Raw genomic sequence first — 69185 nt, forward strand, 5'->3', positions numbered from 1 at the left:
GATGTCACTGGAAAAAGTAGATAATACTACTAAAATCTAGTTCGGGTAAGTTTAAAAGATTCCAAAGGGCAGGTGTTTTTTGGCTCTGGAAACTCTGTGGGTTGGGTTTAGGGTTGGGTTGGGTTTAGGGTTGGGTTGGGTTTAGGGTTAGGGTTGGGTTTAGGGTTGGGTTAGGGTTGGGTTTAGGGTTAGGGTTGGGTTAGGGTTGGGTTTAGGGTTGGGTTGGGTTAGGTTTAGGGTTGGGTTGGGTTTTAGGGTTGGGTTAGGGTTGGGTTTAGGGTTGGGTTGGGTTGGGTTGGGTTTAGGGTTGGGTTGGGTTTAGGGTTGTGTTTAGGGTTAGGGTTGGGTTAGGGTTGGGTTACTGTAAAGCAGCATTTAATCCCAGGAAAAGACACCTATGTCATATAAGAATATCAGAAATCTAAGATGGTTTGTTGTTAGATACGATAACGATATAATACCAATATATTGCCCAACCCCAGTAGGTGTTCGCTATGTGGAGAAAATCAAAAATCATCATATCTCTCATCAATATTGTACAGTGAACTACCGGTGCTTCTACACAATAATCCTATAATGACATTTTGTATGTATAATCATTAGTTATATGGATATATTGGCTGACAAATGATATAATTTCACTGATATGCAGCCTTTTAGAACCAGGAAAAGACACTTACTGCCATATTAACAGTGATATATAGTAGTCAAATATCGATGTGTTTCCCAGCCCTGTGAGAAAGCTGGCAACGAAAAATGCCCCAAACATATTATTACTTCCTCAGCGCTGGCTTGTGTAAAATAGGTCAAATCAAAATGCTCGCACGGCCAAATTAAGAATCACATCACCAGGCCAAATTAAGAATCACATCACCAGGCCAAATTGAAAATGATCTCACCAGGCCTTTCTCGAGCTTTAATCGTCAATACAACGCTGATTTCTTTTTACATAGCTTCAACACTGCTGCCGTTTCCAGCCGTATTCCCCAACAGACGAGTGTAAATATTGAAGGCGATGTGTTCAGTCACTATTTTTAGACCGTCATAGTGTAATTCAACCCTTCAGCTGGTGCTTCGGCCGCCTGATGGAATAAGGTTATGGTGTTTGCACTCGTGTAAATAACCGTGTTCAGTCAGATTATAACAGAGTGACGTAGAATTACTCCGGAAATGATTGGGCTTTGTGTCAAGAAGGAAGAGAACATGAGCTGTTTGAGAAAGAAACCTTATACCTACTATCAAACGATGTACGTCAACAGGGACTAAATCCCCACCCAGGATTACCCCGGAAATAAAAAAACAAACAAAAAAACAGTCAGACAAATACAGATAAGATAAGTTACCTGCCCCCTTCCTGCCGCAGGTGAAATCTGTGGTTTCCGGGTCCACAACGGCCCCTCGGGTTCTGGCTCGGTCCAGTTCGAGGCGGTGGTTCTGGACCGATCCACCGGAGAGGGTCTGGTCCGCTCCAAAGAGCCTCTGGACTGTGAGAGCCAGCGGGAACACAGCTTCACCATCCAGGCCTACGACTGCGGAGAGGGGCCCGACGGCGTCAACAGCAAGAAGTCACACAAGTAAATAAACCCCCTCTCCTTTATTCAACAATAATTAAAGTTGCTATCTGACATTTTTCAGGCTGTGCATTTTAGAGATTAGCCGGTCATTTCTGCTTCCCGTTGGTACTGTAAAGCTTAATTTCCCGCTAATTCCTTTCTATTACAGTACACCAATCAATACATATTCAAACATTAGACTTTTTACATATCAGATTATATAAAATAAGATTGAATGTTATTGTCATTGCACAGATTACATATACTGGTACAACGAAATGCAGTTAGCATCTAGCCAGAAACTGCAAAAAAAGCGGTAAAACTACAAGTTTAAAATATGTTTATACCTTTGACAGATATATAAAAAGGCTAAGGTATATAGAGTATAAAGAGTACTATGTCTTTGGGTATAGACACTATGAACAGCAGTCTTAACATTGGATAATTAAATACACTATGAAGCTGGTAGAAATAAAGACAGTATAACAAAGACACTGTACACAGAATAAATGAAACATTATAGCCCAGCATTGATAGATAGATAGATAGATAGATAGATAGATTGATAGATAGAGAGATTGATAGATGGATGGATGGATAGATAGGTAGGTAGGCAGGTAGGTAGGTAGGTAGGTAGGTAGGCAGGCAGGCAGGTAGGTAGATAGATAGGCAGGTAGGTAGGCAGGCAGGTAGGCAGGTAGGTAGGCAGGTAGGCAGGTAGGTAGGCAGGTAGGTAGGTAGATAGGTAGGCAGGCAGGCAGGTAGGCAGGTAGGCAGGTAGGCAGGCAGGTAGGCAGGCAGGTAGGTAGGTAGATAGGTAGGCAGGCAGGTAGGCAGGTAGGTAGGCAGGTAGGTAGGTAGATAGATAGGCAGGTAGGTAGGCAGGCAGGTAGGCAGGTAGGTAGGCAGGTGGATAGGTAGGTAGATAGATAGGCAGGTAGGTAGGCAGGTAGGTAGGTAGGCAGGCAGGCAGGCAGGTAGGTAGGTAGGCAGGCAGGCAGGTAGGCAGGTAGGTAGGTATGCAGGTAGGCAGGTAGGCAGGTAGGCAGGTGGATAGGTAGGTAGATAGATAGGCAGGTAGGTAGGCAGGTAGATAGGTAGGTAGGTAGGCAGGCAGGTAGGTAGGTAGGCACTAGCAGGTAGATAGATAGGCAGGTAGGTAGGAAGTTAGGTAGGTAGGTAGGTAGGTAGGTAGGTAGGTAGGTAGGTAGGTAGATAGGCAGCATTGACGCTCGTATAATTATATGAATAACTATGGTTACGCTATAGAAGATACAACAATTTTATGAAGTAACGTTTAAAGTGAGTCACTGGAGATAGAAGCTGCAGCGTTCGGTATAAACTGTGCAACACAAATGATACAACATACTCCACATGTTGAAACAATAGGATCTTGATAAACATATTGTTAAACAGGATATTTTAGAGAGGATGTAATGTATGATGGACCTGGAGCGCTTTTAAAGTAAAGAAAGACAGTAATAATTCAGTTTCTGGCAAATAAATGTACGTTTTTTAACACTAAAGGAATCTCTGAGGTAACAAGATGGATTTAAAGAGAAGATACTGCGCCACAGTTTTGGTGCACTGACGTGAAATACATCTCCTTTAGTTTAACGTCTAGACTGCAGAGTTGAGTAGCTTGTGTTCAGGATGAAAGTGCCCACAAAATGTATGCATGGAGCCGGACCTGGAGTGCTTTTAAAGTAATGAGTCAAACCTAGAAAATCAACTGTAAGGTAAAGAAAAAAGGGGACATTTGGTGGTTTCAAATCTCTCTTATTCGACAGAGTTAAAGCTGCAGCACTCTGTAGAAACCCCACATTTTGAAACAATAGGAAGGTAATACACATTATTATTATTATACAGGATATTTCCAGGGCTCACAAATGACGATGGAGTCCGACCTGGAGCGCTTTCAAAGTAAAGACAAGTCAGTAATGATACAGAGCGTACAGGAAGTGACTCATCTTAAGATAGAGACACTCACTGCAGACCTTTGCTGGATTCACATGGGAAGACGACGCCGGCTGTGTTCACAAGAGATGGTGGAGACACTTGCCTATATCTCCACTGACTGACAAATATACTTTTAGTTGTATCGCACTTCTCAAATCTGACTGTTTTATATAAATGAATAGGAACAAAATCACTAAAAAGGACATTGAAAAGGATTGAGACGGTAAAAAAAGGACTTATTTTTACAGAAATGTGAGTTTTTAATAGAGATTTACTGGATTTCCTGAGATAGAAAGATGATTTTCAAGAAGAAGGCTGTCTCAAAGTGCCTTTGGAAAGACAAGGGCTTCAGAAAAGATGGCGGTGACACTTTGACTGTGTCTTGCTTTCATCTCCACTGTCAAATCTGACTGTTATAATTAGGATAAAAATCACAAGAAATTACATGAAAAGGAACGTGACACTAGAATAAACCTTATTTATACAGAAATGTGAGTTTTTAATAGAGATTTAAAGGATTTCCTGAGATAGAAAGATGAACTGTCTCAAAGTAAATACTGGAAGAATGGCTTCAGGGAAGAAGGAGGTGACACGTCCCTGCTCTTGTGTCCTTGGCCGATTCTTTAAAAAGAAAAACCATCATTATTGCAGAACATAATTTCTTCTTCTTCTTCTTCTTCTTCTTCTTCTTCTTCTTCTTCTTCTCTTCTTCTTCTTCTTCTTCTTCTTCTTCTTCTTCTTCTTCTTCTTCTTCTTCTTCTTCTTCTTCTTCTTCTTCTTCTTCTTCTTCTTCTTCTTCTTCTTCTTCAGGGCCACGGTTCATGTTCGTGTGAATGACGTCAATGAGTTTTCCCCGGTGTTTGTGGAGCGTCGCTACGAGGCCTCGGTCCCAGAAGGCCGTCTGTTCGACCGCATCGTGCGCGTGGAGGCTCTGGACGCCGACTGCTCCCCTCAGTACAGCCAGATCTGCTTCTACGACATCATCACTCCCAACGTGCCCTTCGCCATCGACAACGACGGTGAGATGTGTGCTTTTATCCTGTCGCAGTGAATCAGGGGTTTCACCGAGGGCCACATGCAGAACAATATACGAAGGGCTGGAGAGGTTTATCGCCTCATAACAGGGCCGGACTGGGACAATAAGTCAGGACGGGAATTATACACCCAGCCAGGCCACTACCAGTTTTTTGTGCCATTTTGCTGGATTTATTTGTCAATTTTTACAGCATTGCTGCCCGTAGTGATAGCGCTCTAAATCTACTACCCAAAAATAAACATATGGACATGGGTTACTATTTAAAAAAATGTGCAAATCTATTTAGGAACCTATGTGAACATATTTTAAGTGGGGGTGGACCTCAAATCCTATAGGGGGGTCCGGGGGCATGCTCCTCCGGTAAGATTTTTTTTTAAATGTTGGACTTAAATGCATCAATCTGGTGCATTTTGAGGGGGAAATAACGAGATTACACCCATATGAAACATAACTGTATACATTTAAATAATCATAATAACATGGCCATAACCAATAACATCCCATATCCAATATGAAAAAACATTGAAACTTGTTTATTTATTTGTTTTTGGTTCATTTATAGTTGTGAGTTTGTCTGTGCTCCTGAACCAGCCTCACCTGTCTCCCTCTTCTCCTCCTCTTTGAGGCAGCAGCAAAGACTAGTTTTAGCTCTCAACAAGTTTTAATAGTTTATCTTGCCTTTTTTCACCTAGTTAACGTTTTTATTTTTTTATTATTCATGCATATTTTACTAATCACTCCCCCCTCAAATGGAAATATGTGTTTACATAAATGGTGACTAAACCGTTTGAGACCCACAGAGAACTTAGACTAAGTTAACTATCTAAACACTCAGAGAGTCCTTTACCTCACCTGAGCTGTAGTTATCAGTCTCTCAGTCTGACAGGAGAGGACTCTCCCCCCACCTTGTTGTTGAAACAGCTCCTTATATCCGTTAGCGCAGCTAGCTAGCACCAGATGCTAACAACAACAACAACAACAACAACAACAACAACAACAAAACACGTAACCGGTGCGCGCGCTTTATCTCACTCGCCCCACACATAACACACACACCCTCCCGAGCTTGAATGACACACAGAGACCAATCGAGTATGATCTGTATGAAAGTGGCCATGTCGGCAGGCCACATCATGTAGACAGCCAGTCACCCTCTGTGAGGCAGAGTCAGACCCACATTTGCGCAGCGTTGCGTTCACAATACATACGTATATATATATATATATATATATATAAAAAAAAAAAATCCTCAGGCCAGCAGGCCACTTAACAGGCCAGGCCATCGGGAAACCTCCCGGTCCTCCCGATGGCCAGTCCGGGCCTGCCTCATAAGTTCAGTTATAAGTTAGCTAATTTCCTCTCCTCTCTCCTCTCCTCCTAGAGGTATATTGCCTCATAAGTTCAGTTATAAGTTAGCTGGTTAACAGGCTGGTTCATTTAGTCTGAATGTGTGTCTGGTGGCGTGATCAATATTCTTTAGAGTCATTGCGTGCCTATTGATTTGAACACGATCCGTGTATCCATCACTTCCTGGTCTTCTCTAAAGAAGAGGGACCAATGGAAACGTTGTCATGTTGCCGTTGTTCAGCATGGAAACATTCATTAGCTAACAAAGACATTATTGTTCTATTGATATAAAGGGAGGTCAGGTACTCTTTAAAACAGCTGCTAGTTATGGGTACTTTTTACTGAAGTACACTTCAAAGCCTCTTTACTTTCACTTGAGTAAAGAAGTTTAGTCAGTAGCCTACGTCTACTTTCACCAGAGTATTTTTAAACACAAGTATCTGTACTTCTACTTGAGTAAAGGATGTGTGTACTTTAGCCATCTCTGATAATAAGGGGAAATATGAAGGGTGTATGTCAAGCTTGTTAGGTAAAAAAGTTATTGGGCTTTTTTTATTTATATATTATACATATTTTTTATATGTTAGAAAATGTTTCCAAACTTGAATAGACTGAATTTATTTATTTTAAAAAGTGGTCTTATTAAAGGTGGGGTAGGTAAGTTTGAGAAACCGGCTCGAGATCGCTAGAATTTGAAAATACACAACCGGAGAAAATCTGCCACTTCCTCACAGAGCCCCTCCTCCAACACACACGAACGCGCATATGACCAATGAGGGCACGAGATAAGTTTGTGCCCCGATGGAAGGCTGACAGGCAGGTAGGCTAGGTTGTACTTTTTACAGTATTACGGCTTCTACAGATGACATTTTTTTATGGAATTTTTGTCAAAGCACTTAAGATATTAATATTAATCGGGATGTTAAGAGCATTCCATGGAATATAACAAAAAGTGTATCTCGAGCCGGTTTCTGAAACTTACCTACCCCACCTTTAACACATGAATACTACTGTGAAATATATTTTTACAAATATATTTAAGAAGTACAATATAAGACGAGCACAAGTTTCATTTGTGGGCCTTTATAGAGTGGTGCAGGAACGAGTCCTAAAATCCGGAAGTGAGTCAGCATTTCTCCACTTCCTGTTCCCTCGTCTCAGAGCCAATGGGATCTCTTCATAGGATTTTGGAAAATAGCTGGAAATAATGTCTGTGGTTGAAACACATCGAAGAGATGGATCACGTTTTGTTCTACGGCATTAAATCCATAAGCAGGGACCCCACTGGGGATTTTTGAAGAGTTGACGTGTCTGAAAAACGATGGTTGTTACCAAGTGGCTGAATAGGACTACAGAAGTTGTCGAGGCCGTTGTACGTCATTACACCGAACACGTAAACACTCCTCTACTGTAAGTTTGTTTGCCGTGTTCTGCCTGAAAGCAAGTCCCTGCCTCCTGCACACTGTTCAAACAAACACTTCAACTTGTACCATTTAGAATCTGTATTTTTGAATATGGATCTTAAGTTGGCGTGATGTTGAAGCAGCGACCCTGCTGTAGTTCCTTTGTAGCATAATGTTAGCATTTGGCTTCTGGCGACTAGATTTATGATTAGAAAATGATAAAAGTAGGGTAGACATGTGGAGATTATCCGGGTGAACAAACGTGCATTCATCAAACAGGTTTGTTTTTCCAAAATCCTATGGAGAAATCTCGTTGCTTTTTTGTCGAGGGAACCCATGCGCAGCTTGCTTCCGGGTCGGCCTACAAACATACGTAATTTAGAATTAGCTGAGGGCCGATTCAAAATAGTCCCCGTGCCGTAGTTTGGACACCCCTGCAGTAAATCAACGTGCTCAGAGACTCTATTAATATGTGCTCTGCTTCAGAAATACAATAACCCCCGTCAGCAGGCCCGCCTTAACCTGCCATCAGGCCCTGGGGCTGATGGTTTTGTAGGCCCCCTATTTAAACAACAAATGAAAGTCATTTATAGCCTCGGCAGGCTCTGTGATCACACTTCTCCACTCTGCTCTGCGCGCGCCTGGTCCTCTCCTCCAGATGAGTGACGTATCGGGCCTCCCTCGTGTATCTGTCCGGTTGCCGTTGGCTCCCCTCCACGTAGCAAGTCCTCGTCGTCCTCATCTCCTCCAACAGATAATGTCCCTCCTGTCCGTTTTTCCTCTCCCGCTACTCCATCGCTATCAGAACCAGACGGCCTACTTGGCTCCGAGGCCCCCGCGGCCGGCACCGCTACTGCTCGGTACAGAACTAATCCGTCCTTCCTCCTCATCCCGGCCTACAGGTTTAAAATAACCTGTAAGCTTCGGCATTTTTTGTAATAGCTGCTTGTCTCGAAACTCCTTTTCCCTCAACAATTTCCTTTCCCGAGCGCCACTCTCACACTTTCTCTTCTCAAACTTTTTCTCCTAAACAACCTTCATCTGTCACTCAATCACTCGCAATTTGAATAAGTCACATGTGAAACATATTCTCATTCTGATTGGCTGTTAAGTGGTGCCCACTGACTGTTTCGGAGTCATCTCTGGAATCCATCGATCTGATTGATTAGCGGAGCAAATGATCAAAATACTACGGAGGGAAGATATTTTCGTTTGGATTACTTTTCTCGGGGAAGCTTGCGAGTGTGTGTGTGTTTGTGTATTTGTGTATTTTTGCGTTTGTGTGTATTGTGTTTGTTTCCCAGGGAAAACACTCACGAGAAACACAGGCTGTTGTTCTGCCTGCTGTGACGTCAAGTTACTCCGTTCTCCGCTTGTAATTATGCCGAAGCTTCAAAGTTGTATTTATCTGACTTTGCCGAAACAATTTTAATATTCTGAAAGCCAAGACTTTGTTTATTTGAGACCAGATGAAAACAAACCGTAACGGACCCTGCCGTGTTATCTATGATTACTATACGCCTACCTTCATAATGTCAGCCGGAGGGAGGAGGAGTGAGAGCTGTCATCTTCCCTTTACAAGCTTCAAACATTTATTTATCGTGTGATTTTGGAAATAAAAGTTTCATATTCTGAAAGCCAAGACTTTGTTTATTTAAATGTTTTGTAAAAACATCCGAAATAAAAAACTTTTTTTTTTAATTTTTTTTTTTTTTTAAACTTTTGTATTGGCTCATGATAGGCCCCTGATCTCCGTAGGCCCCAGGTCAGCCCGTGCATTAAGGCGGCCCTGCCCGTCAGCAGTCAGCACGTTATCTCCTCAAACTGCACATCTGGCCTTGGCTTGCAAGCAAAATCACTCAATCCGACTCATAAAACTGCAGATATGATTTATTTTGAATACATAAAAACACACACACCCACACCTGAAAAGACGAGCATGTTTTAAATTCAGCGCACAGGTAAAGATGTTGAAATAGACTCTACGTGGGTGTCTTTTTGTTCTGCCTGCATAAACATGGAAGCAGCTTTTTGGTTTAATATAGCATCCTTTTTTGTATACATACTTTGACGTAATTGTACCCATTGACGGGAGGGTGGGCGATTACAATGAGAGAGTCACTGTTTTAGCATGACTCTGCAGATTTGACCTTTTCTTGTTTCCAGAGGATGAGCAGCACACAGATCTGATGTTTCCTAACTTGCTCAGACGCTGAGGGCTTGTCATTGTCTGTTTTCCTTTCTCCTCTGCCTCCTCCTTTAATTTCACTATCTCTTTCATCCCACTGTTTCTCCTCTCGCCATGTCTCACCTATTGTCTGTCAGCTGCCATGCGGAGCGCTGTCAGACGCTATTCGCTGCCGCCTTTATCTGTAAAAACAGGAAAAGCCATTCACTTCTCATTCTGTTCGCTGCAATTCATCCTCCTCCGCCTCTGGATTAAGTGCTCTGAGTACGATTCTGTTATTGTGTTCACGCAGCGATAGAAGCTTTATCAATGAGCGTCATTTGTGCTTTTTTTTTAATCAATTATGCAAGCTCTCTGCTGATGACTAACGCGGCTATTTCTGTTTCCCTTTTATTCTTGTGTTTCATCACGTCTAATGCTCGCTTTCGTTGTGTTTGTCTCCTAGGCAGAGGTGGGAAGTGGAGTGCAAATACTTTGTTACTACTTAACCCTTATGTTGTGTCGGGTCTCCCGTTTCAAGTCAAAATGATATAATAACAGTGGCTGCCGGCCCATAGGGGCGCCGCCCACCCTCTTCCCACGTGTTTGATTGTCATTAAAAAAAAAAAAAATTACTTTTTTTTTTTTTTAATGAACAAGGTAAATATTATATAATTGGTATCAGTAAAATGTATAATCTACAATAAAATTGTTTTACGATGTCTAAATTCACATGTTTCCTGCCTGGCCGCAGTGTGCATCATTACCCTCTCTCGTCCGGGCCGTAGAAAGGAGCCCTCAGCCAGAGCAGCCAACAAGCTGACTGTTGCTATCTGTATACTATGCCGCCGAAACATAATTTCAGCCCATCAGCGTCGACAGATCTGATGCTCAAAGGGCGCCGTGTCAGCGCCCTGGCCTGTGTGTCTGTGAGTTGTTTGGACTCGTATCCGGTGACGCTACAGTAGTTGTCTGCAGGTGGAGACTCCGGTGCTAGTGGATCGTCGGAGCTGTAGATTAACATTTATATGCTTATTGTAGTTGTAAGGGCAATGCCTGTGGCACCATGGAGCATGTGTGTGGGCTGGACCTGTGTTTTACAGGAAAGGAGTGAGCAGAGGGTGGAGTTGTCGATTCTTGTTCAGTTTTCATCTTCCTCACCCTCTCAAACTTTGAGTTGCGGGCGCTGCTAAAGAGACGCGCTACCATGGAAACCAAACAATGGTGTAACTGTATTAAAGTCCGAGTGGAAACAGTCGTGAGTAAATCTGATTTTGTCAGAAATCGGGAGAAATATGACCCCGGGAGGAAACCCCCTCTAACATCACCAGATAATTTAAGGGGTCATTTCTCAAAAATGTCTTCCGGGGGAGGATCCCCCCGGACCGCCTTAGGTCCCTATTTCCATAGCCCCACCAAACATATTTTCCACCTGCCGCCACTGTATAATAACTATACTCTAGTTTTTTTTATCGGAACAGGCTTCATGATATCCTCCACATCAGCTATATAAACACTACAACACTCATTTTGACAATTTTAGCCAAGTCTGAAGGTCTCTAAAAGTGTATAACTTGGTGTTCGGGTCTGGGGAGACCCAGCAGAATTGTTGTGGGTGACTCGAGGTCAAATTTGGCCCAATCAAGATTCATCTTTGACTTTAGACACCCCTCCCCCTTCATCCACTGTAACAATAATTGTAAGTCTATTATAGTCAGATAACATCATTATCCATTGTCTTCACTATGGGGAATATAATGAGTGATTGTACGGTTATGAATGCATGATGAGTTATGATGATGTCGTTTAAACAATATTGGACCAATGGAAACGTTGTCATGTTGCCGTTGTTCAGCATGGAAACATTCATTAGCTAACAATGACATTATTGTTCTGTTAATATAAAGGGAGGTCAGGTACTCTTTAAAACAGCTGCTAGTTATGGGTACTTTTTACTGAAGTACATTTCAAAGCCTCTTTACATTTACTTGAGTAAAGAAGTTTAGTCAGTACTTCTACTTTTACCAGAGTATTTTTAAACACGAGTATCTGTACTTCTACTTGAGTAAAGGATGTGTGTACTTTGTCTCCTAGGTAACATCAAGAACACGGAGCCTCTGGACTCCAAGCGGCAGCGCGTTCACACCTTCTGGGTGACCGCCTTCGACTGCGGGAAGAACCGCGCTCAGGCCGACGCTCAGGTGGTCGTCACGGTGAAGCCGTCCTGCAAACCGGGCTGGATCGGTAATCAATAACTCACATCGCTCTCTTTCTGTCCGCATTATCACGCCCGGATGACTCTGCAGGTTTCAGGGGAAGCGTTCAATGTCTCGCATTTAGTATAGAAATGCACAAGGGGTCGTTAACCCTGGGGAAGATAGGGACATTTCCTGAGTGTTTTTTAAAGAGGCCCTATTATGCTTTTGGGGTCCCTTTCCTGAAGTGTGTTATATTGGTTTTGGTGCATCTAAATGGTTTGCAGAGGCTAAAATCCCTGTGTTTCCTTCAGAGGGAGTTTCTCTCCCACACTCCCCCCCCCTGCCTGAAACGCCTCCATTGTTGACTTCCTTAACATAATGACTTCACTATGTAAAACTCAAGTGTCTATTGGCTAACGCTCCAACACATTGTACCTCATGGGTTATAGGGGCGGGACATCTCTAAGCAATTGACCAATCAGAGCCGGCCAGCTAACCAATCAGAGCAGACTGGGCTCTGGTTTCAGACAGAGGGTGAAAAGAGGTGCTGCAGCACAGGCAGTATGAGAGAAATAAAGAGCTTTTTGAACATTAAAGCATGGAGACATGTCCCAGTAGAGACACTACATACTGATATGAACCTGAATGAATGGCTCATTGCGTCCCTTTAACTTTTTCAGCATATCATTTGTAAAAATAAGTTCTGAAAAAAACTTGCACCAGGAAATGTGAACAAATGTTACCATCAGAAAGGTTTTTCTGCACAACAAGAAAACATATAATGCGATGTCAATATAGAACCATTGAATGTGCAAGCTAAAATACCCCCCCCCCTAGCTTACTTATTATAAAATGACCAAAAAATCAGGCGTACACTGATCAGTAACTTTCAACATTTCTTGACAGTTTCTTCCTGGTAGTTATCTACTCTGACTTCATACCGATCTACCCTTTACATTGCCCTCAACGTGTGTTGAACTCCATTTGATAGTCTAATAACGCCGATGTTCGTAACACCTTTCAACACAGAGCGTTATGACGCCTTCGCATGAATCATTCATGCATGTTTTTACAGAGCTGCAGTTGAAGACGTAGTGTTGAACCTCAAGTGATATCAAGGGGAAGGCCTTTAATCAAATGTGTGAATATATTTATAGAACCACAGATACTACCACTGCACGTTAGATTCCTCGAGAAGTCTATTGACAGTCTGATAATATATTCAATTTGAAAATGTCATACAGTGCATTTTAATACATATTCACATGTTATTTATTCAGCTATTCAATGTATATACTCAATGTATTGTTCAAAGTAACCAGAAACAGAACCATTGTGGGAAGTTTCCTTAATATAATATGGTATAAAATCCCGAAGAGCCTCTGTGTTTCAATTGCATTAAACAATATAGGAAAGGAAGAGAGAGATAAAGGAAACGTTTGAGAAGTAGGAACTTGAACACACAGCAGGTGTCTTGCGATACAAATATATATATAAAAGTTTTTTTTTTTTTTTGTAAACACACAATGTTGTGTCTATAGAGAGGCGAAGTCCCGCCCATCTACTTCCGACCCATGGGACCTTATTTCGGAAAAATTATGTGTGTGTAATTCGTGGCACAATTCAAACGGGATCGTCAAAAGATCTTTCTCTCGCCATTGACTTCAATACATACTTTTTCCGAAATAAGGTCCCATGGAGGTGGGGACTTCGCCTCTCTATACTTTCACAACCATATACAGTATCTACAGAGTTTCTCTCAGACTCTCTGCGTAAAGTTGAAGCTGAATCCCACGATTTCACTTCTAATAACATCAACCTTTTACACATAAACTGACTAACAGATGAGAGTTGTGTTCACGTTCAAGGGACGTGAAATAAATGTCATGTTATGAGACGATGAGAGATGTATGGCAGGTGAGAGACTATGAAATTAATTGGTTCAAATGTTTGCTCGACAAAACAATGCAGCATCAATAAAAAATACCTTTTTTAAGGTGAGATTTAAAAAAAAAAAAAAAACCTCAGGGCCAAGAATTCCACCTCAATAAGCTTTATAGGCAAACACAGGCAAAACAACAAAAAATAAGCAAATTGCAAAATCAGATTTAACAAAACAACCTCAAGGCTCTAAAGAGAAATCAATCACTAGAAGCCATTACGAAAGTCAATAATAAAACCAACAAAACCAACAAGTAAACGAGCAAACATGAAATCTCAAAGCAAACATCAACCAGCAAATTCATTAAATAATTTAGCGAGAGTGTGCATCTGTTTGTATTGATATGTGCTTGTAAGTAAGTGCGGGTTTACAAAAGCACATCAATCTATTCCTCATGAAGGAGAAGCGTTTATTATAATTAAATATTAGGAGTAGTTTGGTTCATCAGTACAGAACCTATAGTTACAATTCTTAAGGGAGGACCTCACGCATCGTCAGAAAATAAAACCCTCTCTCTTTTCCTCCGTACCCAAATCTCTAAAAACGGGGCTACAACGGAGCTGATCCAGATTTGTTTCTGATTGGGCCGTGGGTCCACATTTCCGATATGACGTAATATCTGAAATGTGGACCCACGGCCCAATCAGAAACGTTGCTATCAGAAACAATGCCCGACTGTTTTGGACGTAATATGGTCGGTGTTCACATTAGCATCGCTAACACTCAGAGCTAACCTGTACTGGAGAGCATGTGTGTGAAGAAGCAGGAAGTAAAAAGGAACTCACCTTGTGGTATAACCGGCAAGAGAGAAAGCCTTTGAGCTCCAGACTGTTTCAGAGAGAATCCTTGATAATCTATGATATGGCGTTTCATCACGGCAGCATTTAGTTTAGACAGTAGCTGCCGGGTCCCGCATGAGCTCAGACCCCTACTTTTTTGTTTTAAAGCTTTATACCCAGAATCAGCACTTTAGAAACAGGAAGTGAAATAGAGGGACATGAGGCATGGCTAGAATGGGTGATCTGTTTGGTGTTTTGAGCAACATACTTCATAGACATGTTTTTTATATATTTGTATATATCTGAGACCTATGCTATTGCCTAAAGATAGCATGATAGGTGACCTTTAAGACAAAATGAAATACGGTTTATTGCAGTGATAACTATTTATATACATTTATATTGCAAGGTGACAACAGGAATGTTTATCAGGGCACTTAGCAGAGCTTTGTTGTGTACAAATGTTGATGTTTATTTTCAGGATGAATACGTTGCAAAGTAGATATACAAAAAGGATAATAAGAAATATGTATTTTTAAGAAACAATTTAGCATTAAAAAAGGAAGAAGAAAAAAGTACAAGATGTTATTCACGTTAATGTAATGCATAATGTTTTTGGGGTGGATACAAAGTCAGTATCAGTGTACATAACCTATAGTTACAATTCTTAAGGGAGCTAGACTAAAATGCAAATGTAACACCCTTGCATTGAAGAGACGTTCCTCTTTATAAATGGAGGCTTTTGGGAATGTGTTTTGCTCCTCTCTTACTTGTTGTGTACAAATGTTGATGCTCATGTTTATTTCAGGATGGGCTAAGCGTGTGGAGTACACCCCCGGCTCCGGCAGCATCCCGCTGTTTCCCAGCCTGCACCTGGAGACCTGCGAGGAGACGGTGTGGAACATCCAGGCCACCGTAGAGCTGCAGACGGGACACATCGGGAAGGGCTGCGACAGAGACAGCTACTCCGACAGATCCGTGAGGCGCCTGTGTGGTGAGACCTGCTTTCACAAAGAATGAAATGCTTTGTTGTCAAATGTCCAATAGATACAGTGAAGGTTTGGCTATTATCACTACGGGTGTTGCACTACTAAATACTGTTAATATTTACATTAATGATGTGACCTGTCGTTATTGAATTGCTCTTTTTACTGCACTGTTAGTGTACAGTTTTATTATTATTGTGCTGCTGTGTTTATTGTATTTTTGTAACTCTGGCACAACAGTTTCCTTCAGGATAAATTAAGTCCTATATTATCTTATCTTATCTTATGAACATCTTTAAAGGTCACCTATTATGCTATATTCGAACAATATATTATAGGGCCATATCTATACAAAACATGTCTCAAAATATCAAGCAGACGAGGTGAGTACCTTTTTAAAATGTAAACACAGACCATATTACTTCCAAAACACATCGCGCATTGTTTCTGATACAGCGACGTTTCTGATAGGCCCGGAGGCGTAAAGCCAGCCCACATTTGAGTAATGTCGTCATGACGCAGCAAATCAGCGTTTTGTTTTCTGACACTTTGTGAGTCTCCTGAGTCTGACACACCGGGGAGGACACATATTTATGTATGAAAGACATCAACAAGTGCATTTTGCATGATACGAGACCTTTAAGTCCCAGCTACGAACTATATACTTAAGATGTAAGAGGAATAAAGGAAATAAAATAGTGCAAAATATACTAAAGCAAGAGGCAAAATGGCACAAGCAAGTTGCAAAAAAAGGAAATATAGAATAAGATAAAGCAGAATGTAAAATGAAATACTGCACAGTTGAATAATCCTATTTAATGTTTTAATTTGAGAAACATAGGGAAGTTAAAAACAGAAACTGGCACATCGTACTACAATATATAACAACAATACATCTGTAATAATCTGTCAATTACAATAAACACAGTAGTGCGTTAATATTAAAAATTATATTAATTCTGAAAACCACATTATAGCTCAAAATACATTTACAATACATTAAATAATAATACATAATAACTAAATCAGTATTGCAAAGTTAAATAATTCCCCAGGTTATTTAGCCTACTGTAGATGAAGTCCCTATTGCACATTTTTGGAGGGATACTTTACACATTAATAATATATAAATATGTGGATATGTAGATGATCCCTTTTTAATAATAATGATAATAAAGCTTTATCTATATAGCACTTTTCATACAACACATGCAGCTCAAAGTGCTTTACAAAATGACACATCACAAGTTAAAAACACACAACAAGAAATTCCCCTCAGACTTTAAGAACTTTAAAAGGTGCATGCAGCAAAATATAACATTTGATCAGGTTGATAGACACAAAATAATGATTTCTCTCCAACAGATGAGACACAAGACAACTGAGTCGATGCAACAATATAAAATATAAAACCTCATATAATATAATGACTCCCCCCCCCCCCTCTCTCTCCCCCTCCCCTCAGGTGCTGTGAGGGGAGAGGTAGACCTCCTCCCTCCTCCCTCTCCCGCTGCCAACTGGACCTCCGCTCTGCCCACGCTCCCCTCCTCCGACTCCTCTCTCGTCTTCTCCTTTAACGGGTCGACCCACGTGGCGGTGGTGCCCAACTCGGTGGTCACCGCTCTGTCCGGAGACCACTTCACGCTGCAGCTGTGGATTAGGAGGGGCGGGGCCAACATCCAGCCCACCACCCCCCAGACCAGAGGCAGCCGCAAGGAGGAGGAGACCATCGTGTGCAGCACGGTCAAGAACGGTGAGGAACACTCAGTCTTTGGCTCATTGTACTCTTCTCTATACAGGTCTGCAGAGATGGTGAAAGTACACACATCCTTTACTCAAGTAGAAGTACAGATACTCGTGTTTAAAAATACTCTGGTAAAAGTAGAAGTACTGACTAAACTTCTTTAAAAGTACTGCGGTGTGAAAGTGCCTAATGTACTTTAATACTGTACTTAAGAATGATTTTGAGCCAATTCAATTGTACTTTACTTTAGTATTTAAGAGGAAAATATTGTGTTATAAATATATAAATCAAAAGTACCGTGATTGAGTAGAGTGTATATTGTAGAATCGTGGTTTTAATAGCATTTGAAAGGAGTATTTCCAATGGGGAGAATTTATTGGGCGATTTGGGGAAGGAAAACATCAGATAATAAACCCTCGGAAGGTTATCCACTCCCCAGATCTGCAGAGAAAGAGAGGGCTGAAAAAATAAAAGCTTTGTATTCCTCAACGAGCACCAAGGTGATCCTGAAAGAGATACTTAGCTCCAGCTGCTGCACCTGAGCAGACGAGCAGTAAACTGCGATGTGCCGGGCAGAATAATGTGTGTATCATGTGAATATTTACAGCTTTACAACTTTGGTATAAAAGCAGCAAATCTTCCTGAGGGTAGCAATAAAACTCACCAGATAAAAACTGATATTGCACATTGTTCGAAAAATATCACTCGTCACCGGCTTGAGCTTCAACATCAGGATCCATGTATTTCTGATCCTCTCCGGAATGGAAGGAGTCATCACATACAGAGCATCAACTACTTCCTGAACAGCGTCCTTCACATGCTGATATCCAAGAGAGGGAGTTACACAGTCACAAGATGGAGGAATACCGGGTCTTGTAGGTAATCATAGATCCTGTCATGTACACATTTTTTTTAGACAATGCATTTTTTTAGACAATGCATCATCTTGTTAAATCAAAAAATATTATTTTGAGTTGTATCTCAGATTATTTCTTTTCAATTATCTAACATCAGAACACAGAACACTTTTGAACATTTGCGGCTTATTTTGTAACGCAACATTTCCTGATTCTGGTAAAATATAGTTCAAAATGAGTTCTCCTGCTAATTTCAAGATCTGATTTATCTAAATACCCCTTCTTATTACAATACATCTTACCGAGCTAATTTTCACTTGTTCTATTGGCAGAACTTTGTACATATTTCAAGTGAGAACACCTCATTACCAAAATGACGAAAAATGTTCCTCAACAACCTTTTTTACACGACTAAGACGAGACGATGACGAGCTAAAAATAGATTCTTGATAATAAAAACTATGACGAAATGTTATATTTAGTTTTCGTTGACGAGATGAGACGGGACTAAGGTGTTAATGGTGGACTATCGGACATTCAAAATGCAGGGTATTTCCCCCCAATTGTCCGTCTTGTCTGTCATCTTACGCTGCAGACTAGTAGTACCGTTAAAAACCTTAACGATACCCACTCCTAGATATTACAAGTAGTGTGAAATGTTGCTTTACGAATTTCAACACTTGATACTGTCACATTGATTCCAATTCCAGTCTAACTGAATTAGTTTAAAGAGAGAAAACATTTTGACTAAAAGTTTACTACAATGTAATGATTTTTCATTGACTAAAACTAGACTAAAACTATGAAGGATAAAAAGGACTAGAATGTGACTAAAACTAATAACCATTTTCATCTAAAGACTAAGACTAACGGTGCGTCCACACGGCAGCTTGCCGGTGGGCGTGTCTGGCGTGCGACCAACAACCACTCACATTAATCTCCTGCCCCGGACACACAAGCACGCGGTTTGATTGGCTAGAGCTTGTACTGGCATATGATTTGATTGGCTAGCGCTTCCGTCGACGCTTGAAAAGTTGAACTTTTCTCAACTTTCGAAGCGAGCGACGGAGGCAAAGCCACGCGACGGAACCACAATGCCGTTGAAGCACGCAGCGCTGCCGTGTGGACGTACCGTAAAACTAAATCAAAAATAGCTGCCAAAATTAACACTGTTTTGTTATCATGTGTACTCTGATATTGGAAGAGTACATTCTGTATTTTCCCAACACACATTCTCCAGCTTCTTTCTGAGGGTTTATTCTCTGCAGAAATGCTCAGGTAGTGAGACAGTTTGACCCCACTGACCCTCCAATTATCTCCTGCTCTCTCTTCGCTCCACAGACGATTCCTTCTCCCATTACTCCCTCTCGGTGCACGGCTGCCGCCTCTCGCTCTTCTACTGGCCCGACGTCTCCGCCGCTCGGCCCGTCAAGTTCCTCTGGAAACTGGAGCAGGTACTGAGGGAGAAGAGCACTTTGCTTTGATGTTATGTGTGTTTGTACCTTTGGAAATTACACCCAACACCAGGAAATGCAATATGTCAAACATCTGATCAGATTTAACAAAACACTAATCTTTTGGTGAAATGTCAAGTTTCCTTCAATTCACTTCAGATCGATTTTCATTCAAGGTTACAGAGTTGCCTAAACATAAAAAAGCAACGAAAAAAAGGCATAATAATAATAATAATTAATTATGTAAAACTATATATTCTAAATAATAAATAAACCAAATTTGAATTATAGTACAATAACAATAATAATCTAAATTCTTTCTTTGTCGTAATTTTTAAGTTTTCACACTTTTTTCTGCTTGATTATATAAAAACACAAAATGAACGTATCAAACACGGCCATTATCAACATGCGAATGCTAGATTGCTTGTTTTCCATCACCATGTATTAATCATATCTCTCAAAAGACATAATTAAACCATTAATCATCTCCAGAAATAGTTTTAAACCCTTTTAAATATGCAATACATCTCCAGTTGATCTAATAAATGATGAACATAGCTTAAAATAAATGATTAAATGCATTATTCTCACTCATACAGGCTCATATAAACATTATGAACATAAACAAAACCAAACATTACATATGTACCTTTTAAATAGCATAGTTATAGAGAAGAATTCCACAATATTTGCTTTAATCCAGAAGTTTAAGGACCCTAAATTACCTGATTGTCAGACAGTGGAGGGTGGGGTTCGTTGTTTTGACTGAAGCCACCGCTCACAGACAGATTGAAGCAGCGTGGATCAGAAGATGCTGAGCTGATACAGAGGAGATTAGTTCAATCCCTCTGTCTGAACCTTCGATAGCTTATTACCCCGTCTTTCCTTTCCGCCCCTCCTCCATTGTCTTTCTTCTGATGTCACCATGTCTGTAGAGGAGAGCTACAACCAGAAATATACATTGATTAAAGGTCACGTATCTTAGCAATAGCATAGGTCTCAGATATATAAAAATATATAAAAAACATTTCAAAAGTGCTGATTTTGAATTGATATAAAATAAAGGAGGGGTCTGAGCTCATGCGGGACCCGGCAGCTACTGTCTGAACTAAATGCTGCCGTGATGAAACGCCATATCATGGATTATCAAGGATTGTCTCTGAAACAGTCTGGAGCTCAAAGGCTTTCTCTCTTGCCGGTTATACCACAAGGTGAGTTCCTTTTTACTTCCTGCTTCTTCACACACATGCTCTCCAGTACAGGTTAGCTCTGAGTGTTAGCGATGCTAATGTAAACACCGACCATATTACGTCCAAAACAGTCGGGCATTGTTTCTGATAGCAATGTTTCTGATTGGGCCGTGGGTCCACATTTCAGATATTACGTCATATCGGACGCAAATCTGCATCAGCTCCGTTGTTCTCCCGTTTTTAGAGATGTGGGTACGGAGGAAAAGAGAGGGTTTTATTTTCTGACGCTGCGTGAGTTCCCTGACGCACCGGGGACACATATTTATGCATAAAAGACATCAAAAGGGCATTTTGCATGATAGGTCCCCTTTAAATAATCACCAGTGTCATGTACTTAAAAAAACCAAAATAGACATATTAACCACTGCTCTTGTTAACATGTGGAGATAAACAGCTAGTTTTCCACCATTAATAACTCTTTCCGTGCAATTAACCCCAACATTATGATTGTCCTTGCGGTAGATAACATCTTTGTATTTTACTTTAAGACTTCCCTTGGTTTTTATCTGAAGCAATATATAACTTTTCTTGGATGCTTCTTAGGATTCTCTGCCAGACTTGTAGCTGCTGCTCCATCCTTATCATCTGTCACCTTCATATATTTATATTATGTATTTATTTCAAAGAGGACCATGCATACAAATACAATTCAATCAGGAGACACGGTTTTGATGTAAGAATACATATTTATTGCCAGGAATACACAAATGAATGTAATGGAGTTTTAGCGATTAGGCCCTGTAGTGCAGGAGTATCATTCGGGGGGGGAGAACCGATCCGATGAAACCCCCCGGGGTCTAGACCCTGGTGGTGGTGAATGGATAGTTGGGGTCGGTCTGAAGGGGAGGGGCTTAGCTTGACCCTGGTGGTGGTGAATGGATAGTTGGGGTCGGACTGAAGGGGAGTGGCTTAGCTTGACCCTGGTGGTGGTGAATGGATAGTTGGGGTCGGACTGAAGGGGAGTGGCTTAGCTTGACCCTGGTGGTGGTGAATGGATAGTTGGGGTCGGACTGAAGGGGAGGGGCTTAGCTTGACCCTGGTGGTGGTGAATGGATAGTTGGGGTCGGACTGAAGGGGAGTGGCTTAGCTTGACCCTGGTGGTGGTGAATGGATAGTTGGGGTCGGACTGAAGGGGAGTGGCTTAGCTTGACCCTGGTGGTGGTGAATGGATAGTTGGGGTCAGTCTGAAGGGGAGTGGCTTAGCTTGACCCTGGTGGTGGTGAATGGATAGTTGGGTCGGTCTGAAGGGGAGTGGCTTAGCTTGACCCTGGTGGTGGTGAATGGATAGTTGGGGTCGGTCTGAAGGGGAGGGGCTTAGCTTGACCCTGGTGGTGGTGAATGGATAGTTGGGGTCGGACTGAAGGGGAGTGGCTTAGCTTGACCCTGGTGGTGGTGAATGGATAGTTGGGGTCGGACTGAAGGGGAGTGGCTTAGCTTGACCCTGGTGGTGGTGAATGGATAGTTGGGGTCAGTCTGAAGGGGAGTGGCTTAGCTTGACCCTGGTGGTGGTGAATGGATAGTTGGGTCGGTCTGAAGGGGAGTGGCTTAGCTTGACCCTGGTGGTGGTGAATGGATAGTTGGGGTCGGTCTGAAGGGGAGGGGCTTAGCTTGACCCTGGTGGTGGTGAATGGGTAGTTGGGTCGGTCTGAAGGGGAGTGGCTTAGCTTGACCCTGGTGGTGGTGAATGGATAGTTGGGTCGGTCTGAAGGGGAGTGGCTTAGCTTGACCCTGGTGGTGGTGAATGGATAGTTGGGGTCAGTCTGAAGGGGAGTGGCTTAGCTTGACCCTGGTGGTGGTGAATGGGTAGTTGGGTTTGGTCTGAAGGGGAGTGGCTTAGCTTGACCCTGGATTCCGAGGGACAGGAGGTGGAAATGGGTGGAGGAGGGTTGCGTCGAGTCACCTGAAATGACAGCTGTCAGAGGGGAGAGCAGATTTAAAAGGGTTAGCGGAGCACTATAATAGGCTTGTGAGAATAGAGCGAAGTGATTGGTTAAGCTGGGGAGTGACACCCCCGATCACTTATTGAGTGAAAGGTCCCAATGTGTTCAGTTTGATGGGCTGTCTTCTGAGTGGTTAGACATCACTAATGGTGTACCACAAGGTTCAGTTTTAGGTCCGCTATTATTCTCCATCTATATTAATAGTTTAGTTGAAAATGTCGAAGGAGCAACCATACATCTTTATGCGGACGATACCGTGATGTACTGTGCAGGTCCCTCGATTAACGAGGCTGTTGTTGAATTACAGGCTGTTTTTAACATTATTCAGACTCAGCTCTCTCTGAGCTTAAGCTTCTTTTAAATGTGGATAAAACCAAGGTAATGCTCTTTTCTAAAGCTAAAAATACACCGGAGACTGCTTTGGATATTGTAACAACGCAAGGAATACATCTTGAAGTGGTTACCTGTTACAAATACTTGGGTATCTGGCTTGATGATTGTCTCTCTTTTAAACTTCATGTAAATAACCTGCTTAAAAAGCTGAGGGTTAGGCTAGGTTTCTTCTACAGAAACAAGTCCTGTTTCTCGCTTGAGGCCAGGAAAAGGCTCTGTGACCTTTTTACCTGTGCTGGACTATGGTGATTTGATGTATATGAATGCACCTGCCCATTACCTGAGCAAGTTAGATGCTGCGTATCACAGTGCACTGAGATTTGAGAAATGCACTCTCTCTGCGAATTGAAAGTACGTATTGCCTGAGATCGCATGCTGTGGTTTTATTAAATGTGCCAAGTGCTAGGACTGTCTTAGGGAAGAAAGCTTTTAGATGTGCAGCTCCACTAACTTGGAACAGTCTGCAAAAATAATGGAAAATTACCAAGCTAGTACCACTACATGTTTTTAAAGCTCGGTTGGATGCTACAAAATCAGATGCTGTTGGTACCTGTACATGTGGATATATATGTAAATTGTAATCCCTATACATTTTGCTGTATGATGTCCTTTTGTTGTTCTGTTGTTTATGTTTTTATGTCTTCTTGTGGAACGTACTGCTGCAGGTCTCCCTTGAAAAAGAGATCATTGCTCTCAATGGGATTTCACCTGGATAAATAAAGGTTTTGAATTGAATTGAATTGAGTAGTAACATAGAAATAGTAAATTAATGAGAAAAGACGGTCTTCCTGGTTGAACTTGCGCTGACAATCAACAAACACTAAAAACATTGCATAATCTCTATCACACAAACAATTATAAAACATAATTTAAGTACAGGTGTAAGTAATACATTGTACAGTTAAAATATAATATTACAATACAGTTAAAACGGAAATACAAAATACAGTTAAAATTGGAAAACTTTAATTTAATTTAACCTTTATTGCTATTTTTTCTATATTTATCCTTTAAGTACACTCAATTACTTCTTCTAATTCTCCTTTTATATACATTTTTTTTAAATTAGCAACTATCTTGTAACCAAATGTCCCTCTGATACAAATAAAAGATCCTGATTCTGATCCAATCCTTTTCATTTGAACCTGTCTCCTTTGTCTCGGCTCACGTTGTGTTCTGTCTCTCCTGCAGGTGTGTGACAGTGAGTGGCATCACCTCTCCCTCAGTGTCCAGTTCCCCTCGGTGACCCTGTACGTCGACGGCGTGACCTTCGACCCCGCCCTCATCCACGACAACGGAGCCATCCCCAACCCTTTGCCCCGCCAGAGGATGCTCATCGGCGCATGCTGGGGTAACCTACTTTATTTATGCTCAGTGAATGCACCACATTTGATTATTTATTTTTTTCATTAAGACTTTTATTACATTTTTCACATTTTATACATAAATGCAGAACAAACATAAACAGGCAGCAGACCCCCCCCCCCCCCCCCCCCGGCATTTGCAATAAATATATCACCACATTTGATTTGATTTATTTCGAATGTGAAAAACAATAATAATAAAAAATAATAATAATGAAATGAAACTATAGAATTATTATACTATACAAACTTAGACAGTGTCAAATTGATCGTACTGTAAACACCCAGTTATGATTAAACAATTTCATGTGAACATCATGTCCTCCACCACATCTCATCCAGCTGTGGGATGGATCCTGACTGCAATGGATGCAGCAGAGAGCAGCTTCTTTACTCTTTGCATTAATGCTACGAGCAGCACTTTGCATTTCCTCTTCTGCATCCGTCTGTCAGAGGAATGTCAGTCAGAGATATCAGGCGGCCATCTCTCTGAGCACCGGCAACTCACAACCCCTCGCCTGGCGTCTTCAGACAATCTGCAGAGCCATTTCGCCTCGCGCCATCTCTCCCTCACTGCCCGCTGTTCAAATTGAGTTGATGCGTTTTGTCTTCGAAGGCTAATAATACGACTGACTTATCAATTATTCAGGGCAGCAGAACAACACGGACAGCTATCAGCCACTCACTCTCGAATGGCTGGTAAAAAAGGGGGAACTCTGGCTGCCAATTAGCAGTGAAACACACACTCTCTCTCTCACTCACACACACACACACACACACACACACACACACACACACACACACACACACACACACACACACACACACACACACACACACACACACACGCGCGTATTCACAGTGTTACACTCTCACCCACAGTGGTAGTCGTTCTGCTGCCTGCGTTGCAGCAGCTGCCGCTACATAATGAGGAGATGGTGCATTTCTCAATATCATCTACAATTCTCCTGCCTGCATTTTCTCGCCCGTGCCTCCTCGTGTTATTTATTCATTTATAAGATGCTCATTCTCCCTGCGACCACCCAAGTGGCGATGAGGTCTTAACATGTATGGAAAGGGTCTTAAAAAGGTCGTAAAATGTATTACATTTGACTTCAGGATTCCTGCATGTACCCGGTTACAGTTAAAACCAACTCATCAAGTTACATCACAAAACAAAATGTACAATAATGTTATAAAATGATAAACAATTTAAGTATCTTTCCCTTTCTTTGTTTATATGTATGTAAGAAGAGACAATGCACATTAAGTAACATGAGCACTTGTGTCCATTATGGAAATGTACATTGTTCCATCAAGGCTAATGTTGATGGCATTCAAAGACTAAAAACACATTGAAGTTAAATTACAGCACATATTAAAAGCACATTAGTACAAACCCATAAAAACCCAACACACACAGAAGCTCAGATCCTCAGGGTGCATGTCTGTGTTTCTCTAATCCCCCTCGGTCTTGTTTCCCTGCAGAGCCCGAAGAGAAGCAGAAGGAGATCGTGAACAACACCATCCCCGAGGGGAAAGACTCAGGTGAGCTGAACTGTATCAACATGAGGCGGCGCATTCTGCCGTGTCATTGTTGGTGTGTTATTCATGTGCATATTAACATGTTTAGTTGTGATAATATATACGAGAACATCAGTCAATCCTCACAGTCGATACAGAGCTGAGTCCCAGATCAAAAGGGTCTTCCAGCGTGTTGTCTCTCGGTGATCGTGCTGCTATGTTAGAATAGAATAGACTCCTTTAAGTCATTACGTACAAAGACAGAAAGAAAAGCGTCTCCCTTTTGAAAGGTGCCATCAAAACAAAAACATCTCAACATACGACTACAAATACACGCAGCATACATACTTATGTAAGAAATAAAGAATAAAGTGCAGTAATTATTTCCAGGGGTATAAAAAAGATGTAATAAATAATAATAGGTATGTATTTATGCGTTTATTGCACATGGAGGATGATTAAGGGGTATGAGTTCAGGAGTTTAGTGCAACGATGGCTCTTTGGTTGTTGTTTGTTTTTCATGTATTGTGTCTTGATGCAAGTCGAATTTCAGACTTGATCTGACCATTAAAGTGCCATAGAGAGGCGAAGTCCCTCCCTTTCCTCCATGGGACCTTATTTCGGGAAAAGTATGCATTGAAGTCAATGGAGAGAGAAAGATTATCTTTTGATCCCGTGCTACGAGTTACACACATGATGTTTGTCAATTTAAAAGATAATTTTGCAAGTTAAAAAAATAAATATGTGTCGTAAAACTGTGTCCCACATTAGGGAGGGTCCCACATTAGGGAGGGTCCCACATTAGGGAGGGTCCCACATTAGGGAGTGTCCCACATTAGGGAGGGTCCCACATTAGGGAGGGTCCCACATTAGGGAGAGTCCCACATTAGGGAGAGTCCCAAATTAGGGAGTGTCCCACATTAGGGCAACTCACCCTACAACAGCATTAGTTATACAAAGAGAAGGAAAGACGAGTAGATACAGGCGAAAGGATAAAAGAGAACATTAATATGTGACCGTCTATGTTTCATGATATTTAATTGCTCTTTTTGGTGTACAGTTCATGCTGCTGTGTTTATTCGATTTTTATAACTCTGGCACAACAATTTCCTTCGGGATGAATAAAGGCTCATCTCATCTTAATAAAATGCAAACAACACACATTACTACATACATGTCACATATAGCACATCACAATCGCATAACAGTGTTCTCTCTGTTCTCAGTGAGGTATGTGGGTGGATACCACGGGCTGTTGTCGGGGGTGACGGTGCGCCCGGGCAGCGTGGAGCCTCACAGCGTCGTCGAGTGTCTCTACGCCTGCAGGGAGGGCCTCGACTTCGGGGACCTGGAGACTCTGGGCTCCGGCATGAAGGTGAACACTCAGAGACAGTAGAGCGCCATTTTATACAGAGAGAGAGAGAGAGAGGGCGCTTAAAGGTCCCCTATTATGCTGAATCCACTTGTTCATGTCTCTTCTACATCAACATGTGTCCCCTCTTCTTCATGTCTCTTCTACATCAACATGTGTCCCCTCTTCTTCATGTCTCTTCTACATCAACATGTGTCCCCTCTTCTTCATGTCTCTTCTACATCAACATGTGTCCCCTCTTCTTCATGTCTCTTCTACATCAACATGTGTCCCCTCTTCTTCATGTCTCTTCTTCATCAACATGTGTCCCCTCTTCTTCATGTCTCTTCTACATCAACATGTGTCCCCTCTTCTTCATGTCTCTTCTACATCAACATGTGTCCCCTCTTCTTCATGTCTCTTCTACATCAACATGTGTCCCCTCTTCTTCATGTCTCTTCTACATCAACATGTGTCCCCTCTTCTTCATGTCTCTTCTACATCAACATGTGTCCCCTCTTCTTCATGTCTCTTCTTCATCAACATGTGTCCCCTCTTCTTCATGTCTCTTCTACATCAACATGTGTCCCCTCTTCTTCATGTCTCTTCTACATCAACATGTGTCCCCTCTTCTTCATGTCTCTTCTACATCAACATGTGTCCCCTCTTCTTCATGTCTCTTCTACATCAACACGTGTCCCCTCTTCTTCATGTCTCTTCTACATCAACATGTGTCCCCTCTTCTTCATGTCTCTTCTACATCAACATGTGTCCCCTCTTCTTCATGTCTCTTCTACATCAACATGTGTCCCCTCTTCTTCATGTCTCTTCTACATCAACATGTGTCCCCTCTTCTCCATGTCTCTTCTACATCAACATGTGTCCCCTCTTCTCCATGTCTCTTCTACATCAACATGTGTCCCCCCTTCTTCATGTCTCTTCTACATCAACATGTGTCCCCTCTTCTTCATGTCTCTTCTACATCAACATGTGTCCCCTCTTCTTCATGTCTCTTCTACATCAACATGTGTCCCCTCTTCTTCATGTCTCTTCTACATCAACATGTGTCCCCTCTTCTTCATGTCTCTTCTACATCAACATGTGTCCCCTCTTCTTCATGTCTCTTCTACATCAACATGTGTCCCCTCTTCTTCATGTCTCTTCTACATCAACATGTGTCCCCTCTTCTTCATGTCTCTTCTACATCAACATGTGTCCCCTCTTCTTCATGTCTCTTCTACATCAACATGTGTCCCCTCTTCTTCATGTCTCTTCTACATCAACATGTGTCCCCTCTTCTTCATGTCTTTTCTACATCAACATGTGTCCCCTCTTCTTCATGCCTCTTCTACATCAACATGTGTCCCCTCTTCTTCATGCCTCTTCTACATCAACATGTGTCCCCTCTGTGGAAAGAGACTCCTGAAAGTTTCAGGAACAAAGATTCTCTCTCTTTTTGATCCATTTCTATAAAAACTGAAAATGAGCTGATCAGATTTTGGCCACTTTATGATGTCATAACGATTTTTTGTCTTGTGTAACCATTAGCCAATCAGCAACCAAGGTAAACCCCCCCCCCCCATTGTGTTCTTTTTAACCAAATGTCTCTCAGAGGGGCGTGGGGAGGGGCTCCTTACTTTCATCTAAAGTAACAGACAGAGAATCAGCACTTTTGAAACAGGGCTGAAACAGAGGGGATTATGGGTAATGCTGCAATGATCCGTTTGGTGTTTCAGCCAATCAGAGACAGGTTCTGTATATATCTGAGACCTATAATAGGGGACCTTTAATGCTCTTTTGGTTATATAGTAAATGGACTGTACTTATATAGCGCTTTATCGTCTTTACGACCCCTCAAAGCGCTTTACATACTACGAGTCATTCAGCCATTCATCCAGAGCAGTGTCCCTTGCTCTCGGAGCTAACATTCACACATATTCAATTTGAGTCCAAACAAGATATTTACAGAGAGCAAAACCTGTCTCAATCTTATCATTGGCGTCAGACTTGAAAAAGTGATATCCTTATCATTTAATTGCAACACAAATTGTGGGTTTATTGCCAAATGTGCTTCTGACCTCCCCTAGTGGCGGTACAATAAACTTATATTGGCTCGTTGTAAAAAGTGTCAAAGAGTGACATGTTTTGCTGCTAAAGTCATTGATCATGTGTCTGCTCTGATATCCCTTCAAAAGAACCAAAAAGAAGTGTAATCCAAAGTTCCTCTTTGTAAAGTGTCCAGTTTTTGTCTTTGAGCATCAGCAACGTGATGTCCTCTTCGGTCAATTGTTGAGAAGTGATTTAAAGCGTCTGTTTCCCCCGTGCAGGTCCATGTGAACCCCAGCCAGTCGGTGCTGGTTCTGGAGGGAGACGACATCGAGAGTTTTAACCGCGCCGTGCAGCAGGTCACCTACAGGAACTCTCTACGCTTCGCCACACCGGGGGTCAGACCCCTCAAACTGACCACCTCCCTCAGGTACACGCACACACGCACGCACACACACAACCTCACACACACAACCTAACAAATAGATTGTAGTTTTGTATTCTTAACTTTGTTTCCTAATATATTTATTACTTTGATCCATTGCTAGTTTTAGCAACACATGTCTGCAACACACACACACACACACACACACACACACACACACACACACACACACACACACACACACACACACACACACACACACACACACACACACACACACACACACACACACACACACACACACACACACACACACACACACACACACACACACACACACACACACCAAGTCAGGAAGTAAAACTAGAAATTACACAAGGCAAGAATACTTTTCAAAAATAATACAGGAAACAATTAGAAAACGTTCCCAACAAAAAGAAACAAAAACAACCACAAACAAGAAAGGAACCAAACAATACAAATGACAAGATAAGATGAACCTTTATTAATCCCCGAGGGGAAATTCAGTTGTACAAAGCAGCAACAGGGTAAGCGTGAAAAAACAGGACAGCAAAGATTCACACAGATTAATTCAATAAAAAAAAAAAAATCAAGAAAAACAAATTAAAATAATAATAAAAGACTATGAAATAGGAGATTAGTCAAAATAAGAGTAAAACAACTGTCAGCATATATACATATTTGGTCATCTAAATTATAAAGTACGGAATAAGTTAAAGTGACAAGTGAAAAGTGAAAATGGACATCTGTACACATAGTGACGTATCTATCTACCTTTTTGGTCTACTACTAATAATATGTTAGCATGGGTTGTGGAAACAGTGTATATTTATGTCCAGTGATTAACCCCTTATTGTTACATGGCTTAGTTGAATACTCGATTCTGATTGGTCAATTCAGAACACGTGACACATTGTTAATACCGAACAGACAGACCGCTAAACTGACAAGAGATGCTCTAACTGTTTTTCAAATGTAAAAGTTTGAAAAGCAAGCAAACTGTCTGATTGTCTTTAGTTTTCCGCTGTCGTGTGATAGCAACATGGAGGATTTTAACATTAATTTTAATATATTTGGAGAGCACAGTAATTTGGAGGAATGGTTAGTGGCTGATGAGTCCCCAGTGAAGAAAAGAAAAAGACAAGAGGGACAAGAAAACAGCGGAGAAGTAACGGGCAGAAACCCTCCTTTTTACGCAGCGGTCCAGACATATACATCAAACGGCGACACATATTCAGTTGCCAGTTCCTTTGGCATCAGGGCAGGGATATCGAGATACTTCCCAAGGTTTGACATCATGAATTGTGCTACTTTTAAAGCAAGCAGCGATGTTTTCAAATCTGTAATCAGAAAGCTCTTCAAAAACGCTATCGAAGCAGTTCCTGCCGTTGCTACGTTAGTTCAAACGGTAACAACGGACTACTTTTCTTAGTGGATGCATGTCAATTTAAATCAATACAACTATTTTTTAAATCAATAAAATCATTTTCTAAATCCATAAAAGCATTTCAATTAATATTGGGAGTCATGTCGTTACTTTGTTGGATCTAGATCGGCCTGTCGGTGTTCTTTTCCCCATAATGACCGCGTCGCTGCACATTATCCCTTACATGTCAATGTTTCCTTTGATGGAAAGTGATTCAGTGACATGCAGGAGACAAACTGAAGCACTAAGAGACACAAAGAGACACACAGAGACACACAGAGACACACAGAGACACAAAGAGACACAAAGAGACACAAAGAGACACACAGAGACACACAGAGACACACAGAGACACAAAGAGACACAAAGAGACACACAGAGACACACAGAGACACAAAGAGACACACAGAGAGACACAGAGACACACAGAGACACACAGAGACACAAAGAGACACACAGAGAGACACAGAGACACAAATGGTAAATAATCAGCCTGGAAATCTGTGAACATCACAAATAATACGATGTGAAAGGAACTGATTTCTTGTCTGGCAGTCAATTGAAGTGTGACTCAGCGCTCTCCTCTGACATTGAACTCATCAAACATGGACCTTGGCTCGCTTGATTAGAGCGCTGAAGCACAGCGGAGACGATTATAGAGAGAACAGCTCAAAGAGAGAGATAACGGAGAATATCTTATCTCCTTGTTCATTCAAGTTACTCCAACAGAGTGAACTCGCCTGGTTTGAACTGTGGCGTTTGTTTTTTATTGGTCACTTTATCCATTGTCTTTTCAAAGATTAATTGGGGCAATTTTGCCTTATTAAATATCCTCAAATGTATTTATGGTATATTGTAAACCCAAAGGCAACCTAAAGTGCCTTACAGATTATAAGCAGGCAGAGTGCAAGATGAAAAACAATAAAAGCAAACAAGCATCTTATATTAAAAACACCTTTTAAATCAGGGGTGTCAAACTCAAATTCATCGCGGGCCACATTCGCATAAAGGTTGCACTCAAACGGCCGGTTGTAACTATATAAATATATAATATATATATAAAATAATGTATTACATGATTGCCTCTGAATTGGATTATTATCGGATAGGATAATAACTTAGTAATTAACTACGTCTGAAAGCAGAAGTCCAGGGCAAATAATTGCAAGTCTCTTCAGTGCCATGTCACAAAACGAGATGCATTGTGGGACATGTAGTTTATGGGCAACCTGCTTCTGTAAAGTGGCATGTAACCGTATAATAAACGTATTATATTCTTTGCAAGCTCTTGTGGGGCCACATAAAATGAAGTCGCGGGCCGGATTTGGCCCCCGGGCCTTGAGTTTGACAACCCTTAATGTTTCCAATTTACTGTAGGTCGTTCCTTTTTGTCGTCCTCATGTTACTCTTATATTTTGACCTAAAATGTACCAAATAAGTCTAAATATCATTAAGAATTAAGTACTGTGGAGATGCAGAGATATCCCAGCCTACTAATTGTATTGTATGGACATACAAAATACTGTCCAAATCCTCAATATAGCTATCTTTGATAATGTCAATAATGTTAAACAATTAAATCATTCCCTCCAGTATTGTGAATTATATCCCAATTGCAATATCAGTCAAAATAATCGCAGTCAGTTGTTTTTTTTGCAATTCCTTAACACTTTGAGGGATATGTAATCATGTTTCTAACCTAAAAGTGGTCAAGATTTCAGATTTGCATTAGAAAAATGCCCAGCCAAACCAAAAGTGCATCCATAATGATCATTTAAAATATATTTTTCAATAATATATGACCTTTTTACGCAGAATTGAGATTTATATAATTGCAATTTCAGTGAAATCAATCGCTAATTCTTTCCAAAAATGTACAGAAATTATTATGTTTCTTGAAAATCTTTCGAGGAATATGTCATCCTCTTAATTAAATGAAAAGTGGAAAAAATCAGATTGGCATTAGAATATTGCACGAGCAAACAAAAAATCCGTCCATAAGGATAATTGGGTACCACTTTACAATAAGACTTATAAAGGGTTTACGAATAGTTTGTAATTCATTTATTAATTGGGTTGTGAACACTTTATAAATCCTTAATAAGCTTTTATAAGACATGAGATGAACAGGGCAACTGTGACCGGTTGCTTGCCAAATAGTGAGCCCACATTTATCTGTACTGCTAAGCCTTATATTGGCTACCTAGCTTACTTCGTCTTCTTCATCAGCCAGCATCCTTAGTATCTGTTGTTCACTGAGTTGATTCTCGCTAAGTAGCCAATAAGGCTTATGGCGCATTTCCACTGCAGCGGGTAGCCCCGTTTAAGCGTCCTTTTTTTTTTTTTTAAATATTTGTATTCACATGTAAAAAAAAGAAAAAAGAAAGTGTAACAGTGCATTACAGCAATTAAGGCATTTTCATTTCCCCCCCCCCAAAAGAACCATTACTCACTTTCCCTTAACCCCGCCCCATCCCAACCCATCCCAACCACCCCTCTCCCGGAGCACTGAGGCAATAGTACATCAATACAATACAAAATGATAGATACAATAATATACATGCACTTACATACATACATACATTCATACATTCATACATACATACATTCATACATACATACATACATACATACATACATACATACATACATACATACATACATACATACATACATACATACATACATACATACATACATACATACATGTACACATACTAACACATATCCAGGGATGTCACACGGGCTGCATGTGTGGCAGACAGGGGAGTAATCATATCAGAATTATAGACGGATAAATAAAGGGAGAATCCCTACAGCGACACCATATCAGGGGGAAGACGATCTATTCTACATAGCTGATCAGTGGCCTCCAATGAGCGTAAAACTTATCTGAGGAACCCCGGAGAGTAAACTTAATTTGTTCCAACTTTAGAAGACACATAGTATCACTCACATTTTAAAAGAGGGAGGTAAAGGAGATTTCCACAAAAGAAGGATTTTCCTACGAGCAATCAAGGCGGTAAAGGCAATGACATTGGTTTGAGTGTTTGTAATGTTGATTTCATCTGGGGGCCTACCGAAAATAGCTACATGAGGGGATGGAGAGATTTTTAGACCTACAATTTCAGAAATACATTGCCAGAAGCTAGATAATTTAGGGCACGACCAGAACATGTGAGTCAGGTCGCAGGGGGCCTGGGAGCATCTATCACACCGGTCATCTAATCTATCTGGATAAATCCTGGAGAGCTTAGCCTTGCTATAATGTAGTCTATTGGAGAACTTTAAACTGTATTAGGCTGAGTCTAGCGCAACTGGAGGATGAGTTAACGGCTCTCAGGGCCTTCTTCCAAAAGTCATCAGAGAAGGTGAACTGCAGTTCCTTTTCCCAATTAGTTCTAATCTTGTTCATGGCAGATTCATCAACCGGAGAAAAAAGATCATAAAAGTAAGAGACATGGCGCCGAGACAAAGTTCTCGCTCTAAGTACAAGATCCACTCCACTGGGAGGCAGGGATTGAGGGAATTGTGGAGAGTGGGTCTTAGCAAAATCCCTTAGTTGAAAGTATCTAAAGAAATCAGATCCTCTTAGATTAAAGGCAACCCGTAGATGGTCAAAACGGGCAAACAGGCTATCAATGTATAACTCTCCTATGCAGCGGAGGCCTTCCCTCTCCAAGTGAGAACATCTGGGGTCAATTGTGGCTGGTAAAAATAGATGGTTGTTACAGACAGGAGTTGCTTGAGGAAGAGTAAGCCAACCAAAGTGACGTCTAACTTGTGCCCAGATCTTTAAAGTGCCAATTACAACGGGGTTAGATGTGAATTGTGAGGAGGAAAGGGGCAGAGTGCTACACGTGAGGGCTTGAAGTGACGTGGATCGACATGAGTTGGCCTCCACAAGACACCAGTCACTCTGGGGTGAAGTGAACCAGAGCATGATCTTGTGTGTGTTTGTGGCCCAGTAGTAACCCATAAGGTTAGGTAAACCAAGCCCACCCAGGAACCTGTCCCTCTGCAGTAATGGTCTACTAGCTCTTGCATGTTTACCAGCCCAAATAAATGAGGAAATAATATTATCAATGGCAGTGAAAAAAGATTTAGGCAAACAAATAGGTAGGCATTGGAAGAGGTAGATATCTGGGCAGTACATTCATTTTTATTGTCTGAACTCTTCCTGCTAAAGAGAGTGCCAGGTGGCCCCACCTCTGCAGGTCAGATTTGACTATTGCCGTCAGGACAGTAAGATGTTGTTCCCGTAGCGCACTAAAAGACTGCATGATTGCAATGCCCAGATATTTAAACCCTGAGTTGGATATTCTAAAAGGCAACGACAACGGAGGTAATTCTGTAGCCAATCGGTTGATAGGGAAACATTCACTCTTTTGGATGTTTAATTTGTATCCTGAAAATGTCAAAAGTGAGAGTATGTGTGGATTACTAGCTATAGGATCGCACAAATACAGAAGAAGGTCGTCAGCATATAACGAGATATCCCCTCTCTGAATCCCCTTAATTCCTCTCTCTGCTTTTAGAGCGATCGACAATGGCTCGATAGCAATTGCAAATAGTAGTGGGGAGAGCGGACACCCCTGACGCGTCCCGCGAAAAAAAGGAAAGAATTTGGAGCGCTGGGTGTTCGTACATACAGAGGAGTGAGGAGAAGAGTACAGAAGTCTAACCCAGGAGATGAGGCCTGGACCAAAGCCCAGCTGTTGAAGGACAGAAAACAGATAGGCCCACTCAACCCTGTCGAAGGCCTTCTCCGCATCAAGAGATATGACAACCTCCGGTTCAGCAGGAGAAGGCGGGCTGTGGATGACGCTGAGAAGTCTTCGGACATTTGTAAAGGAGTGCCTCCCTCTTATGAATCCTGTCTGATCTTCCGAAATGATGGAGGGTATAATAGATTCCAACCGGCGAGCAAAAATCTTCGCAAGTATTTTCACATCTACAGACAGGAGCGAGATTGGGCGATATGATGCACAGCTCAACGGGTCCTTGCCCTTCTTAAAGATCAGAGAGATGGAGGCTTGCATAAGGGTGGGCGGCAGTGAGCCTTGGTCATACGACGAATTAACCATATCTAATAATAATGGGGACAGTTGATTTGAGAATTTTTGTAGAATTCTACCGGGTATCCGTCAGGTCCCGGTGATTTGCCACTATTCATGGACTGTATTGCCTCTTTAATATCAGCAAGCTGCAGGTTGGCATCTAGTGTCTGTTGGTCGTTAGTTGAAATCTTGGGCATATCCAATTTATCCAAAAATGTATGTAGCTGATCTTCGTTATCAGGGGATTCAGACGTGTAGAGATGAGAGTAGTAGGTTTTAAAGATGTTATTAATCTCTCCCAGGTCAGAGCCCAACCCGTCCCGAATCTGGGTGATTTGGTTCGAGGCCACCCTAGCCTTTAGTTGGTGGGCCAGGAGATGGCCAGCTTTATCACCATGTTCATATATAGACCCTCGTGAATGTAGAAGGAGTCGTTCAGCCTCTCTTGTTAGGAGAAGGTCAAGTTCTGTTTGGAGCCCCATCCGTTCTTCAAATAGATCAGGTGATTGAGTGGAAAATAGTTGGTTGTCTAGATTAATGATAGATTCTTCCAGTTCTCTTTGGCATGCTCTACGAAGTTTATTAACATGAGACGTATGCAAGATGATCTTACCCCTAAGAAAAGCTTTAAGGGTTTCCCAGAGTAGGGATGCAGAGGTCTCTTCATTTTGGTAGGTCTCACAGAAGAATGCAATTCATTCTGAAATACACTCACAAAAGGCTGCATCAGAAAGTAAAAGAGGGTCAAGACGCCAGAATCTAAATTCCTTAGGCTTATGATCAAAGTGAAGGTCCAGGATCACAGTTGAATGATCTGATAACGTTTTCGGTGAGTACTGAACGGAGACAATCGACGAAATAAATGTTTTATCAACAATAAAATAATCTATACGAGAGTATGAATGATGTGCATGGGAAAAGAAAGAGTATTGCCTAGCCGAGGGGTGTAAAAATCTCCACGGGTCGACGTAGCCATAGTGGTCCATAAAAGCAGAGAGAGTCTGTGCCGTTTTAGAGGGAGCCACAGTTCTGGAACTAGATCTGTCTAGTGCTGGGTCTATAACACAATTCATATCTCCTCCCAGTATCAATAGGTGGGAATTCAAATCGGGGATGGTGGAGAATAGCGATTTCACAAAATGATGATCATCCCAATTGGGAGCATACACAGAAACTAAGATGACCGGCTTCTGATAGAGAGTACCAGAAATTAGGACATAACGTCCATTTGGATCTAAAATTGTATTAGTAGGGGTGAAATTTACTTTTTTCCAAATTAAAATGGCTGTGCCCCTTGTCTTTAGGTTAAATTGTGAATGAAACATTTGTCCAGTCCACGGCCTATTCAGCTTTCGCTGATCAGATTTACAGAGATGTGTCTCTTGTATAAACATTATATCCGCCTTCAGGTTTTTAAGATGTGTCATAATCTTTGTGCGTTTCACCGAAGCATTCAACCCACCAGTGTTCAAAGAGAGTATCCTGACGGCCTGTCCACCACCAGTCCCTGTACCAGTTACATTAGCCATGACACCGCGTACAGCATCGAAGGTGTAAGATCAGCCCTAGAACATCCACAACTAAAAATGGAGAGAACAGTGTACATAAAGATGACAAAACAGAATGTAAATGAAACCGCTGCCTCAAACAAATGGAAACCTATAGCCCCATCAAGATAAATGCCCCACCCTCTCCCTCCCACCTCCTCCCATGCCCTAGCCCCCCTCCCTCCCCACCCCTGAGCTCCATCTGCCAATGAAATTGGCAATAACTTCCCTACCTGAATCATCTCTCCTTCTTCAAGGTGTCTCAGTACCCACATCATGCAGATACAACCTCCTTAGTAAGTGTAACAATTGTGAACAGCAAATGTTAACAAGAACATTGCAAAAGTGCAAGAACATCCCGGGTATAGAGTGTAAATACAAAAATGAAAACAATTAAATTAAATAAAAATAGATGGAAACATGTCACATCGTGTGCTGACTTGGCCGAGCAACGTTAGTTATAAAATAAATTACGTCCCAACAGAACGACGGCTGTAAAGTGCCCAGAAACAATTGTGAACAGCATGACTTAACAAGGAAGGACATTCGAAAAAGTGCAAAAAACACCCCGGGTATACAGTGTAAATATAAAAATGTAATCATACAAAAAATAAATGTAGACAACATGTCGCATTGTGCGCTGTCATGGCTAGGTAACGTTAGATTATACAATCAATTGTGTGCCAACATAACGGTTGTAACGTACCCAGTCCACCATCAATGCAGCGCCAGCGTGATTTAGCCTAGCCTAGCCTAGCTCAGCCACCACTAGCCTAGCACAACATCAGTGGTTAGTTAGCCGGCTCGCGTTCATAGCCAGCTGCAAAGGCTACAGCCTCCAGGGGCGAGGGGAACCTTTTCTTAGCCCCGCTTCCAAGTGTGATGAGCAGGCGAGTAGGGAACAGAAGAGCCGGTCTGAGGCCTAGGTTGTACAGCCTTGACATGATGTCTCGGTATTTCGCCCGCTGTTCGAGAACCTCCTGTGTGAAGTCTTCGTAGATCTGCACTGGTGTCCCACGGTAGCGGAGATCCCCTCGTCTCTTGCGGGCCTCCCGGACAATCAGGTCCTTGACTTGGTAGCGATGCAGCCGCAGTATCACAGGTCGCGGTCTTGCCCCTGGCTGCGGCCTAGCAGCCGGCGCTCTGTGTGCACGGTCCAGCTCGGGAGGGGATTGGAGAGTTTCATTGCCTAGCAGCTCGACCAAAAGTTCAGAAAAAAAAGTTGTAGGCCGGGGTCCCTCAATAGACTCAGGAAGTCCAATGATTCTAATGTTATTTCTGCGGCTCCGGCCTTCCAGATCTGTGGCCTTCGCAGCCTGCTTAGCATTGCTATATGCTAATACCGCACACTTCTCCTCGAGTATACGGAGTCGCTGATCTTGCAGATTGGCATTGGTCTCAAGAGAGTCTATTTGTTCCCCATGTTCTGCTACTGTGGTCTGCGTTTGGTTCAGCTTCGCCTCCAGTACCGCAAAGGCAGCTTTGAAGTCAGCTAAAATGCTAGCTCTGTGCTCCCTCTGTGCTAGCTCTGAGCTAGCTCTGTGCTCTTCAAGCAGGCTAATTATGCTAGCCATGTCCGCGCCAACAATTTCACTAGCAATTGAGACAGCAGTTTCGGTCTTTTTTGCCTGTTTCGTCTCCGTTTTCAACGCAAGTTTCGGCATCACATCGGCTTGTTCTGATTTATAGTCCAAATTATGTTCACACAATACGGGTTTAACTCAACTTCGGTGGTTTTAAATTAAATGTAGAAAGTAAAGTCGTGGGAGAACGAGACAACGCAGCCCTCACATGTTCGTCCAACCGGAAGTCCCCGTTTAATCGTCCTAAAGCGGCCAGGCCAGTTTTTGGTGGCCTTTCCATATAGCGTAGCACCGGCTAGCGGGTACTTTTTCCCTCTTCCGGCCCCATAAAATCGTGGTTCTATCAGGCCAGGGCTGAACTAGTGACGTCAACACTCTCGACTGCCGATTGGTCAGAGAGAATCGTCACAAGATCGCGCGCGAGATCATCCCTAGCGTCGAATATATATCTAGAAGCAAGCTTGCAGCATTTTTATACACAGCATTTTTGTAAACGGAGGAGCTACAAAAATGGCAACGTCAAAGAAAAGCACACCGTGGTCGACCGAGGAGGTGACGACGTTCCTACATCTCATTGGGGATGATAAAATCCAGCGGGAGCTCGACGGGACAATTCGAAATGTGAAAAAAGGCGATCGCCCCGCCTACACTGCGCTGCTACCCCAGGTCCTAAACTGTAATGGAAATGCGCCGCGGCCTCGGACGGCCAGCGAGGCAGCCCGAGGCCTGAGCGAGGATGCTTAGGGACGCTTCAACGGGGCTACCCCGCTGCAGTGGAAATGTGCCATTAGTCATTGCCAAATAGTGAGCCTGTGTTGATGTATGCAAACTATGTTAGAACTGGTTTATAAATTGTTCTTAATGATTAATAAAGTGTTTACAACCTAATGAATATCCTAATTATAAACCTGTGATGAATTCTTTATAAGGGCAGTCTTATTGTAAAGTGGTACCGATACTTGTAAATAACTTTTAAAAAAACTATAACATCGCAATTGATTCACAATGAGTTATTTCCCCCCAAAATGACAGAAAATAACCTTTGGCAGTTTTCTCTGTAAACTCAAACACTTTTTCTGAAATATTTGACCACTGTTCTATCTCAAAAGATATTCTATCAACATACTGCAGACCAACACTGCGTCCCTAATGCTGCAGAACACATGTCTCTGAATCACCTGGCCGTGAAAATAAACCGCACACACTCTGTTTCCGGGTCAGTGATCATCGATGCTTAACAACTGAGAACTGGCTCTCTGGCTTTAGCACTCACTTTTAGCTGATGAAATATTAAAGTACCTCGGGAAGTACATTCGCCTGCATGTACTGCGTGGTATTCTGTGTACTTATACTCCCTTCCTGCAGACAAATAAGATCTCATCAAACTCTCTGTGCAGATATTCTTAGTGCTCTTGTTTTAATCGGGTGTTTTATAAGATTAAAATCACTCCCAGGCCACAGAAGCCAGCGCCGCATTCAAGGTCACGGCGAGATTTTTGCACTTAGTTTCTGCTCAAGTGTGGCAGAGTTGTTTTTTTCTCCCCCGGCGTGTTTTATTGCGTGTGTGAAGATTAGACTGATTTGAGGCCAGGAGTTTCCCAGATGGCTGAACAGCAGGCCCTTCTGGAGGGGCCGGTGGAAGCAGCTGCTCACTCTGATAGTGGAACACACACACACACACACACACACACACACACACACACACACACACACACACACACACACACACACACACACACACACACACACACACACACACACACACACACACACACACACACACACACACACACACACACACACACACACACACACACACACACACACACACACAGTCTCTGCCTAATCCCCTTTTCAAATGTAATGCTGAATTATAGTGCAGATGAATATGTGAGGGCCTGTCATCACGCTGATTTGCTCGCCTTTTCTGGGAGGAAAATTGAATTTGTAACAGCGGAGCTACTGTGGTTTGAATTTAGCAATTATTAAATTCTAGAGTTAATATTCATGGTGAAATTAGGGAACGAGATTAAGGTCAAATTGCACTGGTTTTCAACCTTTCACTCCATAATCACGCTGCGAACGTTCCTAACATTAACTCAACCACACATTTTACAAATTTAAAGAGGCCCTATAATGCTTTTTGCCCCCTCTGCCTGAAACGCTTCCATTGGACTCCTTTGTTTACTTCTGTAACATAGTGACATCACTATGTAACACTTATGCCTCGATTGGCTAGCGCTCCAACACATTGTATTTAATAGGCTAAGGGGCGGGACATCTCTAAGAGGTCGACCAATCACAACAGAGCCAACCAGTAAGAACAGAATATGAAAAGCACAGTAGAATAAATACTGTTTATTATGATTATGTATAAATATGTGGATATTTGGAATAAACAGATGTCAAGAAGAGCAGTGTATTACAGCTGTGTTTGGAAGTATTGGCCAAGTCAAAATGTTGACCTGATGATGGCTCTACTGAAGGGCAACTGTGTACGTTTTACACATCAAAGTATGTATCTTTGGGGTACTTGTTGTAAAGCCTTTTGTGGCTCCAGAGGGAACCGGCAGTCTGATAAATATCCTCCCGCGCTGTCTCGTTTAGGATGAAGAAAGAGAAAGATCTGGGGGTGTTGAGTTAGAAAGCAGTGAGAGGCCGCTCCTCATATCAGTTGGAAGCTACTGGCTCGAGGCTACAGTTGCTGATACTTCTTAGACTAAAGTACAGCAACATTACCAAGTTGCATTGTGGGTAAAAACTACAATGTGTCTGTGATTTTGTTTGTTTTCCGTCTTGAATCAGACAACATTATAAAGTGAAATGCTAAATGGCTGAGAAAACCTTTTAAGGGATTAGCAAAGCTGTTGTGATTCACTCTGAGTTTATACCAGATTCTGTGGAGATTTTTCAGATCAGAAATCCTTTATTTATCCTACAGCGAGGACATTAACAGCGTTACGACAGCAAAGGTACAGAGAAGATTCAAGGCAATATGTAAATAGAGTATGCTTTTTTATTAAGGGGAGGAAGCACGCATTCATCAAATAAAATCAATAAGGTTTAACAAAAGCAAGTGAGCATCAAGGTGGCTTTGGAGGATAATTCAGGGGTCACCAAATATATAAGAACTTGCTGTCATTATGTCATGGCATAGAAAACATTCGCACAGATATTTCAGTGGTCGACAAACTGAAAAACGGACAAAGCCATATTGATTTTGTGGCAAATACCTAGATTTTCTCAACACATAATAAAACCCACAAAACAATAACAACAAACAACGACAAAGACAGACAAACAGCAACAGTAGCAACCTAGTACTCATGTGTGAGCACTTATTATATTTACGCCCACAGCTAGATTTTCTATCTCTTTTATCCCTCTCTCTGACAACACCCTTCCTTCCTCTCTCCCAGATGTTTCAACGAGGAGAGCTGCCTGTCCCTGAAGCAGCTGGAGGGGTACCTGGTGGTCCTGCAGCCCGACGCCCCTCAGATCTCTCTGTCGGGGGTCGGCCCTCACCTGGCCCGCCCTGCCCCTGAGTTTGAGGATCCTCAAGGGGTCGCTCTGTTCCTCGAGCTGAGGATCGTCTGCTCCCTGTCCCACGCCGTCAACACCGCTGCTCAGGGGATGGAGGGCGGAGGTGAGGAACGCTTTAAAGGTGTTCTATCATGCTAAATACACTTCTTCATGTCTCTTCTACATCAACATGTGTCCCCTCTGCTTCATGTCTCTTCTACATCAACATGTGTCCCCTCTTCTTCATGTCTCTTCTTCATCAACATGTGTCCCCTCTTCTTCATGTCTCTTCTACATCAACATGTGTCCCCTCTTCTTCATGTCTCTTCTACATCAACATGTGTCCCCTCTGTGGAAAGAGACTCTGAAAGTTTCAGGAACAAAGATTCTCTCTCTTTTTGATCCATTTCTATAAAAACCTGTCTGAAAATGAGCTGATCAGATTTTGGCCACTTTATGATGTCATAACGATTTGTTGTCTTGCGTAACCATTAGCCAATCAGCAACCAAGGTAACCCCCTTAGCCAATCAGCAACCAAGGTAACCCCCCCCCCCCCCTTATCACCTGAATCTCCTCCTAGAGCACCATTGAGTTCTTTCTAACCAAATATCTCTCAGAGGGGCGTGGGGAGGGGCTCCTTATTTTCATCTAAAGTATATCTGAGACCTATAATATATTCATGAAAAACAGTATAATAGGGGACCTTTAAATAACACCGATAACCAGTGTTTGGGTAGCAATAGGTTACATAGAATCAGGATTATGTGATCAGATTACAGCTAATAAATAGCGATAATGAACCCAGATTTTTTTTTTTTAAATATGCAGGTAGATTAAAGTTGCATTATGAAGGGGGAGCTTGATAACATGTTTGATTATGTTTTAGAAATATTACACTTTTTCATGATAATTGATGCTACTAATTTGTGAAATACTGAATGCATTTTATCAGTTTACCTGTTTTGCAATGTTTAAAGAGACAAAATGGTGGCCGCATCCATTTTTTCAAGTCCAACTAATTTCAATCTTTAATTTTGAGTTAATGCAAAACTATTTACAGACTGTGTTGGTAGTCCAATAGATTATTTTACAAATTAAAAAAGTGTAATGTAATTCTGTTCACTCAGTAACTAACTTAATTTCATAGTAATCTTACCCCACCCTGACAATGTCTCATTTATCATTTTAGATGACTTGAAATATTTCTCATGAATGTTGCTTAGCGTACAACCCTAACTCACCACTTGTCTCTGTATTGGTAAATTAGTATAGACCGACCATTTGTTTATTTAATGATCAGAGTTGGGAAGTAGTGGAGTACAAATACTTCGTTACTGTACTTAAGTACATTTTTCTGGTTTCAGTACTTTACTCACTACTTACATTTTGAACACAAATACCTGTACTTTCTACTTCTTACATTTTGAACACAAATACCTGTACTTTCTACTTCTTACATGTTGAACACAAATACCTGTACTTTCTACTTCTTACATGTTGAACTCAAATACCTGAACTTTCTACTTCTTACATGTTGAACCCAAATACCTGTACTTTCTACTTCTTACATGTTGAACACAAATACCTGTACTTTCTACTTCTCACATTTTCCAAACAGCTGGTTCCTTTAGTCTGAAGTACACTTCAAAGCCTCTTTACTTTTACTTGAGTAAAGAAGTTTAGTCAGTACTTCTACTTTCACCAGAGTATTTTTAAACACGAGTATCTGTACTTCTACTTGAGTTAAGGATATGTGTACTTTTGCCATCTGTGATAATGATTGTCCTGTGTGTGTGTCTCAGCGCTGATGTCGGACGCCGTGGCTCACACTCTGGACGGCTGTGAGGTGCAGCCTCTCGGCGAGGAGCTGAACCCGGAGAGAGAGGAGCTGCTGGTGGACATGGAGTTGGTGCGAGAGAGGGGGCTCGAGATCATCAACACCACCGCTTACATCGCCATCACAGGTAGGAAATATTCTGCTGATTTTATAATAATAATGATACTAAATGCCCCGATAAACATTCACCTGTTTGTCATCTTGCAATATACTTAAAATATAAATAGTTATCACCGCAATAAACCGTATTTAATTTTGTCTTAATTTACATTATTTTATTTCATATTCTGTTCTTGTACATATCATATTCTATTTACATGTATATAGACTTATTGCACTACTTATTTTAAAACCTTGAATCTTTGAAATATTCTGCATATTTAATAATAATAACAACACAACATTATTCACACATTAGTCTGAAGAGGTGTGTTTTGGTCAGCGTTTTGTTTTAAAACGTATATTGTCTGTTTTTTTCCGAAACTAGAGCCCAGTCCTTGCTCTGATTGGTTAGCTGGCAGGCTCTGTTCTGATTAGTCAATCACAAAACATCCCTCACATCTCCGTGTTAGTTTTGCTAATGTTTGTTTTTCTGGACAATCTATTTTTATTGTTAGCCCCCAGGTGCCAATACCATATCTTACATTTTAAATACTTTTCTGTCTCTAAAATGTTCTTGCTTATTACCAATTAATCACATTTCCTGATTAGATACAAGCATCGCATTTCTCTTTGAATTATGTATTCTGTGTTGGCTGTAAAACTTGAAGTGCAATCAAAGCTTCCTACATATTTAAACTGCTTCCTCAGGCTGATCATAAATAAAAACAGGTGCAGAATAATCACAGGCTCAAAAAGAAAAGCTCCTCAGTCTCACTATCTAATAAAAAGATTCCAAAACTCCATATATCACCAGTAGACATTGATTTAGACAACATGTTTTAAGGACTTCAAAACGTCTATACTTATTGCTTTGAAATTCAATACCATAGATTCGCTTTGAAGTAATCCATCTGATAAAGTCACCCCCGTGTGTCAATAAGAAGCTGCACACTGCCTTCCTCTCTTCCTCTCCCCCCATCTTCCTCCGTCTCTTCCTCTCGTCTCGGTATTGACTCTTTCTCTCTGTCCTCCTTTTGTTCCGTGCTGCCTTCAGGTGCTGAATCCATCTCCGTATACGAGGACGTCCTGCGCTCGGTGCATTACCGCCTGGCTAAAGGCTCGGCTCGCTTTGAGAGGCGGTTCCGTCTGTCCTGCTCCGAGATGAACGGCAGATACACCAGCAACGAGTTGACTCTGGAGGTAAGAAGAAATATCGTTAAACAACTGCTTTTTTTTCACCTCTCATACCCACTTATTTATTTCAGTTTGCTTTCTTTCTTTTTTTTGTATAATTTAATTTTAACAGGATGAGTGAGGTTAAAATGACATTACATTCAAGATTTCATGACACCATGAAATGAATTGGCAACAAAATTTGACTTAAATGAGATAGCACCAACAATGTCCCAAATTGGGATCAATAAAGTACCTACCTACCTACCTACCTACCTACCTACCTACCTACCTACCTACCTACCTACCTACCTACCTACCTACCTACCTACCTACCTACCTACCTACCTACCTACCTACCTACCTACCTACCTACCTACCTACCTACCTACCTACCTACCTACCTACCTACCTCCCTCCCGGGGTGAATTGTGTTGCTCCTTTTTAAGAACAAAATAATAAAAACGATTAAAAAAAACTAGATATAAAAATGTTGAATTTAAAGTAAGATGTGCGATAAAAATATATAATCAAATAGAATACATGTAAATACTAGGAGTAATACATAAGTAAAATGTCCAATAAATGTAAAATAAAATGAAATGGAAAGAAGGAGTTTATACCAATAAAGGAAGTTAAAGTAAAAATGTGCAATAAAATTGAAAAATAAATATAGTTAAAATATTTATATACACATCAGAAGTCAAATGAAAAATGTGAAGATAAAAAAACAGAATAAATGATTTGTATAAACATTAAAGTAAAAAGATGCACATTATACTTCACTTTATGAAATATATATTCAAATATATACAGTATTGTATTCGAATAATAACATAGTTTAAGATGGTGACAATTGAACCAGAGCCACACATATGAAAGATGAGATAATGAAGTTGAATTCCCTTCTTCTCTGTCTCTCCCAGGTGAACTTCCTCCACTCTCTGGACAGTCTGTACCACCCGTCCCACCTGCTGGCCTCTCAGCAGCAGTTCCTCCACCCGTCACATCACGCAGGAGAGCTGAGCGGACACACCCTGTCCAACCCTCACCGCAACTCAGGTGACCCTCCCTCACATCCCTTCTATAGAGTGGTGCAGTGACGAGTCCTAAAATGTTTCACCACTTCCTGTTCCCTCGTCTCAGAGCCAATGGGATCTCTCCATAGGAATTTGGAAAATAGCTGGAAATAATGTCTGTGGTTGAGACACATTTAGGAGACGGATCACGTTTTGTTCTACGACATTAAATCCATCGGCAGTGGGGATTTTTTAAGAGTCTACGTGTCTGAAAAACAATGGTTGTTAACATGTGGCTGAATAGGACTATAGAAGTTGTCGAGGCCGTTGTACGTCATTACACCGAACACGTAAACACTCCGCTAAGTTTGTTTGCCCTGTTCTGCTTGAAAGCAAGTCCCTGCCTCCTGCACACTGTTCAAACAAACGCTTCAACTCCATTGCTCTTTTTACTGCACTGTTAGTGTACAGTTTTATTATTATTGTGCTGCTGTGTTTATTGTATTTTTGTAACTCTGGCACAATAATTTCCTTTGGGATGAATAAAGTCCTATCTTGTCTTATCTTATCTTACATCGGCTCTTCCTCCGCTTCACAAAGTGACATCTGTACCTAGCAGACAGAAGAAGGATTTCAGTGCTGTCAGAATTTAAAAAGTGAAGGTTGGGGCGAAAACCAGGAGGCTGCAGCATCCACGGTTTGTTTACCAGCTGCAGACCTTTGATGCTCAGTTCACTTGCTTCTTGTCTCTCTGAAGAATATAAAAAAATGTTGAAATAATCTTGAAAAACTAGCAATGGATGAACGCAAAGTTAATAGTACTTTAAAATGATCAATTGGTTTGCCTGTCCACAAACATTTGCCCACTTTTTGGCAGACACAGTTTTTGCCTTAGGAGGCTGGACTTTGGTTTGTGAGGTTGTGTGCGTGGGTGTGTCCTAGCATTACTATCCTTGTGGGGACCTACATCTGTTTACACAGTCACGTGTGGGGACTCGCCTCCCTTATAGGGACATAATGGAGGTCCCCATGAGGGGGATCATTAATTTTAGGATGAAGACTTGGTAAGGGTAAGGTTAAGGGTGTGTGTGTGTGTGTGTGTGTGTGTGTGTGTGTGTGTGTGTGTGTGTGTGTGTGTGTGTGTGTGTGTGTGTGTGTGTGTGTGTGTGTGTGTGTGTGTGTGTGTGTGTGTGTGTGTGTGTGTGTGTGTGTGTGTGTGTGTGTGTGTGTGTGTGTGTGTGTGTGTGTGTGTGTGTGTGTGTGTGTGTGTGTGTGTGTGTGTGTACCTGATCACATGAGGGCAACTTGAGACACAGTCCTAATCACTATTCCACGGATCAATAGGAGGCGGTAACACGCCCAATTATGCTGCAATGCACACTGGGAAACAGAAGACTATAAGCATGGAACAAATCAGAATTAAAGATACTTTAGGAAAAATCGATTGGCATAAATGTAGTCTTTAGATCTCAAGGATACAGAGAATGAGTATCACTGAACATAACTTTAGTTTCAATACAACTCCAAGGGGCCACCTCAGGTCCAAAGGGAGAGCTTTTCAAGGAGCCTCCGCCTCAAATACACCATTATCTGCATGAGGTGAAACCAACAAACCCCTAATCAATACATCCCAGAAACCTACCGGGGATAAAGAGCTGCAGCAGAACTCAGGTATCAGACCAGAGCTCTGGAAATAATCACAAGACATGGAGCTGGTGGGAGGAACAGTGTGCGTGTAACAAATAACTGTGTGAAGGTCTGCTGCTTCATTCGTGCAGGATCTACAGCGACAGCACAAAGGAGTGTCTGGTTTTACTTTATTTATTGCCCACACACTCTCACACTTCAGCAAATGTTAGGTCTTACAATGGGCCTTTAAGGAGATGGTTAGTTTGGATAGTTGTTCCATTATTAATAGTTTCATGGCCAGAGTTGGTGAGTGGCATCTAAAGGCATTCAGAGGTTTGGTCGAGAAAGTGTTTGAACCTCAGATGGAAAAAAAAAAGCGACATTCATGAGTATGTACACATATGTAGTGATATTAGTAATATTTTTTAATTAGTTAAATGTACTTTAAAGGACTTTCCTGCCTGGGGAATTTGACATTTGTCCATGCATGAAGACAAAAGTCCCCAAAACATGTCACAGTTAAAGTTCATTTGCATTTGTTGGAGACTATTTAAAGCCATGGATTAATACACATTTGGTTTTTACTGCGGAATAAATATGATAATGAGGTAGTATTTGTAAGAAAAGTATAACAACTTTCCCCACATTTATAGATTAAATAGAGTCAATTTAAATCTCTTTTTTATATTTTTTTTCGTCACAGTGGTGCCGGGAGCAGCCACCGTCATCATTATGGTGTGTGTGGGTTTCCTGGTTGTCATGGTGATCCTGGGAGTGTTCCGGATTCGTTCCATCCATCGCCGTGGTGAGGGAGCCGGGGACGGGGCTAAGGAGGGCGGCAACCAATGGGACGACTCCGCCCTCACCATCATCGTCAACCCCATGGAGGTGAGAAACAGAAACGTCATTAATATGATATTGATGTTAGCTTTTCGTTTAGATAATACAACTTGTGGTCTATTTTGTATTTTTAGACTTTTTGTGTGTACTTTATTATTGATGTTTCATTGTAACAGCAACATTTTAATCTCTGTTTAAATGTATAATATATTTAACATTGACGTAAGGGCTGGGATTTATATCGATATTATATTTATATCATGATATGAAGATAACGTCCTTGTTTTTTTGGATACTGTCTTTTCTTCGTTTTAAAGGCCCCAATAGTCAACACTATAACATGTGTCCCCTCTTCTTCATGTCTCTTCTTCATCAACATGTGTCCCCTCTTCTTCATGTCTCTTCTACATCAACATGTGTCCCCTCTTCTTCATGTCTCTTCTTCATCAACATGTGTCCCCTCTTCTTCATGTCTCTTCTACATCAACATGTGTCCCCTCTTCTTCATGTCTCTTCTACATCAACATGTGTCCCCTCTTCTTCATGTCTCTTCTACATCAACATGTGTCCCCTCTTCTTCATGTCTCCTCTACATCAACATGTGTCCCCTCTTCTTCATGTCTCCTCTACATCAACATGTGTCCCCTCTTCTTCATGTCTCCTCTACATCAACATGTGTCCCCTCTTCTTCATGTCTCCTCTACATCAACATGTGTCCCCTCTTCTTCATGTCTCCTCTACATCAACATGTGTCCCCTCTTCTCCATGTCTCTTCTACATCAACACGTGTCCCCTCTTCTTCATGTCTCTTCTACATCAACACGTGTCCCCTCTTCTTCATGTCTCCTCTACATCAACATGTGTCCCCTCTTCTTCATGTCTCCTCTACATCAACATGTGTCCCCTCTTCTCCATGTCTCTTCTACATCAACATGTGTCCCCTCTTCTCCATGTCTCTTCTACATCAACATGTGTCCCCTCTTCTCCATGTCTCTTCTACATCAACATGTGTCCCCTCTTCTCCATGTCTCTTCTACATCAACATGTGTCCCCTCTTCTTCATGTCTCTTCTACATCAACATGTGTCCCCTCTTCTTCATGTCTCTTCTACATCAACATGTGTCCCCTCTTCTTCATGTCTCTTCTACATCAACACGTGTCCCCTCTTCTTCATGTCTCTTCTACATCAACATGTGTCCCCTCTTCTTCATGTCTCTTCTACATCAACATGTGTCCCCTCTGTGGAAAGAGACTCTGAAAGTTTCAGGAACAAAGATTCTCTCTCTTTTTGGTCCATTTCTATAAAAACCTGTCTGAAAATGAGTTGATCAGATTTTGTCCACTTTGTGATGTCATAACGATGTGTTGTCTTGGTAACCATTAGCCAATCAGCAACCAAGGTAACCCCCCCCCCCCCCCCCCCCACCTTATCACCTGAATCTCCTCCTCGAGCACCATTGAGTTCTTTGTAACCAAATACCTCTCAGAGGGGCGTGGGGAGGGGCTCCTTACTTTCATCTAAAGTAACAGACAGAGAATCAGCACTTTGGAAACAGGGCTGAAACAGAGGGGTTTATGGGTAATGCTGCAATGATCTGTTTGGTGTTTCAGCCAATCAGAGATAGGTTCTGTATATATCTGAGACCTATAATATAATGATGAAACACAGTATAATAGCGGACCTTTAAACTAATAAATAACCTCGCCTGTTCTCATCCTCTTGGATCTTTCCCGCAGTCCTACGAGTCTCGTATGGGCATCTCTGCCGACACGGAGGGGGAGGGGGAGGAAGAGGAAGAGGAGGCGGCGGAGTCACCTGAAGACGCCAGTGACGACCAGCGAATCATCAAGAAAGAGGCGAAGGACGCCCGCCGCTACTGAACCAGTTCTCATGGAAACCACAAACCGGCTCACACACTCCAACACTTTTCAAATCAACGACTGCTGACACTAGTATAAGGAATGTATGCTTACAAACACGACGCACAACACAGTCACTGTAATACTCTTGACACTCAACGCCATATGTGACCTATAGCCAACAACGGGCAGTTGTTCTCCACCTAAATGTTCAATGGCACAATGTATACATTTAATGTAATTTATCCGCCTGAGCAAAACCCCACCAAACTCGTCTGTGGTGCACCAGTTCTAAACCACACGATGGTAATGTGTCTGTATAGTGTTACACTGGTTGAATGAGACTGCTTTTGTTTAAAAAGAAAAAGAAAAAAAGAGATTGTATTCTACTTTTGTTATTGAACACAGAGTGAAATCTTTACAAAGTGGAACAGGCCTTGAAAGGATCCCGACATGTCTCTCACTCCCTGATTAGACTCGACTGGAGAAGTCGGTGCACAAGCTCTTTCCTCCCCCTTTGCATTCTCTCTCGACACATTCCTCGAGTGAAGACAGCGAGGTCAGACATCACAGTCACTCCAACTTACCCATAACGACTTAAACGACGCTTGCAGGTATTTTTCTTTTGGTGTTGTGACCACTTAGGCTCCTGACTATATGTTATGTTGGGCTGATGATAAGACGATCTATCAACCACACACCTCACCCAAGTTATGCAATACCCAGATGCATTAAAGCCTCTCGGTGTTGAGTCGGGAGGAGCAGAGTTTTAGCTTGTGATGACTAAACATCGTCATATACAGTAAACCCGGTGACCTCTGACCCCTCTCACAGTGACCGCTGGAATGTCTCTTAATGACTCTCACTGCTTCTACAATAAGACGTCACATGCAACACACACACACACACACCTCATAATGCTACCCCTGCTGTTTCCAGAATGTCCGCTCAGCTTGGGCAGTTTTGATTGTATTGATTGTAATGAATTTTCTGTACATACGAGGATGAATATTGTGATATTATTGTTATTACTATTATTATTGCAGCCACTCTTCTTCTCTCTTTTTTTTGCACACTTTGAGAGGGAGCAGGTTTACTTTTTTTCCATTCGAGTGATCACCTTTACAGCATCAGAAAAACAGTATAATAATAATTCTAATAATAGTAGTAGTGATAAGGATGATAATCCCTTGATGAGTGTCTCTTAATTTGTGTGTAATATTGTTGTAATTTTGCCATATCTGAATCACAGAAAAAGGAGGGCACATTGTTGTGATACGTCGATACGACTCATTTCACACTTTTTTCACATTTCAAAACTGAACCTTTAATTTATTTTCTATCTCACTCCATGAAATATATTTGGTTCAATGAATGTGCTTCTCCTCACCTCCCTTTCCCCCCCCCACCTCTCCCCCACTCCCTCTGTGTCTCTTGCTGTCTGTCTGTGTAACCTGTCAGTGCTAAACCTGTCAGTAAATAAAGCCTGTCGTTTTTGAGTGTGATGTTAAGAAAGGAATAAACATTGCATTGATTAATAACTTATATTATTACTATGTTACTATTGGAACATTACCTGTAATTATTGATACGATGATGACATGGATTATGCTGACTAATTGTTATTGAGAACTGTCAGAAAACATTAAGAAATTCATAATAAAAACACTATATGACGTCTCCATGAGAGAGCTTTCTTTTTAAAGCAGGAACTGAAACAATGCACATAACGGTATTTAAAAAGTAAGGTTATATAACCTGGAAGAATCACAATGTGTTCAGTTTTTATTCATTATAATTGACTTAATTGTACTTGAGTATTTCAATTTGATGCTATACTTAATACTTCTACTTCACTACATTTCGGAGGCAAATATCGTACTTTCTATAGAGGTCCCGCAGACTACTCTTCTGCCGGAGGTCCTGCCAACCCCAGGTCCTGTGCCGTTGGAGGTCCCGCAGACTACTCTTCTGCCGGAGGTCCTGCCAACCCCAGGTCCTGTCTCGTTGGAGGTCCCGCCGTCTGCTCTCCTGCCGGGGGTCCTGCCAATCCTGTGTCCTGTGCCGTTGGAGGTCCCGCCAGAACCGGTCTCGTCGGAGGTCCTGCCAACTTCTGGTCCTCTTCCCTGGGGGATCCTGCCGAAGCCTGTCCCACCGGCTCCGGTTCCTGTTCGTCCTCCAGAGCTGATTGGCCTTCGCCCCACCTTGGACTCTGCCTTGCCCCTGGGCCGTCCGCCCGAGTCCCCCACCTTGGACTATGCCTTGCCCCCGGGCCGTCCGCCCGAGTCCCCTTTCTCGGCTTCTGCTTTGCCCCCGGGCCGTCCGCCCGAGTCCCCCACCTTGGACTATGGCTTGCCCCCGGGCCGTCCGCCCGAGTCCCCTTTCTCGGCTTCTGCCTTGCCCCCGGGCCGTCCGCTCGAGTCCCCCTTCTCGGCTTCTGCCTTGCCCCCGGGCCGTCCGCCCGAGACCCCTTCCTGGTCCTCTGCCATGCCCAAGACCCGTCCTCCGGACCCCCTCCACCCACCCTGGTGGCCCTAGTTTTCGTCCGACCTGCTTCACACACCGTAACAATAGGCATGTAAAAACAAACATTTAACCAACGTACTATACAATAAAACCACACTGTAGGTTTGTAAAAACAACAAATATGTTACCAACACACTATACAATAAAATCACACTAGGTATATAAAGACAAGTATTTTTTTTTTTAAATAAACACTCGCAAAACGTTATACCTATCTGAATGTTCCAGTATTTAGGTCGTGCCACTCCCTCAAACAGTTCTTTTTGACAGTGAAGCACAGAGGGACCTGGCACTTCCTGTAGTACACAGGTGTCTTCACCCTTTTGAGTCCAGCATCTAGGCACCTCCTGCAGTTCTTCCTGACCTTGGTGGCATCTTCCCCATAATACTCGGGCATGCATGTGAGTGGTGGAGGAGGGGGTGGTGGAGGTGCAGGGCCTTCAGCAGGGCCTTCAGCAAACTCCAACAATTCTGCAGCAAGCTGCTCCCTGAAAGTCTTCTGGGTGTGTGGCTTTGTCCTGCTGGGGTCACACCCCATCTAACAAATGTGGAAAAACAAAGAGATTAGATTAATTCACTGGCTTATACTTATAGGATAATATTGGACTATAAATGAATAATATTACACCAAATAAATAAGTAAACATGTATATTCATTCACTGGCCATTCATTTAGAAAATGTAACTCCAAAAAGACAAGTAACACTATTTAGCATTTTGGCTAATCATTCCTGTTGGCTAAGCTAACACTGTGATGCAGTTCCACCAAACACAAAAGTAATATATAAAAAGGATAATATTGGACTATAAATGAATAATATTACACCAAATAAATAAGTAAACACATGTATATATTCATTCAGTGGCCATTCATTTAGAAAATGTAACTCCAAAAAGACAAGTAACACTATTTAGCATTTTGCCTAATCATTCCTGTAGCTTCTTGGCTAAGCTAGCACTGTGACGCAGTTCCACCAAACACATAAGTAATATATAAAAACAGAGAGATGACATACCTTTCCCGTGGTGGAAATTCAACATCCGAGTCACTACTGTCCGGATCCAGGTCTGGCTGGAGGAGATCTTCATCATCCGACGAAGAGTCATCTGGTATGATCATAGCTATTGTCAGCTAGCATCTCTTGCAGCTGCTCTGTGGTGAAGCTCTCCCTTCTGGCTGCGTAATGCGTAATGGAGCCGGAGCGGGCGTAGTTTATACTACGCAGCATCATATCTTTGGAACCCATTGGTCGATTGACACCTTTTCTGAACCGTTAGAGCCAATACAGTGTGCGAAAAAGTACACGTCCCACCGTCCGGGACGTGCTATTTACAATATCGGACAAGTAGATATGTCAATTGACTTGTCCGGCGGACAAGTGACGTTTTTCGCCCCGATTTATTGAAAAATTCAGTTTACAAAAGGCAGAACTCATTCGCAAAGTGTCCGTGTCCGCCATTGTTCGTTTAGAAATGTTAGTTTCGGTTCTGCTTGTCGATTCATAAGAAAATGCATCTCACCGCTTTCTGTACAGTTAGACGGAGCGGGAAGTGTAGCACAGTGGCCGGGTTGGGAAGCAAAACTCGGTTCCGAGTAGGAACAAATAACAATTGTCCGGTCCCGAGATTAATAAGAGTTGTGAGGACAGGAGGCGAGGCCGAGTTTGAAGTGATTTGTAAATAGGAATACAGATTTGACTTAATGTTTTCATAAATATATTTTTCTCCCAGTTTGACTTATTTTTACCCTCTCAAAGAACCGGAATCGAGAACCGAAAATAACCGGAATAGAAAAGCAGAACCGGAATCGTTAAAATCCAAACGATACCCAACCCTATGTGTGATGCAGTAAAATCTTACCGCTCACTTACGTTAGCGGTGTTGTAAAAACCGTGGGAAAGTGTAAAATACGATGATGATGAAGAAGAAGATTCCAGTGGCCCCAATTTTTGTCCATTCTGGACAAGTGAAAAATGTATTCGGACAAGTAAATTGCCAAACTCACTTGTCCATGGACAAGTACTCTCTAAAAACTTTTTCTCACACTGCAATAGAATCGAGTGACAGTTAGTAAGTCCCGCTAAACACTTACGTCAAGTAGAGAGAGGTTTGCCTAAACAGCACGTGAGACAGCATTAGCTCGGGACTGCGAAACTTTATACCTACTCTGCTGCCATGAATGTAATGATAGATTATCAGGAACAATTCTAAAGTGACTAAGAGACAATAGATTAACCTTAAGCAGCGTTTTTATTCCCTTGAACAAGAGCTTTGATCACAAAACAGCAACGGTAAGACATAATTATTGTTATGGTTTTGAAAACTGTTGTTTTTTTTCTTCTCTGTTCTGGCTGATAGCTCAGTGAGTTTGTGTCCTACAGTGATGATACATATAACAAAATAATCTGTGGAGTATCAGCTTTCAGATGATATGTAGTTTGTGCAGCAAATATTAAGTTTTAAAGATCGTTTTTGCTAGATAGCACCGGAAGTAGCATCTGCCCGTTTTAGCTAAGGGCTAATGCTAACGCTTCTTGTGAGACTTGTGTTTTGTTTCGGTAAAAATGGTTCTTATCGTCAGTTAGCTGAGATTCTTCTCGTTAATCTGGTATAACACATTGATAGGTTTTTAAATATTAAGATGCCCTGAGACACAGTGTCGTGAAAAAAAAAACAGGGTCCCCACCGGCTGGGACCTTCGGGCTTAACAAGTTAACCGTGGCGTGCGGTGCAGTGGGTTGTGCAGACGTTCTGCCCTTGACCGTTTGTTTACTCAATAAACGCATCTCCTCTGGATATTAGGCCATGTATGTTCCATACCAGTGGAGTTTGCTTTTTGTTGTTGTGTTTATTGATCAAAAAGCAAACCTTCAATACAGCTGTTATGTGGTCAAGGTAAGTAAAGTAATGATTGAAGCTGTGTATTGGTTAATATTAGCGTATGACTTAAAATGAAAACACAACAGCATTTCACAAAACGCCACAACATTTCAGAAAACACCACAGCATTTCACATTGGACGGAAAGGGTATTCCTTTAGGGAGATCACTTCTTGTTTATGATTGGACAGAGCCAGCCAGAGAAGCACTGCTGTGATTGGTTGTTTTTGCTGCCAGTGAAGAAATGACGCTTCGTGATTGGTCAACGTCCGACAGCGCAATATGTCCCAACCGGTCCCTCCCAACACATCAGCCGTTAGCACACACTAGGCTTGTTTGAGACACATTGCGGCTCGCCTCGAAAGTAGACGAGAGTAGCCGATCGCAGCCGGGGGAGGTCTCAAAAAGCTCGCCTGAAGTCGGACAGCTCGGAGACGGCTTCTTCATCTTCTTCTTCTTCTCTCGGTTTTTTGGCGGATTGCAAACAACTTTAAGGTGCATACCGCCACCTCCGGAGTCGGCTTGACTCGGTTTGCATTTATAAAGAATGCACAAATGTGTTTAATCGTTAATGTCAGATATGTACTAAGTAAATAAATGTGTTCCTGCTCAAGATTAGATTAAACTTTATTGTTATTGCACATATTACAGGTACTGAGAGAACGAAATGCAGTTTAGCTTCTAACCAGGTGCAACAAGCAGTGAAGTGGAAAGTAATGTACACAATCTACAGAATAACATATAGAATGAATTGAATGATGAATAAACAGTGTGTATGAATACACTAGATATCAGCCTGTGAGCAGTATGACAGTGTGTATTAATACACTAGATATCAGCCTGAGAGCAGTATGAACAGTGTGTATTAATACACTAGATATCAGCCTGTGAGCAGTATGAACAGTGTGTATGAATACACTAGATATCAGCCTGTGAGCAGTATGAACAGTGGGGTATGAATACACTAGATATCAGCCTGTGAGCAGTATAAACAGTGGGGTATGAATACACTAGATATCAGCCTGTGAGCAGTATGAACAGTGTGTATGAATATGCTAAGATATATAAAGTATGAAAACGGTAAGCAGTAGGCTATAGTATACAATATATAGATATTAATTTCATGATGATAAACATTGTGGAACAATGATAAAAAATGGGAATGGATGTGGTGACGTAAAACTGACACAAAACAACAACAAACTTTTGCCAGCCAATGGGAGAGTTTCATCAGCAGCACGTGGTAAAAACCACCAATGAGCGCTCAGCTCGAGATACCAGCGAGCCGTTTCCCATCAAGCATTTCGCTTCCGCAGCTCGTGGAGAGCAACTGCGCCAACTCGCCTCGCCTCGCTCTCAAGGCTGCGGGCGTCTTTGTCCCGCGAGATTTCAAAGTCTCATGTGAGCGAGCCTCCAGGGCAAGTCGGACAAAATGACTAACCATCATGCAACGCACTAGCAAGACGTTGATCGCAACTGCGCAGGTCTTGCTTGTCTCAAACAAGCCTACTCAGAGCTCACAGCTCCTCATATCTTTTCAGAAACTGGACAAAAGTTAAATATGTACAAACCACAGACTGTCTGTGTCATGGCGAATACAGTTGCTGCTTTATTTATGTCTGTATGACGTTGTTGTGAGTGTGGACGGAGCAGCTACAGATTAGTGTAGCCTGATGGATCCGATTCTATTCTGAAAACACGCATTTTAAAAGCTTTTCGCCTGCCGTCTTGTCTGCAGACTTGTCAAAGCATTAATTCATGGTTTTTACTAACCGTTATCAGTATGTAGTTACTTCGGCATCATTTTGAAACGTGTATTACAATTAAATCACGGTCAAATGTGTTAATTTGGTTGTAGTTGGTATCTCCCATAGAATTTAAATGGAGATACTTCCCGCCCCCTCTCCAGCGCGTCTTGTTTGAATGAAAGGAGCAAACACAGCTGACAGCCGCGGTGAAACTCGAGCGATTAGAGCGATGTGAATATTGGGTGGTCTACCGTAGTATTTACATGGAGATAAGCCCCTTAAAAACCATGAATTAATAAAGCATTAATTCTGTGTTTACTCCTGTCATTCAAACAAGACGTGCTGGAGAGGGGGCGGGGCGTATCTCCATGTAAATCGGAATCGGACCGATCAGGCTAAACTAACCTGAAGCTGCTCCGTCCACACTCACAACAACATCATACAGACATAAATAAAGCAGCGACTGTATTCGCCATGACATAGACAGTCTGTGTTATGCATATCTTTAACTTTTGTCCAGTTTCTGAACAGATATGAGGAGCTGTGAGCTCTGAGTGTGTGCTAACAGCTAACGGCTGATGTGTTGGGCCAATCACAAAGTCATTTCTTGATTGGCAGCAAAAACAACCAATCACAGCAGTGCTTCTCTGGCTGGCTCTATCCAATCACAAACAATAAGTGTTCTCTCTCAATAAGTAAATTCTCCAGAATTTACTTTTACTTTTGGTCCTTCAAGTATATTCTGAGGATGATACTTTTGTACTGTTACTTAAGTAACATTTTCGATGCATGAATTTTACTTATATCTTAGTATTTTTACACTGTAGTATTTCTACTTTTAATTAAGTAAGTAGTACTTCTTCCATCACTGCTTCATGGGATGTTTTTGCACCTGACAACTGGACTTTGATCTCCTGCGCAATATTTATTTTACGTAAATAATTTACGTTCTCTTTTGTCTTTACTCCAATAGTATGAAGCTGCAGCGTCGGAGACAGCAGTTACAGAACCGCACACACAGGTCCCGCGTCACGACCGCACACACAGGTCCCGCGCACGTGACGGAGCACGTGACGGTCAACGCACGTTCACATGAATGTTTATATATATATTCTGTTAATTTAGTTGAGAATTTCAAAAATATAGTCTTTTATATGTATATTAAACAACACTGTTAATTTAGTTTTGGGTCTCGTTTCATTATTATTCAAAAGAAAACAACACTGTTAAACACTGTTCCTTCTACAGTATCATAATTCTCGTTTCATTATTATTATTAATAAATCAAAGGTGTCTTCGAAGAGGTGCTAGATTACTGAAAAACAACTGTTAGTGTGTTCATGCACCAGCCTGCAAAAGATAAACAAGCAGTTTGACCGAGAGGCATTTCAGTTCAGAATACATTTTTATTTATTTGTATTGCAGGGTCTGCTGTTTCTTCACTGGGGGTGAGGCGGGGTCTGCTGTTCCCTCTCGAGGGAGATAACCTGTCGTGGCACTCTGAATATTGGCTGAAGGGTTCCCTCCAGCAAGCTTCTGGCCTCCAGAGTCCAGAAGGCAAACCTTTGGCCATGCCTTTGAAACAATAAGAACAAGACGTCATCTAAAGTATTGCATAGGGAAAGGCTAAGGCATTGGTGCACAATTGATATGCATTAATAATCTCAACAATAACTGACTAAAACACCTCATGCAATATTACAAAACATGTCAAAAATGATGACACTGTCTGATAAACGGTAAACAGGCAGTCAGCACAGTAAAGATTATTTACAATGAATTCAAATTGTAATACAATGACTATTAAAGAAGCATTTACACTGAAGACAGAACTTAGGCTACTGCTGATTTAATGTAGTGGACATATTGACATGCTTTTGTCATCCGTTGAAGTTTAATTAATTAGCTGACTATAATTAATCATTAGGGTTGGGAAGTTTACTTTTTTTAAATGTAGTAGGTTACAGATGAGTAATTACCCTGTTAAAAATGTAATAAGTAATGTAACTTGACTATGTAACTATTTGTATTGAAATTCTAATGTTAATTATGGTTATTTTATGTTTTTTGTGAGTCACTTTGGATAAAAGCCTCTGTCAAATAACATAACCATAACATACAGTTTCATTAAACAAATAAACAAAATGGTTAACAGTTGGTTTTGCAGCGAGTCATCATAGGCTAACAGATTACATTTAGCACTTGTTGCTTGTATGGCTGTTCAATACAACAGAATAGTTGTTAACTTTAAAAAAAACAAACATGATTCACATTACTCACACTCTTACTGTAATTAGTGATTCAATTACTCAACTATGACACCTAGTTGGGCTTGCCAAAATCACGCTAGTTTCATTAAACAAATGATCAAATATGCTAACGAAGCTAATGCTTTTGGTAATGCTTTTGCCGAAAGCTATAGTTAACGAATAGTTGTTTTTAGAGACTTTAATACGGTTAGAAGCTATCATAAGCAAACAGATGTTTGTTTGTATTGCCTTAACACTATCATAGTTAATGTTAGCTAATCACACTTCATTTCAAGACACCGGAATTGTTATTAATGTTAAACAAATAAAACTGTAAAAGCACGTCTTATTACGTAAGCCTGTTCGAGAATACCAAACCAACCGTTACGTTCCTACGTTACGACGACACTCTCAAAGCGATCGGTGAAGGGTTTGTGGGTCATGGATGAGGAAGGTAAATAAAGGAGAAGCGCTGATATTCTACACGGTTACCGGGAGCTTTCACGCTGAGGCACCTGTCTTTTTGATACGGTTGGTGGAGGACACACCGGAGAGGAGGGAGTGTCGGTTCGGCTCCAGCAGCAGCAGAAGCTGTCGGCGGTAAGATGAACATCACGCTGCCCTTCTGTAGACGCCTCTCTCTGGCTATACACAGCAGGAATGATCTTTGCACTGGCCCTTCAGGAGCTAGCTTCACCATTAGCTTAACGCTAGCTACATTCGCTATTGTTAGAAGACAAAACCGATTTTTTTATTATTGAAATAGGCTTTGAATGATTTGCTATTTAATAGACAGCATGTTGGCTATGTTATAGCATATTTTATAATGAACGTTTACGAAGCTAATTTAGCTGTTTCTGACTGGAGCTCAGTTAGCATCGTGCTAAACAATGCTATCAGTGTACAGGTAACTGCTTTGACACAAGACAGGTAAAAAGCACCTTAATACAAGATTCAAGATATCATATTAACATGTTTACAGTATAACAGGCAGTTGCACTGAACAGGGACATTCTTACGTTCAGCTCTCCACACATACATATTAAGAAACTATGCTCACAAAACAAACACAAGATTAAAAACAGAATCAGGAATCTTTTTTTAGTCCCACAGCGGGGACATTTATAGCATATAAGAAGTTGCATTTTAAGATATAAGATGACATACATTACATATATAATTCCTTAATACTGACATTGAATTTATTTCATGTGATTTGCAGTACGGAATCACACACCTTCTGTCCCTGTTAATGCAGCAGGTAGGACATGAGCAGACATACAGGAATGTATCTTTGTTGTCCTTAATATACTTACACAGGTAAAGAAAGTGATATAAGTAATACTCAGCTATCACTCTAGCAGTAACACAGTTTAAGAATACGTTATTATTACAAGTGCAAGCTCTACAAACTTTACTTAAAGTTTCAAAACAAATTATCAGAAAGTACCAGAGGTAAAAGTATTCTCTGTGCAGTACGCCCCATTTCAGATTCATATATATTATATAACTGGAGTTTAATTGTTAATGGATGTGGACATAACTATGATGTGGGGCTTATTTGGATTACTTGATATTCTGCTGACAGTTACTTCTAATATATAAACATGTATTAGTTGACTCTATATGTTGTCTTTACAACCTAAATCTGCAAAGTCATCAAAGTTATTAAACACAAGCTGAACAAGAGTCAAATTAAACATTAACATAGATGTTTCTTTATAAATCAGACTGTTACTGTGAACTGTACGCAGGAGTGCAGATACAGTGACATACATATTGAATAACTACATTTAAAAGGTTGCTTTATATACAAGTACATGTGTGGGTGGGTGCAGTCTATGCATGTATATGTGCTCAGTATACACAGCGGTTTAGGTTCAGATTTAACAGTTAGAATATGTTCATGTTACAAACAACTGTGTATTTTTTGGGTAAAATAGATCATATATAGCGTCATTTCAGTGATGTTAACTTTTCAGGAGGGACGGCCTGCTGGAAGAAGTTTTTGTGTCTGGTTGTTTTTCTGTTTTCTGTAGAGTCTAGCAGAGGAAAGATGTTAAAACAATGTAGTGTGAAGGGTCTGCGCTCACGTTTCCTGCCTGTTTCCTGACTCTAGAGGGGAATAAATCCTGAACAGAGGGCAGGTTCGCAGTCCTGATTTTCCACAGTCGTCTGTCAATGTTCTATCTGGTGGCTAATCCAAACCAGACAGTGGTGCATGTAACACTCTGAGTGAGCAAGTAAACAAGTGTCACCCTGTCCTACAGTATCAGTGATGGTGTATTCATATCGGTGCCTGATCCTCTTACTTTGACCCTAATCATCATCACAGCAGCTTTTTCAATCAGTGGGAATAATTAATTAGTTTTAAGCCTGGACACTAGGAGTGAAAGGAGTGGACTCTTGTTCATATTTTTTCTTTTAAGTGAACACTGCTCGAGTGGAGTTGAGTGGAGGACAGGGAGTTACATTTTCGGTTACTGACGGTTCATTATGGAAGTTGTTACCATTACGTATTCCTCCAGGGGGGGATAGAGAAGTTGAGTAGGCCGTCATGTTGGACAGTTTGTCAGCTGTTCATCCGTGATGTAGGTCAGTCAGTGAGTTGAGCTGCAGGTTTCCTCTTGGACCTCATTATGTTATGTTCAGGCTTTGCACGAAGGAGCTGAACTGCGTCAGAAGGACTTTACTATCCTAATTGTTTTGATTTTGGACAATCAGGTGAGTGATCATTAGATAAATTAGGTCCTGATTGAACTTAGTATTAATATCATATTGACGACCACGGCTGGGTGTCGTTTAAATGACCATACAGATACCAAAATGTTAGGGTTAGTTGTTTAGTACCTTATTAATTATAGACAATTTTTCTCCTGCAAAACCCTTTATTATAAAACAAATGTAGTTAATGTAGTCTCAACAAAAGTCGACAAGAACTTGTGCAAATAGAAACCTCGAAATGTGGAACATATTTAATGTCTGTATTTGGAAATATCTCCTTCATTAAATTCAACTTCATTAGAATTTGCAAGAATCTTTCAGTTTTTGACTTGTCAGATTTTGTTGTTATTGTGAATTGTAGAAATGTGGTATTTTAATGTCTTTTCTTGTCTTTTATGCAGATCCTAGTGGTTGGTATTGCAGTAATGGGTTATGGGGATCCTGAGAAAAGTATAAAATAAGAAGCTTTTGGATATTCGTGCTATGGACATATGGTTCACTACCAGAAGTATTTGCGTTCAATACCCAGACCTGTATGAAAGTATAGTCTTGGAATATATCTACACAAAACAAGTGATATGGTTTTAAAATGTCGTCTTGTTGTTATTGCAAAGGCTGCAATGCAGTTTAAAGCCCTCTGAAGTTACTGCAGAGCGATACATGAAGTGAATGTCTGTGCCTGCCGGGCCATCACATCCACATTATTCACGGCTCACCCTCAGCCAGGAAATGACACGCAAAACAGCAGATGGAGCTTCAGTTTGTCGATGTGACGGAGACTATCTGTGCAGCGTGGACACGTTCGACACAACACTGAATCCTCAATGAACTCTGGATGTCTGTTATCGTGTGTTTTGTTTTTGACTCACACATTTTCTAAGATAACAAAACAACTCTTGACAGGTTAATTTTACACATGAGTTATTCTATGCCCCTTTGCAGGATGCTTCGTTTTGGTTTTGCATAATGTGTCGTAATGGGCCTCAGCTGCCGTCATCTTCCTTCGGGAATCAGACCTATGACTGTGCAGTTTTAGAGCTGCAATTATAAGCTGTCTAGTTGAGGATTACCGGAAGATTTATTGCCAACTATTTTATAATCAATTAATCGTTAAAGGCAAATCAAGTTTTATCTTTTGAAAAAACATTGAAGGTGTGGAGACATAATGCAAAAAAACACACAGTGTCAAATACCATTAAATACATTAAACAGTCATTAACCTGTTAAGCTGTCTCAGGGCTTCTTAACATTTAACAACCTATTAATGTGTCATACCCACTTGATGGGAAGAAACTCAGATAACTGACGATACGAACCATTTTTACTGAAACAAAACACAAGTCTCACAAGAAGCGTCTAAATGAGCACTGAGCGAAAAAATGCTAACACACTTAGCACAGAACTCACGGTAGAAATACTTATACTTATCGGATCTACACAAACAAGATATCAGCTAACAAGCTGAGATTCCACAGATTCTAGGGGTATAAGTATCATCACTGAGCGATCAGAACTCGTGGCAGGGGAAGCAAACCCAGACATCACACAACGTAGCTTTACGGAGGAAAAACTGAAAATATGTCTTACCTTTTACTGTTTCTGATCAAAAGTTGTGTTCAATGGCATCAAAACGATAAAGACGCTGCTGAAGGTTAATCCAATGTGTCTGAAATGATTACTGATAAATTATAATCCATCTTCATATTTATGTCAATAACGGAGTTTTCATATTAGCGGCTATGAGAGTGTATTACAGCTTCCGGTTTTGGGCCTTCTGGCTGCGCAGCTCTCATTCACCAATGGGTAATGTTTAGATGGATTTTAGGAACCTCCCCTCGATTCTATTGGCTCTAACGTTTAAAAAGAGATGTCAATCATCAAAATCGACCGAGGGGGGCCAGAGACAGGTCATATGCACCCAAATGACCCCAGAAGTGGGTTTTCTTTGCTAAACCTCTCTAAAAAGTTCAACATTCACTTGTTTTGCATCAATCTTGATACAGGGTACTTATTAAATCCAGGCTGAAGACTTTTCTTTTTGTCGCTGCTTTTAATTAAACTATTCATATCTTAAACTCAGTGTGCGAAAAAGTACACGTCCCACCGTCCGGGACGTGTTATTTACAATATCGGACAAGTAGATCTTTCAATTGACTTGTCCGGCGGACAAGTGACGTTTTTCGCCCCGATTTATTGACAAATTATTGATAAATTCAGTTGACAAAAGGCAGAACTCATTCGCAAATTGTACGTGTCCGCCATTGTTCGTTTAGAAATGTTAGTTTCGGTTCTGCTTGTCGATTCCTAAGGAAATGCATCTCGCCGCTTTCTGTACAGTTAGACGGGGGTGGGGCGGAGCGGAGCGGGAAGTGTAGCACAGTGGCAGGGTTGGGAAGCAAAACTCGGTTCCGAGTAGGAACAAATAACAATTGTCCGGTACCGGGATTAATAAGAGTTGTGAGGACAGGAGGCGAGGCCGAACCCCGAGCCCCGCGGACTGCAGCTCTCTCTCTGCTCCGTATCAGCTGATCGCTGCACGGTGCAGCTCAGCGTTTCTCTCTCTCTCTCTCTCTCTCTCTCTTTCTACACACAGCGGATGCGCTGCCCGTTAACAGCCTCATCTTTGTCAAACTTTCTTATGTTCTTTCTCTAACACGTAATGAAGGTTATTCAGCGTTTTAGCTCCTGAGTTGTTAATATTGACCACCATTTCCTTTATGAAGTGAAGCAGCCTCCCTGTCTGTGTCCTCGCGCTGTCCTCACATCAGCGGACCCCCAGATTCGGAGGAGCACAGGGATGTCAGTATTGTTTATGAAGCAGGGTATAGAAAGTACATTATTGAAATGAAAATTCTATTTATTTATTTTTACAAACAGTGAGCAGCTGCTCACTGTTTGTAAAAGTAAATAAATGCGTGCAAGCGTCTTTGAGTTGTAGAAAAGCGCTAGGCCTATAGGCTATACATATAATGTATTATTATTATTATTAGGTTATGTCCTATGTGTTGGACATGTGTGGTTGGACTGTGTCTCACAGGCAGGTTGCAGTGTAACATCAGAGGACACTGGGCCAATTGTACATTCTCAAACTGCACCACTTAGAACTAACTAAACAAAGCAGAGATTATTTTTATATAATTGTATTAAATAACCGTAAGAAATTCAACAGTATGAAGTGATTTGTAAATAGGAATACAGATTTGACTTAATGTTTTCATAAATATATTTTTCCCCCAGTTTGTCATGGGACTTATTTACCCTCTCAAAGAACTGGAACCGAGAACCGAAAATAACCGGAATCGAAAAGCAGAACCGGAATCGTTAAAATCCAAACGATACCCAACCCTATGTGTGATGCAGTAAAATCTTACCGCTCACTTACGTTAGCTGTGTCGTAAAAACCGTGGGAAAATGTAAAATACGATGACGAAGAAGAAGATTCCAGTGGCCCCAATTTTTGTCCATTCTGGACAAGTGAAAAATGTATTCGGACAAGTACATTGCCAAACTCACTTGTCCATGGACAAGTACTCTCTAAAAACTTTTTCTCACACTGAAACTGCACTGTAACTTTTATCCATGTACTTTTTCTTGTAATGTTTAATTGAACTATTCATATTTTAGACTGCACTGTAACTTTTATCTATGTATTTTTCCTTAATGTTTATTTTATTAGCTTTTCTTTTTTAATGCTTAATGTCTTTCATTTTTTTTTGTAAAGCACTTTGAATTGCCTTGCGTTGAAAAGTGCTATATAAATAAACTTGCCTTGCCTTATTATATGTTATAGTTTGGATTCCTAAAGCTTTTAGTCTACTATCCCATCATTCAAGGGTGGTTTTCACTATAAGTCATGTTTTGTTTTGGACGGACACTATAATTAAAAATGTTTTACTATGTTCAATCTGAATTTACTTTAAATTAAAAAAATCTATATTGATTCTGACTTTTCTAAATCCAACTCACAGGTTTATCATTGCTTTGAGAAAAGAGATTATTAATTTATCCCTTTTTAGAAGTGAAGATATAGTCATTTGTTCTGGGCATGTCCTTTTCGAGCCTGAGACCTGAAAAACAGGCTCAGGGCTTAACTTGTTAAAATGCCAACAGAATGCAATTTAATAGTATCTAAAATAGCATATCACTGCTATGAAATACAAGAAGACAGTTGACAGTGTTAGATGTGGATATAGTTTCGAATGTATAGTATATTAGTGTCTTAAAAATGGATATTTCATGCTTTTCTCTATTTATTCTCATATAAAAAAATTGGCAAAACAAGGCATTTGAAGGACATCACCTTGGAAACTGCAAAGAATATTTTCCCACTGTTTTCTGACATTCTGTGTAGACCAAATGTTTAACAATGACAATAATCGTTAGTTCACCCCTATGCAGTTTACCTTTTGGATTTAAATGGACTAACACGCATCTAATTATGTGTTTCACTTTGACTGAGAAGAGTCCAATTGATTCCTTTAACTTCCTGCTCACAGACAGTATTTTATCGTCTTTTCCCCGTCTCAGTTCTCAGGGTTTGCCTCGTGCTTGTGTTGCCATGGCGATGCGGGAGTTGGTGGAGGCCGAGTGTGGGGGAGCCAATCCCCTCATGAAGCTGACCGGTCACATGACCACGGAGGGGGGAGCATGGCGGCACCGCTCAACACCTACAGTGAGTAACTAATACATTTCATTTTCATTTGTTCCGTTCATGGTATGCGCAACTTAAGGTTTAACAATTATTTTTTAAAATGCAGTTTTTAGCCTCTCAAACATTTAAAGACATCACGTTCAACTCTTACTTTTTCTGAAATGTGTTGTACTATTTACTTATGTATTTATTATAGCATTGATACCAACGGCACATACTTTAGTGTTATCATGAAGTTGCTGCTTAACAATGGCTTGCGGTTGAGAAACGTCTGCAATCTCGTGTTATCACGTTTCTAAAAAAATCCAATTTAGCAAAAGACCGCTGTATTTTTATGATCAAATAGTTGCATGACCATAAGACTGGACAAGCTACATCAGGCCATCTGCGGGCACCTAGACCCAGGACACATCTCCTGAACTCTTCTGTGTCTTATCGAGCTATAAAGGAACTCATTGCCAAACTACCTGGCTGACATGGAGTCCAGAGCCTCTTTCAAGAGGAGATTGAAGGGCCATCTACTAATGACCGTGTGAGCTGTGAACCCTAATCTGATTTGATCTCATGCTTTGTACTGGTGGGTGTGTCGTGCACTTGGCTGAGATTGATATTGATATTGAAAGTGGATGAGATTGATGATGATGATGTCAGGAATTATGTCTTGAATGTTGTTGTATTGTTTTAAGTGTCGGACCCCAGGAAGAGTAGCTTTTGTCGAGAGCAAAAGCTACTGGGGATCCTTAATAAACATAAACAGACATGGCATGTGTCGCAATGTCCCTACATGGAATAAATACGTTATGACTAAGTAACAGGTTGCTTTATATTAGGGACTCTCCGATCGCCAATTTTTGGGGCCAGTATCGGACGATGTCGAGTGGGCGGGGCCTATGGGGGTCTTCCATTTAAATTGATGTTTAAAACTCAGTTAATGTTCTCATCCACTGGAGCTTCCACAAACAACAACCAACATTTACATTCATGAAGTACATTATTCAAGTTTACATTAACTTTGGATATACGGGAGAAATTAGCGGAAGCCTCTCTTTCCTCTCTCTCTCTCTCTCTCTTCCTCTCTCTCTTCCTCTCTCTCTCTCTCTCTCTCTC

At 41.3% G+C, this 69185-nt stretch overlaps 1 protein-coding gene across 1 annotated transcript; it reads left to right on the top strand.

Annotated features, from left to right (window-relative positions):
- Positions 1–1363: 1363 nt before the first annotated feature.
- On the top strand, positions 1364–51851 carry clstn3 (calsyntenin 3; the record flags this gene model as incomplete). The annotated part of the gene is made up of 16 exons (XM_034080017.2): positions 1364–1574; positions 4323–4531; positions 11560–11709; positions 15193–15378; positions 16836–17123; positions 19313–19425; positions 24203–24362; positions 25864–25923; positions 27126–27274; positions 29578–29726; positions 42738–42964; positions 44644–44805; positions 45835–45980; positions 46880–47015; positions 49305–49489; positions 51179–51851. Coding segments are annotated over 16 exons (2675 nt in total), but the record flags the coding sequence as incomplete, so codon positions are not given.
- Positions 51852–69185: the final 17334 nt, after the last annotated feature.

Source organism: Pseudochaenichthys georgianus, unplaced genomic scaffold (assembly GCF_902827115.2).
Source record: "Pseudochaenichthys georgianus unplaced genomic scaffold, fPseGeo1.2 scaffold_819_arrow_ctg1, whole genome shotgun sequence".
Classification (NCBI taxonomy): domain Eukaryota; kingdom Metazoa; phylum Chordata; class Actinopteri; order Perciformes; family Channichthyidae; genus Pseudochaenichthys; species Pseudochaenichthys georgianus.